Below are 72089 nucleotides of genomic sequence, written 5' to 3'. Positions count from 1 at the left end.
CAGAATTTAGGTAAAAATGATCTGTGCCTTTTCACTTTAAATCAACGATCATTACCCAGCCATCTATATGGTTATCACTTTATTCCTTAGGGTAAACGCAATGCACAGACTTGAACACTTCAATCACCAAATGGTGTTATCATTCATTGTATGTTACCCGAAGCTTTTAAATGGAGGCAGTCAGGGACCGTGATATGCTAGAAAACAACCCCAACTGACTAAGAGTATATTGAGTTTCAGTCATATTACCCAGAATTTCAGGAAAAAAAATTTAGTTAATGTTCAGGAAGCACTTTGTGATTACTGAAGGGAACCAGCTCTGGAACTAAGCCCCATATAATGTACTTCCAAGAAACTTGGGAATAGTACACAGAGCAGATATTCCAAAAGATGAGAATTTCTGCAAAGAAAAGAAAATATATGTGTTAATTTATCAAAAAATGTGGCACATGCCTGTTGGCCAATCACCTCGGTCTGTGCCCTGTAAAATTAAAGATTAGACTGAACAACTTCTAGACCTCCCTTGTGTTTTCAGGCAGGTTTTACTGTGGCAACCGCACCAGCAACAATAAAACCAAGATGTCAGTGGGTTTCAGCAGCAAACATTTACTCTGTGCTCGTGGGCCCGTGGCTCACCCGTGGCTCTTTTGGGCTTCCCTGGACTTGGGTTCAGGTGTGTTCCACGAGGCTCTCATTTGGCCCAAAGCACTGGTGGGAGCCGAGGGGCCGAGCCCCGTCACATGGGCACAGCTAGGGCCTCTGCTGGGACATCGTGCCCGTCACACCTGGCTGCACTCAATTGGTCATACGAGTCAGTGTGAAACTGGCTGACAGACCTCCTCCAACTCCCAGGCCATCCATCAAGGCAGGTACAGCCCAGGTTTCACCAGGTGACCTCCCCAGCGCAAACAGATCATTTCCTTCTCTGAAATGTCACTGAGCATCTTGGCTGCAGCTCTCATTTTGGTATTGACTGCTTTTTACTGCTCCCATTCCAGTTTCAGTATTTGGGTTTGAGTTGCTTTGGTTTTGTGTTTTCCCTTTCAACTTTATGCTCCTCGTTTCTCCAAAAATGCAATGAAAAATTGTCCTGTGTAGGAGCTCTTATTTTAAAGTGAGGAGGCCGTCCAGAGAATCAAATCTACCTCAAGCCAGAAGTAGATGTCTCCGTGATATTTTTCACTCTGGGTTTATGGCAATGCTCCTGATAGCTGAGCTTGCCAAGAGTTGAATTCCAAGATAAATAGAACATGACTTAAATTATTTTAAACTTAGAACCTTGGAGTTAGAACACTTAACTTAAATTTTCTTGCTAAAAATTTTCTTGCTACCAGGGCTGGTTTGCTCAACTAATGGACACACTATGCTGTAGAAATTGTGTGAATCAGTTGGGTTTGCTCTGCCTACTGGGTGCATATGAATCCCGCCATTGCTGAAAAGGTTCCTAAAAATATCAGTCTTATTGAATGCTGAGTTAATGATACGCTCTCTTGTGGAAAGGCTCACATGTAAATATAATCACCAATCCCTACTTAGTATGGCTGAATGAACTACTGAGTTCTTACCATTACCTGGTCTATGGTAAGGAGACTATTCGAGAGAACACTGTGGTTTTGGGACTGCTCTACATGCTTGGGTTTCTGATATTTATTATTCTATAATTTATACTTTTTGAGAAAAAATCTTATGTTTTAATGCAATTCCTTAATTTGATATAACAATGTCCTTCCCCCCAACCAGAACGTGATACTAAAATGCTATTGGATCAGGTTTAGCGAATGTTAAGTCTATACAGTTAGCAGAAGTGAGGGGAGTTTACAAGGCTCTTCTGTAAGAGTCTTATTAAGTAGGCAGTGGGTATTAAGTAATGTTTTGTTTGAAAAGATTAATTTGGCAAGATAGAGAATGATAGCTCACATGAAAGGTAATCACACAATTCTGAAAATGTGTTTTAAATCAGGGCTTCCTGATATTTAAATCAATGATGTTCTGGACTTCATCACTTTACGTCTAACAACAGTTTCTGAGAAGTGCATAAAAGTAAAAGTTAAGGAAATGTCCCACCATGGAACTAGGTAATTAGTACTTTCAGTAAACGAATTCCCTTGAATTAGCCAGAATTGTATTGAATTGTGCCATATAGCAAATAGAATATTTACATGGACTTTTATACTATAATTGCAAAAAGCACAGGTGCTACCTCCAGAAACTGATTCAGGCAAGGATCAATAAAATACACTTGCACGAATTAGAAGTTAATATCCAGGGATGAATCCATTTGTATCACTCTCATCTCAGCTCTGTGTGAGACTCTGTGGAGCCTGTAAAGAGGGAAGATATTCATTCACATCATTGCAACAAATGCAGTTAATTCCCATGTACATTTCAATCATGTCAGTTTCAGTTCAAAAGGCTGCATCTTCCCGCCAGATAAGTCAAAGTTTAAATTTATGAAATGAATCACATTTTAATGCTTGCACTTTCTGCATTCAGAAACCAAGTCAAAGAGGTTCTTAACTATTATTTATAATAATTGGGTTCTTAGTTTTTGTGTTAATATTTCAAAGATTAACTTCAAAAGCCTAAAAGAAATGGAAAGTGATACAATGTTTTAGCCATTTGAATCTATTTCTAAGGTTTAGCACTCACAAAGGAGTCTAAACGAAGTTCTTTGAAATCTTGACATCTCTTCTTTCTCCAAAAAGTTACATTTTCATGGAAAAGACATTTAAACTTCAAATAGTCTTGTGATGGGCAATTTAATTGCACTTAAAAATTCATGCTCAAAGTTTAAGTACTAAAAACTAGCATTCATCATCTTGGCAACGAACACAAAATGTAAGATAAACTAATAACCCCCGGGTTTTTTTTTTTTTTTAAGTGGAGTAATGAATTTTTTATCTATGGTGAACCCAAAGTTAGACGGGAAAAAAAAGGTGTTGGAAATGTAAGAAAGGATTTTTAAATGTTTCTTTTTATGTTTTACTTTATTCTTGTCTGCTGCTTTTTCTTTTCTTTTGAAAAATCAGATGAGAACACATCTAAATGTATCTGGAAGGTATCTTGGAGAATTTAGCTCACTTCTTAAAAGAGAAAAGGACTACATTATGTGATGAATAAAATATTTTCCACTTTGAATTCTGTGTGAATCCTTAGTTTATCAAAGGTTAAAATGGAAGAAAGAACAAAGAAAACCACAGTCTCTTGCGGTCTGTGATGACAATAGACATTCATCACAAGATGGTTTTTTTAACGGTGCTCAATAACAACATATGAGAGAAACCACAGCATTCACTCACAAAATTCTCAGTCCAAATCAGGACTACAAACTGTTTTATAGACTGTATCTGCATAAATATTTCCCAGTTAATAAAATACATACTCAGACATGGAGAGTCTATAAGGTCCTTTTGGAGAAGTCTTTATGATTATGCTAGGATCGGTGAAATTCTACAACCAAAAGTTCTTTTCTGCACTCCAACTTGTACTAACGATGCTGTTTAAGAAGCTGCTTTCAAAATGTAAGAACTAAATTAAAATTTATGATGTCTAATAAGGTGTGGAACACAGAATTGAAAGCAAAATTAAATTATCCATTTTTAAAGGAAAATTATTATGGAGGAAGTAAATGCAGTTTTAAATAGCATGTAAATGTTTTTCAATAAGCAACCACTAAGCACAAGACCATGTATTTCCATTATTATGGTCTTTCTATATATCACTTGAAAATATTTAGGTACTTTGAATAGAAGTAGTTATTCTTCGTGACTTTACCAGTAAGCAGTGTTTTGTCGCTTGCTTATTGCATGAAAAATATGCTTGTAAAGAGTTTCATTGCTTATTCGGTGTAAATCTAGATCCCTTCATATTTAAGAATCTCTATATATGTTTGGGTTTCAGTAAGAGTAAATTGCAGTATAAACTTTGAGGAAAATTTTAGATCTTTTAAAGTTATTTTGAAAAATACATGTCTTTATTCAATAATATCAAAGTCTTCTTTATATCTCTCTGTACACACCCTAATGAATTGATGCTCAAGAACATGACTGCGGATATAAAATAAAATGAAGCAACCAAAAAAAGAAAGAACCAAAAAGATAAACTGCATAGTGACAGCAGACATCTCCCCTTGTACTAGTGAAGTTGTAGCTGTGAGCATGCTCAGAAACTTGGGAGGCACCAAAGGTTTGATCAGAACTCTTTCTGCGATATAAGAAGGATACATCTTATCACTCAATTGCTCTAAGCCTATTGCCATCATTCTGTCATTAAACGTCTCTTCAGTCTCAGATCGATTGCAATGTTCTTTCTACTTCATTTCGTTGTTCTGATGGATATCAAAGGTAAGGATGCTGCCTTCTTGCTTTAAATGAGTGTAATTCCAAAAGAACATACTATTTCTATTTAGTTCTATATATTTATAACACACTCACTGCAGTGTTTGACAAAGTGACAGCAAGTTCGCATTGTCATTATCAATAATTGCATATAGTTCCACATATCCTAGCAATTTCTAGATGCAACAATTTTTTCTTGGAAACTTCTTAAAAACTGAAGATAAAATATCTTGTTAAGTGGTAGCCATGTAATTTATTATGGAGAATGTTTTAATGTTTGTAAAAATATGTGACAAATTAAAATGTAAACATTTGTTTTATGAAATTTCAACCTGTTGAAATATGTCCATAAAATGTGTGTAATTGTTAGTTACTATGTTTCATTGTTAACATAAACTGGCAACTACAAAACCACAGACAAACCCAAAAAATGTATCTCTTCCTAAGAGTAAACCTGTCTAAAGTAAAAATCATCAGAGACTTGGAAAAGTGAATCTAATTCGATCGTTTTCTTTTAATTTTTAGAAATTTTTATTTCAGTCAAACTACAACTACTATTTTACAAAATAGTAACATATTAATCAGAAAGCTAGGGGGAAGATAGAAAACTTAAGTCTTCACCTGGTTTTAAAGAAAGAAATAGACTTGTTTTGCTGCAAGCTTGTACACTTGTATAAATAATCTGTACATCATATACAAGTCATGCTTGGTTTTATTATTATCCAAAAATGTATTTATTTAAGTTCATAGTTTTCTTAAAGACTTTCAATAAACCTCTGAGAATAAAAGAATGTGAAATTATTTCTATTTTCTGAGAAATTCGTTTTAGGTTTTAAAAATATTCAATGTTATTAAATGAATTCCAATGGATATTTTAATCTTGAAATAAAATGCAATGTTTGTGATCAATTATTTAAGAACTTCTAACAATTAAGGATTTAAAAATATTTTTATTTTATTTTGAATTTCAATTATTAAAACTTTCTGTTTCAATCTATTTAAAAATATTCCAATACACCTGGCAGGATATCTATTTTGTATTTTAATCTCTCTTACATGAAAACCAATTAGCTAAGAAGAAACAATATCTGAACTCATTTAGCATGAAATATTGTTGCAGAAAGCAGTCTATTTCTTTGATCCCATGTCTTACCTCAGAAGTTCATGTGCTATCCATATTTTTAATATTCCAAGTTTAAATGATATTTAGGAATAGATTAAAAAGTAGATTCTTGGATTCAAGAAACTTCACAGGAAATCTGTGCCCTTAAACATTTTTTAATGCACATAAATGTAACTATAGTTAACCAATTTTACTACAGTATTGCTTGTCCTTAAAATAATGCATTTAACTGATTTAGCTTAAAGATTTTATGAGATAAATATGTGTATATTACTAAAATAACATTTTGTAATTTAGCATACCATAACGGCATTCTTTACAATGGAAAAAAAAAGAAATTTTAAACAGATATTCTTTGGATTTTTACATTTCATTTCATAGTAAATGCCATATCTGAGATTCATAGAATCAACCTGGTAAATACTTATAGATTAACTGTAATTCTCTGGAAATTTTTATTTTCTAATTTATAATACTTCTGATTGCTAATTTAAAACTTTACACTTAAGTAAGAGATACTAATAAATGCTTTGATATCTTAACTCATAAAAATAAGCATTGCTATGTGATTAAACTTTTTTCTTTTATGCAATAAAATTAAAGTAGTAAGGCTCTTGGTATTAGCCAAAGAAAAATCATTTAGAATTATGTCAGAGTAAAAGTTGCTTTTTAAATTTAAAGAAATATTTGTGGGAGATTCTTAGGCCAGATATAAACGAAATGAAAAGTTGGAAATTACATGATTGTCATTTTTCTTTTGGTCATGGTCACACTTGAGCTTCTAAGGAATGAATATAGATTAACCATGTTAAACTACCGACATTAACTGATAACTAAAGATAACATTTTTTCTTTATTATTATGTTCTAGAAGTATTATATCATGAATACATTCACTGGCTATCCATGTTTACCAGCCTCATTCACCTCTTTATAAAAACACACAAAAATGGGGAACAGTATTACAAACCAAAAGCAGACGCTTATATGGAAATTTTTTAAAAGCATGTAGCATTGAGAATGCTGCTTGGTAGCTACTGATTGCTACTGACTCACAGAGTTTGTGAAGCTAACAAAACCTGCCTGCCGCGTCAAAAGCAGGAGCGGGAGCTGACTGCCCCCTAGTGGACATACGAAAGGCTCACCCCCGATGGCCTTTTCTAAGTGTGAGCACAACTTGGTGGTTCTGACTTGAAAAAGGTTTTCCAGCTAAATTTTAATTTCACACAATTACATCCAAGCAGCTGATAGCTGTGAAAATAAATTATGTTGCAAGCCACTCCTACTGAGGGGATGAAGCGACACCACTAATGAAAAAGAAACTTTCCCACTGGAAGTCTGACTTGAAGCCGCTGAGCAGCAGTAGGAAAAAGATCGGAAATCCAGAAGTTAAAACCGTTCGAGATGTATTTATTATCTTTAGTGGTGCTAGTTAAGTACATCTCACAACAAATGCCTGCTCATTTGTTCATCTTACTGTGAATAAAAATGACCAGATGTATTAAAAGAGTTTTAAGGACTCTCATTTGAAGTGACAAAAGAGACAAAATTGGGATGTCGCTTTGAAATGAAGCACATTTGTATCCTGGAAAAAGAGCAGCCCAAATAAAAATTTGGTTAACTAAGAGCAATCTTAGGTACATAGTAATATAATGATGAAAGCACAGAATTTTTGGGAGTGTATACCAATTTGAGGACCCCAGATGGAGTGGCTTACTTGTTCTGTAAATACATAACTTGAAATTATCAGGCAAAATGAATGTGCTTGATTTACATGAGGCACAATGACCTGAGGATGAAAAATAAACCTCTCTTCTATGCTTTATCCACATTGTATCAATTTCCCACCCCTGTCCTTCCAGTTGTTGAGTATGTCCTTTTAAAGGAAAAATAAAGTTTGCAGTGAAGGTCAACATTGTCCAATAGCTCAGAAAAGTGCCCCAAGAGCAAAATAAAATGACTGCTTTAGTCTCAGGTGATAAGCAGGCTTTTAAAATGTTTTAAGATTAGAAAGAAATTGCAACAGAAGAAATTAACTTAATTACTAAAGAGCTTTAAAAATATTTTTGACGCAACTGATAAAATTCAAGACCTCTTTTCTCACCCCATTCCTCCTTTCCACAGTTCTCTGACTTCTACCCCTCCCCTTTGCTCCTATTTTTGCCCCCCCCCCCACACACACACACATGGTCTCTCTTGTCTTATGGCCCCTACCCCCACACTCATCACCCTCTGCCCCTCACCTTTGCCAGGTCTGTCTTCCATGCCCTTTTGGTCTCGTTTCCCACCGTTTCTACATCTCTCCCTCTCCCTGTCTTGCCACCTTCTTGGCATCCTCACCTCCAAAACCTTCCTCTCTTGTCTTCCTCTCTCTGCTTTTCAACTCTCTTGCTTTATAAGTGTTTATCTTCTCCAGCTCCTGCTCCATCTTTTCTCCATCCCATTCTCTCTGCATCCCATATTTGCTCCATCCTGCTTCTCAGCATCTGAATTTTCATTTCCACATTGGAATATATCTATTTCTGTTTCTCCCTTTCTCACGTACTCCTCACCTCTAACCACCTCCCATCTTCCCCTCCCGGCAGCTTCTTCCTGTGTCATTCCTGCCTCCCATTTCCTGGCCCTCACTTCTTTTCTGATCTGTGGCTCCAGTCCCAGCATCTCCTGACCTGGTCAGCAGTCTCCATGTCTCCACTTGGGCAGGGAGAACACACGCCCAAACAGAGTCAAATGAGCACCACACCTAGCTGTCACTCGAACACTGGTTTGCTCTCCTTAGTTCTATGCTGATTTACCTCTAACTCTGAAATCCAGAAAGCCCTGAAAACTAAAGGCTTGTATTCCTTTTCCTACAACACCTGACCGGAGTTGACAATATGCTAGAGTATTTTTTTTTTTTTATCTTCATTTTATTGAGATATATTCACATACCACGCAGTCATACAAAACAAATCGTACTTTCGATTGTTCACAGTACCATTACATAGTGGTACATTCATCACCCAAATCAATCCCTGACACCTTCATTAGCACACACACAAAAATAACAAGAATAATAATTAGAGTGAAAAAGAGCAATTGAAGTAAAAAAGAACACTGGGTACCTTTGTCTGTTTGTTTCCTTCCCCTATTTTTCTACTCATCCATCCATAAACTAGACAAAGTGGAGTGTGGTCCTTACGGCTTTCCCAATCCCATTGTCACCCCTCATAAGCTACATTTTTATACAACTGTCTTCGAGATTCATGGGTTCTGGGTTGCAGTTTGATAGTTTCAGGTATCCACCACCAGCTACCCCAATTCTTTAGAACCTAAAAACGGTTGTCTAAAGTGTGCATAAGAGTGCCCACCAGAGTGACCTCTCGGCTCCTTTTGGATTCTCTCTGCCACTGAAGCTTATTTCATTTCCTTTCACATCCCCCTTTTGGTCAAGAAGATGTTCTCCGTCCCACGATGCCGGGTCTACATTCCTCCCCGGGAGTCATATTCCATGTTGCCAGGGAGATTCACTCCCCTGGGTGTCTGATCCCATGTAGGGGGGAGGGCAGTGATTTCACCTTTCAAGTTGGCTTAGCTAGAGAGACAGGGCCACATCTGAGCAACAAAGAGGCATTCGGGAGGAGGCTCTTAGGCACAACCATAGGGAGGCCTAGCCTCTCCTTTGCAGCAACCGTCTTCCCAAGGGTAAAACTATGCTAGAGTATTTTTACACTTTATTGGAAATATTTGCCCACTGTGTTCTAGAAAAATATTAACATTAGCATTGCCCCGGACCTAGCAGGGAAAGTTATATAATTGATAGCATATGCATCATATTGACTTTCTTAAGTCCAAGAATTTATAAATTCTGAAACATATTTCTCCAGAGGGTTTCTGATAAGCTGCTGTAGATCTTTAGTAGGCTGACATCTGTTCAGATTACCAACCTCCCTGTGCCACATTATTCCAACTGGTGGTTTACGGACTATGTTCTTTGCCCAAAGAAGTTCAGTGTTGATAGAACAAGTGTTTGACGACAAAAAAAGAGATAATTTTAACTAATTCTCCCATTCTCCAATTCATTTATTTTTATTCAATCTATTTTTATAATTCCAGTGATTATAGTTTTCATTATAACAATTCCAGCTGCTTTTAAAGCAGTCTGTTCTTGTTTTATAAACTTCTGTTCTTGTTTCATGATGTTCTTCCTTCCATTATTTCTTTGAGAATCTTAACCACACAGATTTTAAAGGACTTTGTAATGTCCTATCATATCCTAACTCCCTGAGTGTAAATTCTCAATTTTGAGGGGAGGCCTGGGTGCTCTCAGGAAATTGGAGGGAGTTTTCTCCTGTGCAAGTGGTCAAAAAATTGCCTCAACATAGTACTTTGGAGTGTTCAGATCTGAAGAGTAGTTTGTGTTAGGGTCTCTGGGATTTTGTCTTGTGGGTGATCCCGCTCTAACTCTCACCCCCAATCCTTAGAGGCCCCACTGCTTTCCTCACTGTTGAGGGCAGGGGCACCATTCAAAGTATAATGTTGGGTGGTCAGACAGAGCTTTTCCACCCACACTCCCCACCCCATCCTGTTCATGGTCAAGAGCATATTCAGGATTTGCTCAACTGGACTATCATTATGCAGAAGTTCAGAGAAAAATGTGTTTTTTACTCCCCAGATTCTGCTTCATCTGGGACTGGACATGGGATAGCATACACACCGGGTATCTGGAGCCTGCAGTAAAGAGCTCTACACATATAAGGGGTTGTGACAGAGGAGACAGCAGAAGTGGCAAGAATGCTAGATTCGGGCTCAGTGGACTGGGTTCAAGTTGCGACCTGACCCTCACTACCATCTGGCCTTCACACCCCAAATAATCTTTTCGCCTCATCTGTATAACTGGGCTAATTGTATAGTTGTGAGGAACCATTTGTAATGGTGTTAAATAGATAGCTCCTAGGACTCCAGCCCCACAGATTCAATGGATCTAGGGTGCAGCCTGTACATTTAAGAAGCACTCCAAGTGATTCTGATGAGGATGTCACATTTATCAAGCCTCTACAAACAGTGGTTCTGCTGTTGTCACATCAAAAGATAAGGACTTCTTTCGATAAGGGGCTGTATTCCTTGTTATACAATTTCTATGTACTGGGATTGTTTGTTGGATCCACCTGAATTATTTAATGTTCATTAATTTTGCTTGAAAAGAGTTTTTAAAATATCAGAATTATAAGGAGAAATTGAGTATTTGGGGAAGGAGTAGTTGAACCTCCGTTGTTTACCAATCAACATATAACTTCTTAATGGATAATGTAATTCAATAAATTATAATTAATATGCAGGTTTAGCTCTAAAGTAGCCTTGGCAATATTACCATTCCCTTCTTTAGAGGAAATTAATAAACCCAGAGACAGAAGTAGCTGATGGAAAGTCTCCTCTGGTTTGGAGCAAGATCCTCTTTCTCGTTCTTCATCTGGTTTCCATTTTCCACTTTTTGTTCTGTTCTGTCATCTGCCTGCAGGAGGCAGGAGTGTAAACTTCAGGATTCTCTCTTTCCTTTTCTCGAACTTATTCACATGCCACCTTTAAAATGCAGGGACATTCTGTCTCAGCCACATAGGCTGAAATAGTAAACCCATTGCTGCGTATATTTCCACTCCTAATTTCCCTTTATGTAAGTTCATGCAACATAAAAAATTCAGAAGGTTTTGATTCTCTTCCATTCTGTCTTTGAGGGCTTTCCAATGCCTCAAACTCTGCCTGAGTTTGAGATGGGAGAGTCTCAAGGTAAACTGACTTATGGGCAGAAAAAGCTCATAACCCATGCTGAGTGTTGCTGGAAAACTGTTCCCTTATTCAGAAGCCATTTCCTTTATGGTTGTTTCCTGTTTCCCACTTACAAACGCAGTTCTTACTGTAACAGCTAAAGCTAAAATTGGCTCCTTGGAATAACAAGGGTTTTGCACATGCTGTGTTAGTTTTGTCTGTTATACGTGTGAATTGTAAGAGTTTTGTAGAGAGTGTTGAGGAAATTGCCTGTACTCTGACCTGATTCCAGACACAGAGCATAGAGTATGATAAGCCAAAGGGGACCCTTGCCACACCTGCACAGAGCCCACCTGACTTACTCCTCCTCCACGGGGGATGACTTCAAGCTAAAAATTCAGTGCAAAAAAAATTGAAGATAAATTAAGATAAATGAGAAAGGAAAATGAGCTTAAAGCTTCTGCAGACAATGAGCCCACGATGATGTCATATCCAACAGGTGTAACCCAATGTGGCCTGTTCTTCTGACACGAAATACCATGAAAGCACCTGTGTGCTCTCCACCCCTACACAGGGATTTCAGTATGGTGGGCCAATTTGGAAACAACACTGCTCTCCCCAGACATGTTAAATTTAGTCAACAATTTTCAAGGCATATGCTATATGCTGAGAACCGGGAACTTTTCTAGCCATTGAGAGACTCAAAATTAATAAAATAAATTTTGTTCCATTAGAAGGGACAGAGTGAACTATGGGAAAGAGACAGAAAACATTTATAATTATGGTGCATGCCATAAATTCTACAATAGAGCCATGTGCAAGATGCTTGGGAATAAAATAGAGAACGTTTGAACTTGGGAGTGGTCTCAGGAAGGTCAGTCAAGTTTTCACAGAAATGACCTCTGGGATGAAGATCAAAGAATGAGGCCCACAAGGAGAAAAATGGCATTCCAAATTGAGAACAGCACATGATAAAATCTCAATATCCTCCTACCATAAAAGTCAGGGCTGCCAGGAATGTTTTCCAACTGAAGATACAACGATTGCAAAAAAGTAAAGAACTGTCTGCTGGCTATGCTTGATCTGAAAATACTTTGGATGCTTTGACTTTGTTCTTTTCACCTTTTGCCATTCATGAATATACCTCAATTTTTTATCCATTTAATTTTTCAAAGGCATTTGCTTTGTTTCCAGTTTGGGGTGACTGTGAATAACTCTCTTCTATAAATAGTGAATAGCTCTCTTCTGTGAATAGTCTTGTGTTAAGTCTTTTGCTGCAGACAGGCATGCATTTCTATGGGCATTTACCTAGAAGTGAAATTGCTCACTCATGGGTTTGCATAGCTTCCATTTTAGTAGATGAGGGAGCTGTTTTCCAAGCGGCAGTGCCAATTAATACGCCCATCAGCAGAGAGCTCTCACAGCTTCACTGCCTCCCAAAGAGCTCATCAGCTGATATTTGTTGTTTTTAATTGTAGCCATTTGGGTAGTCTGTAGGGATACCTTACTGTGATTTTGATTTTCATTTCCCTGATTACCAATTAGATTTAGTAGCCTTTCGGATGTTTATTAGACATTGGATAGCCTGTTTTGCATAGTATCTCTTCAAGTCTCTTGCTGTTTGTCTTTTCCTTATCTATTTATAGAAGATCTCTCTACATATTCTGGTTACAAGCCCTTTGCAAATATCTTCCACTGCTCTCAGGCTTGTCTTTTCACTCTCTTAATGTTGACTTTTTTATTTTAACAAAAGTTCTTAATTTTAATATAGTCTAATTTAGCACTTTTCCCTTCTTGTTTAGTGTCTTTTATTTTGGAGGGCTGATATCCCCCTTATTAAGACCTCTACCCCAAAGCCATTATCTCTTTCCCTTTCACATTTAGATCTATAATCTGCCTAGAATTGAGCATCTCCTCTGCCTGCTCTCCAGTGCCACTCGGTCATAAATCCAATGTTCATGTGTGTTTGTCTTTTCCTGGACTTTCAATTCTGTTCCATTGGTCTAGTTTTCAGTCTATGCACCAATCATACCGTCTTAATTATTGCACCTTTGTAATGAGTCTTGAAATACAGATAGGAGTCCCCTCCCTTGTTCTCCGGGCTCCTCCTGTGCTGCTGTGTTACCAAATGCCCTTTAGAACCAACTCACCCATTCCTAAACACACACACACACACACACACACACACACCCCCAAGCTCACACACATCACACTGCTGGGATGTTTTTTACTGATATTACTTTGACTCTACACATCAATTTGGGGGAATAATTAATATTAAATCTTTCATTTATTGAGGTCATTAATGTCTCTCAATCATTTATATACTTTGCATAAGTCTTGGCCATTTTTGTCCCATTTATTCATAAATATATGACCCTGTTGATGCTATAGTAAATGTTAACTTTTTTAAATGTTTTATTTTTTAATTGTTTATTGCCAAGATATAGAAATAGAATTGATTTAAAACATCTCATTTTCTGTTTGTTGCTGGTATGTAGAAATACAACTGATTTTTTTGGAAACTTTGCCAAACACTAAATCTCATAATCTACACATTATTTTTGATTTATTACTTTCATAATCACATCATTCCTAAGCAATGACAGCTGCGTTTCTTCCCTTCCAACATCTATGCCATCAATTCACCTTCCTCGCCTTACACACTACCAAGCTCCTCTGGTGGTATGTTGAATAAAAACAGTGATATGGGCATCCCTGTCCTGTCCCCAACCTCAAAGAGAAAGTATACTCTGTGCTATTAATTTCTGTAGATCCTCTTCATTAAATCAAGTAAGCTACCGTCTATTTTTAGTTTGCTTATTTATTGTAAAGTCAGTGTCTGAAAGGTCCGTTTCTGGAGCCCCTGTCACAAGCCAAGTAAAAGACAAGTGACCAACGGGGAGCAAATACTTGTGAGTTAAGCAACAGAGAGCTCACCTCCTGAAGAATGCTGGAAACGTTGCCAGATGCAGTTTTCTCACACATGGTTCCAAACACTGCGTTCCAGCCCACTGCTGTCCGGAATGGACATTTCACCCGTCCATGAGCATAAATAAGCTAGTCAGTTTTTCACAAAGGTAAATGTATGCCTTTTAAAGGGTTGTCTTTTCTTCTTTGGATATGCTGTCATTTTAACAATAAAATACTCTTTTTCTACTAAATCATTTTTATGATAGATGGTAATTTATGCTTTTTTTTTAAGTCCCTATTTGACAAACTAAAAAGTTAGCAACTGTTTGCATGTTCCTCAAAATTCTTTAACTGATTTTATTGGTCTAGAAATTTTTTTAAAACCTGGAAACCACTGGCCTAATGCTTATCAGTGACATTTAGGGGATTAATTAGGAAAAAGAAGCCAATACTTTAAGGAGGTTGAAAAAGCGGGGGTACTTTTAGAGAATACTGGAAAGGAGGAAGTGAACCAGAGCAGGGAAATAGCACAAAGCCAGGTGAAGAAAGTTTACAGTCTGGAGAGAAGGGTCAGCTGGGTCAAATGTGCAGGAATTAAGAGAGACAAGAACAATAAAATGACTATGGGCCTTAGTACCAAAGAGGACACCAGTGGTTGTGGGGAGAAGAATTTCAGTGGAGCAGGCCCAAGGCAGGATACTGTGGTTTGAAGAGAGGAAGGGGGAGAAGTGCAGGCCTCCATGAGCTTGACATTTCTGAGAAATTTAATTGCAAATGGGAGAAGAGCCTGTGTCTGTTCTACCAGCACATGGGTAGGACAGGATTTTGGTTTGTTTGCCTGTTTGCTAGTTTGTTTTGAGGATGGGAACTGATTGAATACACTTAACGTTGATAGAAAAAAAGTGGTAGCAAAAAGGAGACATTGAAAAAACAGGAGAGAAAGGAGACAATTAAAGGAGAAGGATTCTGGGGTGAGTTGAGACGGGATCTGGAACCAGGTGGAAGGCGAGCGGGGCCAGGGATGGGGCCTCGTCTTTGGGCATCATGGAAGACGCACTGGGCTCCACCTAGGACCCTCCACGGTCCACACCAGCAGCCGTGGGCACCGTGGCCCTGCAGGTGCTTCCTGCCCAGCCACGTGCAGAGGTCTCAGATGCAGGTGAATTTGCAAGTAAGTCGATGGGGCTGGAGTTGGGGAGAATTACCACAGAACCAAGGACCAGCCAGCAGCATCCTTGAGCCTGAGCAGCCAACGAATGGAAGAGGCGTTAGAAGAAAAGGCTAAGAAAAGAAGGCGTCCCGCCCTCCACCTTTCTCAGGCCAAGTTCCCAACCAGCTTCTCTCTGTCTCCTCAATTCCCCTCTCCATGTTCCTCGTCACCCACCAGACTGTTCCTTCTTCGAGTGTGCTGATCTTGGGCAGGTTTTAGGAAGAAGGTGGTCTCTAGAACCCATGCAGAACAAGACGGTCATTTAAATGTTAAAGGAGATTTTAACCTAAAGAAAATTTTCAGAAGAGAATATCCTTATATCCCAGCAAGGACTGCAATGCTCAGGGTGTGGCTTATGAGGCAGTTCTCCAAGAAGCACCTGGGGTTGAGAACCACCCCTGCTGAGGTCGATGCTGCAGTTTGAAAGCACCACTGTTTTTCCAATTTAAACCAATGTGTACTGAGCTTACCTCTCTGCATGTCTGTCTGTTCAAGCATTGGGCAATCATCTGAAGAGGGAGATAGGTTGACTATTCCTGAAGGAAATCCCTGAGGAGAACTCTGAGGGACCTTTACCAGCATGAGATGGTTGGTGTGTCCCAGAGGAAGAGGACAGAAAATAGAGGCTTACAGGAACTGAGGTCTGAGGCCAGAATCTTTGAAATGGGAAGGACAGAGGGAAGATGAGTGAATGGAGCTGGAGCTGCTTGCTGCAGGTACTGACAGATGTGCCAAGCAGAACCGTCAGAGCAGGGAAGAGCAGAGAGCAGCAGGAAAGCATAAGAATTCAGAGTGTAATAAAACAACCACCAAGAGGCCAATTCCTCTCTCCCCACCTTAACATAAAAGCCCTTTTAGAAAGACTTTATGCACTTCCTTCAAACAAAAAATTAATCGTCCCCCTGCAAAGATGGGCTTTGAATGACGTTCAGAATCCTCTGGAAGTCAAGGATTCTCAGCAGGTGGACTCGGCTCAGGGAGCTTTGCTCTGCATCGGAGCTGCCCTGTATGGAGTTGCACTCCCAAGACCCTACCCCATGTGCTCCGCGTGGGGATGGACACAGCCGTCCTGTGGACTGACGGAGCATGGCCACAGCAGATGCTCAGTTAACAGCTGCGGAAGGTTGAGTGAATGCTTTTTCTGCTGCTGCAGTCATTGGCTCTTCAGGGTAAACAGCAGAAGTGTCACCTGCTATTTCTCTAGTCACTTCTGCAGCTCCCTTCCCTTCCTTGGTGACAATGACATCTGGACTGGGTTAATTTCCTCTAGGAGTAGTGGTCTCTGGGAAATTCCCTCCCTGCCCAGTATCCCCTATGCTCCCCACGGGACCAGGGAGCCTCCATCTCTGGAAAAGTCTCGTCCAGAACGCCGGACTGAGGAAACAACGGCCTTCTGCAACTTCGGGCAGGACTCACCTTGGCAGAGAACCAGGGAGCCAGAGCGGACGTGCATCTCCCCATCGACTCGTCACCTGAGGACCCAAACAGAACCTCTCATCTGTTGGCTTTGAAGGCTACAAGGAGTTATTTAAAAATGCCTTTGCACAAACTTGGCCAGGATATTGACCAGAAGGGAGAGGAAGGGCTACTCCTGAGTCGTGGGCTCGGCAGGGGGCCCGTGGCAATCCCCGCAGAAGCCAGCAGCATCACTTTCATGGGGGGACCCAGCATTGTTATAACCCCCCAAGTTTCAATAAAAACTGCCTTTTCTGCTTCCACAGATGGCAGAAAGAATAGACAGCAGAACAATGCTTTCTAAGGTGGTTATTGATTCTTTTTCAGGATGTGCCAAATACAGCAGGGATTTTTAATTATGCTTTTTTAATTTTATAACAACAGACCAGAATGATAAATGAAGTGCCTGGAAGACAAAACAGTATTTTGTCATCAGGATGAAAACAGAAGCCTGCAACTTTGGGAAGCTTAAATTTTGAAAAGGGCTCTTCCCTCAATTCCTTTTTTATTCCTAAAGATCCATTCATTCATTATTCAGTCATTTATTTTAAAAGTTTTTGAGCACCAAGTAAGTGGCAGGCACTAAGTTAGAAAATGGGGATTTGGGATGCAAAGGGCAGGGAATAGGGGAGTTTCCATTTATTTATTTTTCTAACACGTAAAATTGACACCTTGAAAAGTCTTCATGAAAATGCCATTCTGGAGAGGAAGTGAGGAATTATGGGGCAATACAGTCACTAAATTCTTTTCATACATTCTTGGTCTCACCCCACCTCTTCCTTTATCTGTACTTTCTAGATAATATCCAGTTTTTCCCAGGAAAAAGAAATAATCTGATGTTTCTTGTCTATAACCATTGATTCCTTGTCTGCCTCGGAGCACATCTACTTCTGTGAGATGGGACATTTTGTTGGGTTCAGCCCACAAAGAACTCACAGTTATCTTCATGATAAACCCCAGGAGAGAACAAAATATACTGCCTATCTCAAAATTGTCATTCATCAAATGTTTAATCGCCTCTTCTAGATCATTAAGAAAATATTATTATAAGAAGGTTATAAGGACATTTTCTTTGTTTATTTAACATTTACAATCCCCATACAACTTTCCAAAGAGATTTGAAGCTGCTTAAAATAAAATCCGTAGATGTCATATGGCTTTTAACGTAGAAATTGGATAACATGGAGGAGCAGGGGGTGCTAGTGTAAAGTCTCTATTATTTCTTTCATGGAAGCCATGTGGAAAACACAGAAAAATGAAAGAGGCCTGGAAACTTCCATTCCACTAGCGCTTTCTTCTCAAAGTACCGTTTTCTTACCTGGTGTTGAAATTGCTTCCTGCTGTCATTAAATGAGGGCTGGAGGAAGGCCATTGCCACAAAGGGGACACCACTATTAACCCTATTTTAAATATGAGAAAGCTAAAACCAAAAGAGGTTCAGTGGCTTGCCAAGGTCAAAAAGTGAGTGAGCAGCAAAGAAAAGTCTACCCAGGTCTGGGGGCCTCCAGAGCGTTTCCTCACTAATGAGGATTTTCAAACCGTGGGTGACATCCCACTAGCGGGTCATGAAATCCACTTAGTGGCTTGCATTCCCTTTCAATCGAATAAGATAGAACAGCAATTACCACTCATTTTTTATCATCTTATTGTTATTCATTACACATAGTAACGGGTAAATATTATTTCAAGAAATGTTTTCATCTGTGTGTGTGTGTGTGAAAGAGAAAGAGATGGGTTATTATACAAAATCTAGCGGTGAGTTACTGTTCAAAAATCTTTCAAAGCCACTACCCTAAGACATTTTAACTCACACTCACCCATGTTCCAAATGCAGGAGAACTGCTTATCCCTTAAATCTTCCCTCCATAGAATTCTTTACATGCAAGAAGAGATTTTCAAGTCTGCAACTCAGCAGGCCTCTCCCTCATGAGAAGGCTTAACCAGCCAAACTCCAGAGACAGGCAGAGGGGAAAAGCTCTCCTAAAATAGTCACAGATTTGACTAGCCTTATGCCTCCTTGCTGACAGTAAATCATCCAGCCACCACTGCAGCAAAAGCAGAGAAAACACTTCTCGTTTTCATAAGAACAAAATACCAGTGGGTAGAAAGGCATCCGAGGGCCACCGTCTGGGTCCTTCTCCTGGGTCAGGACAGCTCACAGGTGCAGCCACAGCTGCCCGGAGACGGGGTGTGCACGGTGACATTCAGCTGCCCCGAGGCAGGGAGGGCTGGCTGGGTAGCCAGGGTATCGAGACTGAACAACTAGAGCACAAATAACCCACTCACCCTGTCTCATGGCATCGCTAGAAGACTAATGTGCATTTGTAACTCCAACATGGCAGCAGAGCTTAAACCCAGATGCCTGCACTTTAGCAAAAGGCATCATGACTGCAGTCAACAGACTTCACCCTCTTTAGGGCAGCCTGTGACCGGTCAGTGGGAGAGCACCTCACTCTAAGGTGGGATTTGCTTGGAGGGCCATGACCTCACAAGGGTGTTTCCCAAGAACCAGAGGTAACGTGCCCAAATAGTGGTCTTCAATGCCCTCATTTTAAATGAGGGTGGCAGTATCAACCACACACGGTTGCTGGTATGGTAGAATTAGGTAAATAGCACAACTGGAACAAAGTGCATGGTCCACAAAGATTGGCTGCCTATCCTTCTGCTGTAATAAAAAGCATCACATGGCCAATCAAGGAATTCCCGATTCTCAGTGACATGCCTAGGAACTTTGCCGACATCCCTCACCCCTCCAATTAGCCATAAAGGAGATAATAACCAGGCTCCATTTACACTGTTTAAATCGATATATGTCAAGTTTAACTTGCACTCCTTTAAAAAAAAAAAAAATGCATGACTTCCACAATTTTCCTAGCCAGTTTCCAAGAGCATGCTTTCTATTATCTGGAAAGTACTCTCACAAAATTGAAAGCATTTCTCTTACATCTAATACTGGAATTTTTTGAACCAAAGTGTGGTCATCCCCTCCAGAGATATGGTAATTTGTAAATGTTGATCATATTTCCTTTCAGCAGCCACTCGTTCAGCTCTCACTGATCTGTATTTCCTGTATATGACAAGGCTCTTTTCAAGTACTCTCTGGAGAGCTGGTGTCTCGGTTTGCCATGCTGCTCTGACAGCTACCACACACTAGGTTGGCTTAAACGCAGACATTTGTTGGCTCACGGTTTTAGCGGCCAGAAGCCCAAATCAAGGTGTCGACAGGACGGTGCTCTCTCCCCGGGTCAGTTGCGTTCTGGAGGTGGCTGTCCTCCATCACGTGGCAAGGCCCTGGGGCTTCCTGTGTGGTTTTCTCTGACTTCTGGCTTCTGACTTTTCTTTCTAAGCTCCAGTAATTCGGATTAAGACCCACCCTGAGTCAGTCTGACCACACCTACCCAGGATCTTAGAAGACCCCATTCACAAACCAGTCCACACACCTTCAGAGAATCCTCTTCAGTGGGTTCACCCCCATGGGAAAGTGGATTGAGAGTAAGAACTTGTCTTAAATTGCCATTCCATGAGTCAATGTGCCACTGAAGTCTTATAAATCTTTATGCTCCTTGAAATGTAGATTCCTGGTTCCTCTGATATCCTCATAGCATTATGGTTAAAAGTAGGGCTCTGGGATCAGAAGTGATTTAAATCTGTCCCCCAAACAAATGACTGCAGGCAAGAGAGTTGACTTCCCTAACCCTGAAACATAAGAATCACGTCATCCACACCACAGGGGTGTTGAAGGATTGTGAGACGTGCCAGGCGCACAGCGAGCTCAATGGGTTTTAGAAATTGTTACTTTGTGTTGCATTGCCCACTTTAATGTGTTTCTGGATTTCTTTCTAACTCAGAATTCATGATAAACTCTCCTTTTGCCTATATGTTTTTATTGCAAGTCACCTCAAATCCTTCTTGTAAATAAAGATTAAGTAGATACTTTATCTATTTGATCTCATAAGCTCATGGTTTCATCTTTTTGTTTCCAGGAATGGACAACTCTGATTTCATTCACAAGTAGGACAATCCCTTTCGTTTTGTTTACTATCACCTTCTTGAAGTGAATCCCTCGATTCCATTTAGGCTATAGATGGTATTCAGTGTGATAGTGATTTTTGAAAAAGTTCTATTTAAGCAAATTATTCAAAGAAAATGCACTTCAGGAATAACCGCAAACTCAACTTGAAAAGAGCTTGGTGATATTAATGCTTTCTGATTTCCATTACAAGACTTTTGTCTCCTCTTTTACATAGATTTTGCACTGACTGAAGGCAGTACAATTACTCCCTCATGCCAAAAAGGGTATTTTCCCTGTGGGAATCTTACCAAGTGCTTGCCCCGGGCTTTCCACTGCGATGGCGTGGACGACTGTGGGAACAGCGCTGATGAAGAAAACTGTGGTGAGTCTTCCTCGTGCAGCTCAGGAGACAAATCTCACCCTGTGACATCCCCAAACCTGTGGCCGAATCGAATGATCGTTGCAGTGCATGGGAAGAGATGATGCAGTGTTCAATAAGGAATCCCGTCTCAGCACAAATAGTTGCCCCATGCTGTACTTGTGATAATTAGCTGCATTTCCAAATATACATGGCTTAATGCAGACACACAGTATTGTAAAATGCTGTATTTTAGAAATTTTGAAATTACATTTTAAAATATACTTGGATAACCATAGTTAATTTTAAATTGCTTCCTATGACAACCTTCTGGTGGCTGGTAATTTGGTTTGACTACAAGAAAGGCCGAGAGAATTAATCCACTGAACAGACCCATGCTGAGGGACCCACAAGGTGCCAGGCACTCCCGGGTCCCTGGGGCTTAGGGAGACCCAAGGTCTTGCCCTCGTGGGGTTCACATGGGCAATGGGATCAAGAAGGAGAGTAAGTGCCATGAAGACAATAAAACACGATTGTAAGATAGAACATGACTCGGGGAGAGGGCTTTCTTTAAAAACATGACCAAAGGAAAGGTCTCTGAGATGAGGACTTCTGAATCGAGAACTAGATGGAAGGAAGAAAACTGTCCTGGAGGAAGAGCGTTCCAGGCACAGGACTCAGCGAGTGCAAAGGTCCTGGGGTTGATGGAAGCAGGGTGGTGTGTTCGAGGGACTGGAAAGCCTGTGTGGCTTCTGCAGAATGAACCAGGGTCTAGACAGAGGGTGAAGAGGGGGCAGAGGCCAGATCAACAGGCCAACTTAGGTCTGTGTGTCAGGACAGCACACACTGTCTAATCTGATCTCTATTTCTCTCGAGGAAATAGATGCCAAAAGAGTTTGACATGAGCAGGGACTAGTTAGTTGCAGAGTAGAGACTAGAACCCAGGTCTCTGTGTCTGAAAGAAACCTTGTGTTTCCTGCACGCAGAGCTGCCTCATCTCAGCACTGCCCAACTACCAACACAGGAAGGCCAGGCGGCGGCTCTAGAGTCTGCTCTCCTGCCCCGGTGCTCACTCCTGCTCCCCTCAGGTGGGGGCTGGCTCTGCCCTCACTCCCTGTGGGCCCCCCCCAGTCACCCTATCTCTGTGCTGCCCGAGCACCCCAGCCATGTGTCTGGTTGACTCCACATGTGGCCTTGTCATTGCCTTTCTGCTGTTCCTCTCCTTTGACATGGACTCCTTGGAAGAGGCTTGTGTCTTTTTTGTTTTGATGCCACCAGAGCCTGGAACAGCTGAGTATGTAGTAGGTGCTCAATCGGTGCTCAGTGATGGGGGCAGCTCTCGGGATGCCAATGGGCAAGCCACTCAAATTTTTGGCCTCTCCTCCTTGCAGCGTAGGAATCCGATATCATGGGTGTCTATCTACCACACCGGGTGTTCTGGCTCCAAATTAAATAATGCAAGGGAAGTTGCTGACAACACTGTTAAAGGCATTGCAATAACTCATTAAAGAAATCAGTGAGGCTATCAAAATTAGAATAGAAATAAATTAAAGACTGCAGGGATCAAAGTCACCTGTGGGTAATTTTCTAAATTACTCTTCTATTTGTATGAACTTCAATATCATACATTGTAATTCATAGCTTATTTTAATAACGTGCTAAAGTAGCAATACCTTGAAATCCCTTTTTCTTTGAAAAATATGCTTTTATCTCCTAAAAAAAAATTTTGGCAAACAAGATCATATCCTCTGACAAATCAACTAAATATTATTTCTCTTAGCAGGCTTAGAAAGCCTTTATTTAAAAACAAAATACACTTTGGTTTTTGCTTATTTAAAAAGATCAGGCGGCAAATTTTATCAGAACTCATTACATCTATCAATAAAATTCAGGCTATGTTTTTTCGGACAGCCTCAAAATTCAGAGCAAACATCTAAAATGCCAGTATTAGACATAGGTGACATTTTCAGGACAAATATTTTTATGTATAATAATTACACTTTCACATTATACATTTTATGTTACACCTATTTGAAACATTTGTAATCCTCCAAAAGGGTGAAGCCCCAGATATTTGCCTGGCTGTTTCTGCCTTACTATCTCTATATTTCAAAATTGATCTATTATTTAAACAAATTTTAAAATTAATTTCATGATCAGCTATTTATACTTTTGTTTTGTAACACGGTATTTGCTTTCTGGAATAACTGACCCATATTCATCACCATTTCACAGGAGACACTAGTGGATGGACAACCATATTTGGCACAGTCCATGGAAATGCTAAAAATGTGGCATTAACCCAGGAGTGCTGTAAGTGGTTCAAAGACTCAGCGTCAGCTCTGCAGACGACGTGCTGTGTGGTGCAGGGGGTAGAATGTCCGTTTCAGCTCTGTGTGTGTCAGCGGCCGGCGGGTCTGTGGTCTGCCCGTGGGACTGAAAAGACAGGGAGAGGGACATAGCCCTCTCCATTCGGGCTAAGGTTATGTATCAGCCTGTGACTGCAACAATATATACGTATCAAATAACTGCAACAAATGGTAAGACGGGAAAGACAGATTCTTGGACAAGCAGTGATGATAGACCATCAGCGTTAAAACGGAGGAACAGTGAGTGCACAAGGGCTGTGGGAGCCCATTGGAAGAAATGATGGGGAAAGAGTCACCAAGAAGGTGGCGTTTGAGATGGACTTCATAGTCCTTGGAAGGGTAAGAGGGGGCTCCCCAGGCTGAGCAGGGGAGCCAAATCAGCAAAGCCCTGGGCTGGAAGGCACGGAGCCTGCTCCGCAAAACCTTTTCCCATCAATTCTGAGAAGGAAGAGAAGGGGAGCAGAACCTAGGAGTGCAGGGCCAGCCCTTAAAGGGTTGTGGGTGCACATTTTGGAGTTAGGACTCTATCCTGGAGACGGAATTATGCATACGTATAGGCATATATTATATAGATAAGACCTTTGCACATAGAATTATGTATATGCCCATATGATATGCATGAATATGCATATATTATATACACACATACATATATACCAATAATATGTATATATTAAAGTATTTGTGTAATGTAGTATATTGCATATTTATGAGTGACAGATGTCACACTTTATAATACCAGTCACTGATATATTATGCACTTTACTATACCCAAGTGTATCATATATGAAAATTAGAAATTAAAAAGGATAAGATTAAAAATAAATGTAATTGAAAGGTCCAGTATTTTCTTCCTGAACCACAGTGGGTGCTCTTCAACCACACACTCCATTTTGGAGCTCACTGCTAAACACAAAAGGGCAACCACCGACGTTGTGGGATTGGGGTGTTTTCTGACATTGGCTTTGGTTTTGGTTCTGGTTTTGTTTGCTAATGAAGAGGAAGAAGCACATGATGAGAAATGTACATTAGAAAGATTTTCCATCAGAAGGGTGGAGGAGGCACTGGAACAGGGGTTCTCAACCGGAGGCAACCAAGGGACATTTGACAATGTCTGGAGACATTTTTGGTGGACAGAGGCCAGGGATACTGCTACACATCCCACAGTGCACTGGTCAGCTTCCTGCAACAAAGAGCCATCCAGGCCCAAATGTCACAGTGCTGAGGCTGAGAAACCCTGGGTTAGAGGAGAAAGAATGAGAAAGAGATAGTGCTGATTATGTTTCCTGCAATGCTCCAGACAAATACTAAGGATCTAAGCCAAAGGAATAACCTTGGGAAGAGTGAGGTAGTGAGAGATGCAAGAGGCATTTCAGGAGAAGTCTCCACAGAGCTCGGGCGATTGGCTTGCAGGTGAGGAGGATGAAGAGTCAAGCCCACATTTCTGGTTTAGGCAACAAGCCCTGTTAACGGAACTCTGCAGAACTCTTCTATTGGCAAATAATGGTTTCCAACCACAGGTTTTCAGACCAATGACATAACCACTATTTTCAATGTCATACACATTGAAGTAAACATACTAAAGTTATTTTAGTGAATTGAACAAATGAGCATAAAACTACAGACAACATAGCACATTTTCCAAAACTTTACACGCTAGAGAGCACCTTTTGCTTTAAGTAGATACTCAAGAAAAGCTTGTGGAATTTACTAAAATTCAGTGAAACGCATTTCAAAAATAAAGTTTGGATAAAAGTGATATAAAAGAAGCAGGGCGATTGGAAACAACTTATAATCAGATGTAAATAAATAATCAGAAAAATACAAATTTGAAAATAACTCTTGCTCTAACAAAACAAATATCCATAGGGTCACAGGCAACATCAAAGTCACCAGAAATAATATTCTCTTTCTTTACTTTTATCTCTTTCTCTCCCCCCCTCCTTCTTCTTCTCTCTCTCTCCCTCTCTCTCCCCCCTTTCTGTTTCTCTCTCTCTCTCTTTCTCCCACTCACAGACACACACATACACACAGAGTGATTGTCCCTTGCATCAACTTGACCTGGTGTCTCCCTACATTTCTCAGCCCTTTGTATACCATGATCTTAATTATGCTGAATCCTTTGTAGTACATTCTTCTCAGGCCTTCAGACAGATGGGCCCTTGGTTTTCTCAGCTTTATACCTTCTCTACAACTTTTACCTTTCCCTTTCAACTCCTTTGCAATGGAAAGCAAAGAAGCAACTGAAAGGAACACAACTGACCTCCAAATATCTGATTTGACTTGTTTTCATTAAGTTTTGGTGGTGGCTATGGCAGGACCTGTCTCTACCACTGCTTGCAGCTATAAGACAAGTTTGCAAGGGGGAAATCACTGAATTTAATTTTAATCAACAAGCATTTCTTGAGCAGCTCCTTTTTGCAGTCAAAGTGAATCAAATCGACTCAACCATAGTCATGAAGAGTTACTCAATCATGTTAATGTTTCCAGGGAGGAGAACTTAATCTTGCTTCATTATATGCTTTTACGCTTTTTACATTTTCTGTGACTTTTTTTTTCTCAAATCACCTAATAAATGTGTCTGAAATAACCACTGGAAGCTAGAACTGAGATGAATACCACATGAGTTCATCACTGATTGAGAGAGAATTCTTGGTTGCTTTTAAAATGGGCTGAATATTTCCATTTAGCAGATGTAAATTTTCTACATTTATTGAAAAGAGAATAAAGTTACTGTAAATCAAGTCATACTTAGAGAAATGTATTATTTTCCTAGTGAAATCTTCCCCTTTCTTGCCCCCTAGTTCTAAACCAGTATCCACAACGCTGTGACTGCAAAGAGACAGAACTGGAGTGTGTAGATGCTGACTTACTGTCTGTGCCGACGGTGTCCAGCAACGTGACCTTGCTGTGAGTCCAACTCAGCTCTTTATGGTACTTGTCGCCAATGTCGCGTGACCGTCAGCAACAATTCTAATCTCTCTTTGTTTTATTTTATGTTACTTGTATATTAGCAAAATAACAGAAACTCCCCTTAAAACCGTCAGCGATCAGAGAATTAAGCATGCTTCCTCTACAAGGGAAAAGCTTTTTAAATACTGTGTATTCATTTACTCGGAGTATCACTTTGTTCACAAATGTCTATGGTCTAGAGTTCTCTTTTTCAATTTCCTGCTGATGCATGCATTATTACTGATAAGCCAGTACTGAAATGAAAAAATAAGGAAACATAGCAGTCTCTGATCCTCATATATTATTTTTAACGGTGGTAATTTGTCCAAGATTGAAAAGTGAGAAAATGTCTATGAAGCTAGCGGTGCTGTGTTGTGCAAGTTTTCCTGTACTTTGTTTACATTTTTTGGAGAGCCTCTGGAATTTTGCACTCATGTCATAATTCAGGGATGCATGGATGGGCTAGGAGTTTTTGTTGTTTCTTAAATTAGTTTGTTGTGGTCTGTTAAATTACCCAGAGAATAAGAGAAAATTGTAAGTGGTCACTATAGATTTTCCAGTCAATTATACTAGCTGGCTAAAATTGTCAAAAATATTGGCAATCATCTTCTTTAATTTGGGCTTTATGAACTTTTCATTCTGTCTTGGAAAGGTTTTCACCCATAGCTGTTATTTTCAAAGGTGTTCCTTTAATGTCTGTTAAGAAGCTTGGAGCATCACCAAATGTTCTCTTTTCAGCTTCTAAGAAGGGTTTGGTTGGTCATAAAACCCATAATGAGTTCTGCTTTACATATTATTTTAGGTCTCTTAAGAAAAACAAAATCCACAGTCTTCCAGATAAAGTTTTCGTCAAATATACAGAACTTAAAAAGATGTAAGTAGCTATGATTTATGAATAACCTATGGGGAAAGTCTTGTAATGTTTCTTCAAGATGTTTTTAATCTAAAGGTAAAATAAACTATAAAGTTTATTTTTATTTTATTTTATTGATATATTATTTATTTCATCATTAAATTTATTTTTCTAAATGTGCTTAATATTAAGACTAGGTGTTTTAGAAAATATCAGCTCTCCATTTCATAATTTAAAGTAGCTGAACTGATTTTGTTTAAACTTTTTTTAGAGTTAAGGTGGAGTTGAGATCTAATGTTTTAATAAAAAAAAAATACGTAGTTCTGTGCTTTTACTCGAGATTATCTGAAAATTGCAACTGTGGATTCAGTGGTGATGGATCCACTTTTTAACTTGGAGAAAGAGTGTTGGCTCAGGCAGGATTCCGTCAGATGATCTAGAACATATAACCTTAGGTCATGGACAGTCTCCTGGGGCAAGAGTGGCAAAAGCACAATTATAGCTCAATCTGTGATATCAGCATGTCTGAGGAGGCCAGCAAATGTCAATAAACACAGCATGGTCAGCAGATAAGAAATGGTATTTGGTGAGAAGGAAGGTGCCCATGGGCTTCCAGCATCACAGAGAAGGAAAACAGGGACCTGAGAGAAAGACACAATCACAAACAGAGGGATGGCCTCTGTTTGCAGGAAGGGGCAGATCGTGGATCTCCACAACTTGAGTGAAATATCTCTTGATTCTGTCCATATACTTTTGCTTTGATTCCCTGCTCACCAGGAACCTTAGGAAGGACTAAGTTAACTTCCCAAATACTTCATACTTGGGAAGTTGCCTTGGATAGGGAATGAGAATTTCCTATCAGTGGAATGGGATATTTTCTATTCAAATAAATAAATTGAAAATATCCAGGGTCCTGTCAGCCTCCTGTGACTTTGGTTGGTGTGTGTCAGGTCCCTGGGTCCAGCATTCAGAGACACTGGGGAGATGAGGGCCTCAGGCCCGCCAAGATGCTGTTAGACTAGATTAAAGCAAATTAGCCAAGTTAATGTCATACATGTCGTGAGACCACTTGATGGTACCAACTTACTGTTTTAACTTTCAGCATTCAGCATAGAGAACACTCTAGAAATGTTAAATCTGTTAAAGTCTGGATATTAAAATAATCTGGACCTTCCTTCACTGGGGCAGGACTTGCATGTTTGTTTCATAATGCCATCAACAATTCTGTGCTGTTCATGGATTGAGTTAGATTCCCTCATACAATAAGCGAGGTCGCTGGTGAGGTGGAATTTCATGTGAACCTAGACACTTAATCACACATGAGCTTGATTATGACACTGTAAACCCAGCTGCAGTCAGGACCTCCCGCTCCACTCTAGAGCATGTTGCCATGTCAGTTTTCACACTGAGTCCTGTCCTGCCCTGTCCCAGGCAGAACTCACTTCTGTACCTTTTGTAACCCTAATTTGGGGAAAGGAGACTTCTGGTGTGGGCAGAGGGATTGTTGGAGGATCAATCAAGAGGAGGTAAAACAAGACTTCTCAGACCAAGTCCCTTCCCGGACCACTGATCCGTAGCTCCCTTCTCTCCCGTGGTACATGCCGTCCACTGAAGGGAAGCATGTGGAAGCACTAACTTCAAAAATTCAGGCCCCAAGTCTTCCTAGTGAAGAAAAAAAAAAAAAGAAAAAAAAAGGATTAGCCAGAATTGTCCAGATTAGCTGGCAATTTCTCCAAGTAAATGTCAAGTTTTATTTTAAGAAAACTTAGACTTAACCTCTTAACCTGAATATCACCTGGCCTGGGGTCTTTGATGCTTTCCTGGTAATTTGATTCTACCAGACACCACATGGAAGAGCTTCTAGGACCCTCATCAATAAACATGCACTGAGTGTCTACTATACACAGCACAGGGGATAAAATGCAGCCCCTTGTATTATTGATCACTCTTAAAGGTATACAAAGAGTTTCCACATTTGGAATTCTCATCTGGGTTTTGATAAAAGTCTGTGAGGTGGGGATGACCTGACAAGACCCTCTCTAGGGATAAGAAAGCCCCTGTGCAGAGAGAGTTTGTTGGCCTAAAGTCAACCAGCTGACAAGCATTGGAGCTTGACCTAGAGCCCCAGACTTCCGAAAATGATTCGTTCGACACTGCACTCATGAGACCCAGTCCTGGAATATTATGAATGTCAATGAAAATGACCAGTAACTAAACCTTGACTTGAAAATAACTCAAGTTCTTGGCAAGTGTTAATGCAACTCTCCTAGAGCGGCTCAGAAGGTCAGCAATCCTTCCTCAAATCTCCTTCCCACCCCCACCCGCTTTCCTCACACTCCTCAGCTCCTTCTGCCATTTTCCCAAACTCCTAGAAAAAGCTCTCCTGGCTCAGCATCCGCCAAGCCCATGTCCCTCCAATTTTTCTACTTTCACCCTTTTCTTCCCAAATCTGTGTTACAACAGCCCAAATAACCAACGTGGCAAAGACCAAAGCATCCCCAGGAAAGGGTGTCAGGAGATGGAAGAAACTGGATGGGCAGTGGCAGGATGCTCGCTCGGTCACAGACAGCAGAAGGGCAGGTGCTTGCAGAGCCTACGTGCTCATTCATTCTTTCCACAAATCTGTCTTGAGGCCTCCTGCACGCCAGGCAACGGGGACACAGCAATAAGCAGCATATATAAAAATACCTCTCCTCCTGGAACTTAATTTCCAACAGAGGAAGACAAACAATAAACAAAATAGAAAATACATAGATATATTGTTGATTCATTAATGTTGAACTCACAGCCAACAGCGCTATAACTCATGCCTGAGCAAAGCTTATCCAACTCACGTATTTCTCCATAAGGCATATCACAGCTTTCTTGTGCTTAGGAACACTAGACAGCATTTAATGCTATTTTTGCGGGGCCATTTTGAACAGCAAAATCACACAAAAAAGCACAAAAATGCCAAAAGCATGATACTAAGTACACCAGGAAGGACGTTTGTTTGCAGCATGAGAGCAGATAAAAGAAGGCAGAACATTGCCTTGTTTGACCTCAGATAAGAATGTGCGTATCAGGTGACTCAAATTATTCACCACTCAGTGCATGTCTGCAAATGACTGTAAAAGCACCATGATTATTGATGTGGTGTTACAAACAAATGTTAGCAAGAAGACATTCTCAAATATGGAATCCACAAATAATGAGGATGACTGTAGTTTAATAGACGGTAATAAGATTTACGGAGAAAAATAAACCAGGGGTGGTGGATGGATGGAATTTCAAACAATATAGTAATACATTTTTTCCTGTTATAGAGCTCTACTACTGCCTAAAGTATCTCTAAGCTCCCCATCATTCCCAAAACAGAACACATCCCTTCAGTTTTCTACGTAACTCCTCGGAGATTTAAAGCTAGCAGCCATCGCTTTCCACTCCAAATATTCTTTGTTCTTTCAATTCTTCCTCAGAGAGCATCCTTTCAAATATGTCACCCTTCTGGGCACGCTTCTCAGCATATGTTTGCCCATTTGCCTTAGTGCGGTACGTAAAATAAACATATTATCACCGTGACATGACCAAGGCAGAACAGGGTGAAAATAGCACCCCTTTCCTTCTAAACTCTTTGTGTCCTAAGGTTATGGTAGTTCAGATGGTAGTGACTTCATACTATTAGAGCTTAGGAATCTTGTCACTAAAACTCCTAATTGCACACCATCGATGTCACTGCTCAGTGGTGTCTTCTCCGTGCTAGGCTGTGCACTTGACATTTGGAAGCCTTGGGGCCTTAAATTGATCCCTATTTGGTTTCCTCCTGTTAGATTTGGCTTTTCTTAGCAGACTGTCAAGATCTTTTTGGATCATTCAACATATTCACTATTATTCCCAGCCATCCATCTTCTGAAAATGAGATGAACTATCTTTATCCCAGTCATGGAGCAAAATATTGAAGAGGACAGGGCACAATCAACTTCCCAGACCTCTCTACCATCATTCTTCATATAAGGATGCATGGCGTTCTTGATTTTGTCCATAATCCATCCTGAAACCACTTGAGCAATGCCCAATAGACATATCAGTAGTGACCATCACCCAGGTTTGTCTGGCAAATCTTCCAAAGAAGAAAATGAAGTTGATCTGACATGTCCTGTTCCTCATGGACTGCTGTGTTCACTCTGTCTTAGAGATTTTGTGTTCTTGCTCAGAACTAAGAGTAAGCTGGTTTGATTTGAAAAATCAGAACCACATTTGCCGTCTTTAATTTTCCAGCTGCTCTTCCTTCTTCCAGATTCCTCAGTAACTGATGATGATTTGAGGTTCTCATTTTCAATGTTTCTCAATTTCTAGGATAAATTGTCCAAACCAGAGGACTCTAATTCACTGTGATGAGGACATTCTACCGTCTGGGGCATTACCCTCTCTTGCCTGATGTCCTTTCTATTCACTGCAGTCCTGAGATAATCTTCCTTGACTGGGAAGACAGAAGCAAAGTGCAAGTTGAGAAATGAGTGGTTGCTACTTTTATATTATCTCCCAACACAGTAAAATAGATCCCAAGCAGCAGGCTTGTACCTTGACTTAGAATTTTATGGTTTCTAGCATATAACTATGAATACATTTCTCTTGTCTTCACAGCCTGAGATCTGAACATGCTTTTTGTCATCCTTTCCATTTTAGTGAAACTACCTCATTCATCCTAGAAATTATTTTTTAAAAGCAGTTTTACGGATATATATTCAAACATCATACAATCCATCCAAAGTGTACAATGCATGGCTTGCTGTATGTTTACAGAATTGTGTATTCACCACAGTCAATTTTAGAACATTTTATTGCTCCAGAAAGAAAAACTCCATGCCCCTCATACCTCCTTATTACTAACACTTAGCATTAGTGTGCTACCTTCGTTACAACCGATGAAAGAATATTAAAATATTGCTGTCAACTATAGTTCATAGCTTGCATTAGGTGTGTTTCTCCCCATATACTGCCCTATTGTTAAAACAATATGATAGTGATGTGCATTTGTTCTAGTTCATAAAGGAACATTCTTATATTTGTACTATTAACGACAGTCATCAGCCACGACAAGGTTCACTGTGTTATACAGTCCCATGTTTTAACCTCTGGATTTCCTTCTAGCGACATACACCACCCTGAACTTCCCCTTTCAGTCACATTCACATGTGTAATTCAGCACAGTTGATTACATTCTCATCACCTCTATCCATCTCCACACATTTACAATCAACCTAATTAAAAATTCTGCACAAATTAAGCAGCAGCTCCCCATTCTCTACCCTCATCCTATCTCCTGGTAACTTATATCCTAGATTCTAACTCTGTGAGTTTGATTATTATAATTGGATCATATTAGTGAAATCATACAATATTTATCCTTTTGCACCTGGCTTATTTCACCCAACATAGTATCCTAAAGGATCACCCATGTTGTGGCGTGCATCAGGACTTCATTTCTTCTCACAGCTGAATAATATTCCATCATATGCGTGTACCACATGTTGTTTATCCATTCATTGGTTGACGGACACTTGGGTTGCTTCCGTCTTTTGACAATTGTGAAAAATACCACTATGAACATCAGTGTGCAAATGTCCATTTGTGTCCCTGCTTTCAGTTCTTCTGGGCATATACCTAGTAGCAGGATTGCCAGATCATATGGCAGTTCTATATTAGCTTCCCGAGGAACCCCCAAAAAATATGGAATGCTTCATAAATTTGCATGTCATCCTCACTCAGGGGCCATGCTAATCTTCTCTGTGTAATTCCAACTTTAGCATATGTGCTGCGGAAGCGAGCACCAGCCTTGGATTTTGAAGGAAGCCCTCACTGACCACCATCCCCTCCTTCTGGGTGGGATGCTCCTCCTGTTTCTCTCCTAGAACCATGTGCCCCTCCCATTGCGGCACAGGTGGTAACGGATGCCTAGTGAGGGTCCAGTGAGGATCAGTGGGTATTTGTGGTAGGATTGATGGGTTAGACTGACCAGAACTCGAGAACAGGTGGAACATTAATAGCCATTAGGGAAATGCAAATCCAAATCACGATGAAATACCACCTCACGCCCACTAGAATGAATAAAATTAAACAATGAAACAAAACAGAAGAGAAGTGCTGGCAAGGATGCAGAGAAATAGGAACCCCCATACATTGTTAATGAGAATGTAAAATGGTAAAGCCACTGTGGAAAACAGTTCGGCAATTCCTCGAAAAGTTAAACATAGAATTAACATATGACCTGGCAATCCCAGTTCCAGGCATATACCCAAAAGAATGGAAAGCAGGGACTCAAGCAAATATTTGCACACCAATGTTCACAGCAGCATTACTCACAATTGCCTAAAGATGGAAGCAACCCAAGTGCCCGTCAACCGATGAATGGATAAATCAAATGTGGTATATACATACAATGGAATATCATTCAGGTTTAAGAAGGAATGAAGTTCTGATGCATATGACAACTTGGATGAACCTGGAGGACATTATGTTGAGTGAAATAAGTCAGACATGAAGGGACAGATATTGTAGGATTCTACTTTCATGAAATAGCCAGAACATGCAAACCTACAAAGTCAGTTTACAAGGGGTGGCAGGGAAGGGGAATAGGGAGTCAATGTCTAATGGGTGTAGGGTTTCTGTTTAGGGTGATGGGAAAGTTCTGGTAATAGAAGGTGGTGAGGGTAGTGCAACATTGTAAGTATGAGTAATCCCACTGAATGGTGTGCTTGGGAGTGGTTGAGATGGGAAAGTTTATGTTGTTTGTATGTTTCCACAATTAAAAATAAAAGAGCAACTAAAGAGAAAATGACAATTAAATGCAATATATGATCCTGGATTGGATCTAACAATGTAGGATAAAAGGCTCAAAGTTTAATTATTGGGATGTGAGAAAATCGGAATATAGGCTGTAAGCTTTCTTTTTTTAGGGGTGTTGACATTATGAGAAAAGGGGACACATCTGGTTGATGTTCTTGAAGACGTTATTGCCTCTGGATTTTGTGACTTGGCTGGCATAGGAGCTCTCTGGAGGATTTAAGTTTCTGAAGAATAAATTTAGTGAGTGAAACTTTCATAGAGTCTCAGGGATCAGGATATTCTTTAGGGTTTTCGGGGCTATTGTTGACTTGGGCTTATCATACTGTGGCCATTTGTCATATCTAGCTGAAGCTTGCAGAGGAGTAACCTCCAGATCACCCTCTTGACTCTGTTTGAATTCTCTTAACCATTGAAACCTTAGTCTGTTGCTCCCCACCCCTGCCCCTTTTGGTCCAAAAAGCATTCTCAATCCCTTGATGCCAGGGTCAGGCTCATTCCTGGAATCTGTGTCCAACATCACCAGGAAGGCTCATTCATTTGGGGGGTCCTGTCCCACATTGGGGAGAGGTTGTTGAATTTATTTACTGAGTTAGGTGTAGAGAGAGAAAGTCCACATTTGAGCAACAAAAGAGATTCTCTGAAGATGACTCCTAGGCATAATTATAGGTGGGCTTAGCCTCCACTTTACAACCATAAGTTTCACCCAAGCAAGCTTCAAGATCAAGGGCTTGACTTATAAAGCAGGGGGTTCCTAAGTTCATATAGCATACGTTATGTCCACAATAATCCAATATCTCACATTATCATCGCTTAGTTGTACAACAATCATTGCTCTCAATTTTAAACAATTCTCATGACCCAAAACATCTCTTAGGTCTTTTCAGTCCTTAATTATTTGTCCCTAGCATTTGTGTGGTACTAGTATGATACTTCTATTAATTATAGTCCCTAATATGCAATAGGTAGATTTTTCCCATATATCATCTGTTGTCAACTCTCTATGCCAGTACCATACCTTAGAAGTATATCATGCAAACACCTATCTATATTTGTGGAGCTGATCTGTGGGATACATGCCTTTAAACAACCCCTTTCAATCCTATTTGCCTTCCATGCAGCTCTGATACATATAATCCCATTAACAAACAATCATCACCCCATCCATCCCCCTACCATTGAATTCATCATCAACATATCTGAACATATTAGACTATCAATTCCCCTCACTATCTTCTGTCTATCACTAGGTCCCCAATATTCTACATTATAAGACATTGATTTTACATTGTTCAGAGAGTTCATAGGCTGTAAGATTTACAGCAATGTTAACTTTCTTGAACTTGATAACTCACATAAGGTGGTTACATAAGTGAATATCCTTGTTCTTAGGAAATGTACGTGGAAGTGGTGTTCAAGGAGCATGATGTATATAATCTACTCTCAAATGTTTAGGAAATAAAGACGGATAGATAGATCGATAGATCGATAGATGGATAGATAGATATGGCAAATAGGACAAAATATTAAAATTGGTGGATCTGGGTATGTGGAGGGGTTGTGTTGGAGCTCTCTGTATGGGTTTTGTATTATCTTTGCAACTGTTCTGTAAATTTCAAATGTTTCAAAATGAAAAGTTTAAGAAAAAAACTACCTCCCCTCCAGAAAAAAAAAAAAAAAAAAAAAAAAGCCAGGAAGGGTGGGCAGCCTCTTCAGCAGGGAGGATACAGCAGGGCACTTGCTGGTGAGGTCAGTGAATCAGGGTTGTAGGGACTTTCGCCCCAAGCCAAGGAATCTGGATTTTATTTTGTCGGAGCAGGAAAAAGACATGCACGCATAGCGTGTTTTAGACTGTACTGAGCTAATGAATTTAATATGCATTTTAAAGCTACAGTAGGATAAATCTTTAAAAGATCACAGTTCTAACCTCAAGGGAGTCTCGGGTCTGAAATGCTTTAAACATTTACAGTGGTGCTGAGGTCATCTAGGCAGCTGGCAAAATAAATCCCTGAACCAAAATGAGATTTTAATTGCCAGACGAATAAATGTTGCTCAACTGATCTGAATGTTTTTACTATTGATCAATTTATTCATTTTAATTATCTTTAAAAATGTCAGGTCTTCCTAAAGTTGGGGAGGAGAGATGCGCTTTCAGATGACCTTTCAGAGAAATAAGATACAGTTTATGGGACTGACTACAATACTTTATTGCTGTTACCATGGCAACCAGCAGCCGTGCTCCTCCTCATTGTAACATAGACCTTCTATAAATTGGGAATGCCTTCTTAACACTGGGTTCTGGTTAAATGGAATCACTGGCAACAAAATATAACTCAGGCAGTCTGCGTGGCTCTTGAATACAACGTGTTGCATAAAAATAGCCTATAAACATGCATATCATTAAAGCATTTATTTGCTTTAGTTTCAGGTACATAAATTCCTGGTGTTTCTGCTTGAAAAACCCTGACAGCTGAAACAGCAGGAATTCATGAACCAGTAAGGTATTTTTAGAAAAGCCATTCAATGTAAAGTATATTAAATGGGCTCATATCTCAGTTCTGAATAAAAAGAGGACTGCACTTGCCAAATTGTCATATTTCCAAATTTTCCCTCACATTCACCAAGCCACTGTTTGGCAAAAAAAGAAGCAGATAGTAGAGGATCGAGTTAACATTGAGCAGCCTCAGTCTGAGACATGGAACTTGGGACTCTGTAGTTCTCTCTGAGGTGACAGCAAGGCCACCAGGTAGGAGACTAGAAACTATTGCCTAATCCCTGTCCATGAAGGCAGATTGGCGGGATGCATCAGACGTGTCCTGCAGCTCATTGGTTTTGCTCTTTCCTTTGACTTATAAACACAAGGTCAAATTCACAACCCATGACTGCATCCAACTCTTCAAGATGGGACAACATGTACATAAAACATGCATTCTCCTTTTAATTAATTACCTCGAGTAAAGTACAAATACCACTAGTTAGGTAGTGAATTTTTATATTTAGGAGGCACTTCAGTATACCTGTATTATATTATTGTATACTTTTACTATTGCCATAGGCAATTGTAACATAATTCATCCATAGGCATTTTCATTATGTCCCTCCAAGGGCTGTGAAAATGCTAAAACAGACATCGATCTGTGTGGGTTCACTCTGGTCATAGCAGCGTTTTGACCCAGGAGCTGTGACGGGAGGGATTTCCCACGATCGCAGTGCAGCAGGGCAGTGGGCGGGTTTTCCCAGAGCTTCAAGCTCACTTTGTGGGATTGGAATTGGTGCTTTGTAGATCACTACAGGGTGTAACACACATCCTCTATAGTAGCAACCTTTTCCACATGGTGGCACAGGTAGAAATGACAGCATTTATGCAGCTGGAAGGGTAGAGGAATGGATTGCTGATAACCGGAAGCCCACCTAGGCTTTCCCTGAACAACTTGAGGGCTGAGGATATCAAATCCTGGTCCACACACTTGGAATCCTTTCATGACCCTAAGCCTGGAAGCTCTGCTGGGGAACAATCAGGGTGCAGCGAAACCCAGGGTACAGCCAGATGTCTAGTGAGCACATGTTCTACCAATAGTTTTGCAGTGAAGTATCATCATTTAGAAAGCGTTATATAATATTCTAACCAAAACAAGAGCTATGGAAGCCATTCCAAAGACTCTGCAGTGAGGAGTGACTATTATTAGTCTGAGTATTTCCTGCCCTTAACAGCTTTTAGCAAATATGCATGCAGGGCTAACTTTCAGTGTTTAATGAAGACAGGACATGGAAATTATGTACTTAGATACTCCTGAAAGTGCTCTTTCTGGATCGGTAAGGTATTTTTTAGTTGACCCTGTCAATTGAGGTTGGGGTTCTGGTCCCAGTTCAAACACTGATGTTCTTTGTGACCTTGAGCAATTCACCAATTTAGTCTCCTTGCTTTGCATATGTAAATAGGAAGCAACATGGCTGGCCCTGTCCCTTATTCCCTTGGGAATAGAATGAAGAGAAGTGAGTTGTTAAAGGTGCAAATCTGTGCTAAAAGAGCTAGAGAGCCGGACAGTAAAAGATCGGCTAGTCTCCCCTGCATGGCCACATGAGAAGGCCACTGGTGTCCCCGTTTGCAGACACAAGACTGTCCCCTCCTCAGACACAGCACATGGGGGTTCAGTGGAACAGACCAGAGATGCTGGAGCCTCGCTGTCAGGACCGGGGGGCACAGGCAGTGGCAGCTTCCCAGCCATCTCTCCCTGACAAGGCCTCTATTCCCCAGTGTGAGAACACAGTTTTGTACTTTATAAACCAATTTCACAGACTTCATCTCCAAGCAAAGAAAGTGGAGAGAACATTAAGCAACCTGATAAAGTACATAAACCATAATCACACGACTCTTCTATCTTATTCCTACCAGATTTCTTCAACATAATTGCATTAAACACATATCCAGGAAAGCATTTTTTGGATTATATAAACTGCAAATATTGTGAGTAACTTCTTTATAATTATATTATGGGCATTAAGTATGGGTTGAAAGAGTAGATGCGTACTTATTAAAGGCTTGGTTTGGTTGTAGAGAAATGGAAGGAATGAATTATCACAAAGTACTTAGATTGGTTATTAAAGCAAAAGAATTATTAAAAGATTCCTACTTTTACCAGAAGACAGATAGAAAGGCTCTCCTTAACCTTATCTTCTCCTGCTTGGGTCACTTCCACACTATTTTAGCATTTTAGTTTTTTCTAATGCTTGCCAAGTTACCTATATATTTTCTTAAAATGTTAATCTAATAAGATTGGAGCCAAAAGGGATAAAAGCAAAAATCACTCTAGGTATTGAGTTATTATTTTCTTATACTTTAATATAATGTAACTTAATATCCCAATACATTGTTCTGGTCACTTTTCTGGCCGTCCATTGGTATTGCCCCCACTGCACTGTGGTTATCTGTATCTCCCAGCTCTTTGTGTTTTTTTTTCTCCCTTTGATCATCTGGCAGAGAACATCAGAAACAGATGTCCATGTACAGAGAATCATCATCAGTGGCTCATATTCTAATTACATGTGACTAAAATGGAGTGTTGAGTTTGCCTAATAACTCCCCCGTGCTATTTGCAGATATCTCAATCACAACTGCCTTTCCACCCTGAGACCTGGAGTGTTCAAAGACTTACATCAGCTAACTTGGCTGTAAGTATTCCAGCTTCAGTTCCCCATAACCATCCCAGTCATAATGATAAACCACAGCACTCATATGGTTTCCACCTATTTATGCATCTTGTTGATTGCACTGATTTTTCTGATCATCACATCATCGAGAGCACTTTTCCAAAGCAGTCCAGACACTAGCTTGCCAGGTGGTGACTGCATAGAAGGAAATCACACTGCACTTTTTCAGGTGACCCTTTGAGACCAGCAGTAGGCTTGCTAACCCACCCACCCAGCCAGTGCCCACCCAGAGAAGGGTCTCTCAGCCACAGCACGGCAGACATCTGGGGCTGGATGATCCTTGGCTGGGGGTCTGCTCTGTGCATTGCAGGATGGTTAGCAAGGTCCCTGGACTCTACAGATCTGCAACCGGTAGCACTTCCCTCCCCTGCTGTGATGAACAAAAATGTCTCCTGGGGGCAAAATCGCCCCCTTACAGGAAGCACTGATTTAGAAAGGGAGCAAGTTGAGGGCATCTCCTGATTTCCAGAGCACTCCTAGAGAGCTCTGGGAGCATCACAGTGGGTGGTGCTTCACCGCTTTGCAGTCTGAGCCACCAGCTGCACCCCAAGGAGCCTCCCACCAGGTGTCTGTGCTTCCTTCGGGCACAGGAACAGAAGGGCGGCTCAAAGGGCCCCCCAGGCGTGCACTCACTCTCCAGAGGTCGGCCTGAGCCGGGGCTGTGTCTTTATCGAGGCCCTTGTCTGTGCCCCGGTCTCTGCAACTTAGTCTCAGGCAACTTTCCTAATCTTCCAGGCCTCGTTCTCCTCATCTGCAAACTATACTCATAAATGCTTCCTAAGAGAGATTTTATGAGGGTTAAAGCACAAAACATATACAAAGTTCCATGTGCAAAGTGCCTGGCCCAGAGTAGGGGCTCAGTGTTCAAGCCCTTCCCCCAATCCCTCCTGTCACGAGTCCCCGGGAGGAGGAAGAAGGAATGCTACCTGGCTTCAAAGGTGTCAGAGACAAGGAGGCATTTTTCTCCCTAGTCTAATTGCCTCTAAGAAAAGTAAAATACCACATACCATTAAAAACATACATTCAAACATATAAATATTTCCACTTTTTCATCCTCAAAGCTCCTTACCAATGGTTCTATATCCATTTGTTTGTTTGAAGAGACTTTATGGAATATACCATTTAAACCCCACGAGACCCAAGAACCAACCACGATTTCCTAAGTATTATGGTTTTCATTCATTCTTCATTCAGTCAATCAATGGGTCAGAATTTTCGGGGCCCCCTCTAAGTCGACAGGGGCAGCTTGCACAGGACACCAGGTATCCAGGATGAAGGACATGACCTGGTGCTTCAAGTCCAGTGGGAGGTGGATGCGGGGAGAGAAAACAGACAGGGCATGACTTGAGAAGTGCCTGGATGGGGTGTCGTAGGAATGTGGAGGAAAGAGCTGCTCCAACCAAAGAGTGAAGAGAAAGTTCTCCCAGGGCAGAGACACCTGAGCCAAGTCTTGGAGGCCAGGATGGGGCAAGCCAGGTGTGTGTGGGAGGCGGGAGCACCATGGACCTTCTGGTTTTATTTCACAAATGTCTCTAACATTGCAATATTTGTTGATATGTTTTGTCAGAATTCTGGATGACAATCCCTATAACCAGAATTTCAGCCACGGTTGTTTACTGGATTAAATTCTTTGTTCTTCCTGTAAGTAGTCATCTACCTTTCAGTACGTGTGTCTATAAATTGCTGTGGCATCTAACAGTGGCTTACCAAAGGAGCTTTAAAGACATTTAAGCCCACTAGAATTTTTATCAGTCATGTTTCCTAAATTTCAGCCACAGTTAACTGTTGCCAACCAGATAATAAAGTATATTTTGAACCTACTAGTTGATTTTTTAAACCCCTTTAATTTCCTTTATCCCTAAGGCATATTTTTATTTGTGGTGGTTGACAAAGCATCATATTCATATGTGTCTTAGCCTCTCCCAAGAGTTGAGCTCCAACTACATTTTTCAGGGAAATGTGCCTTTGCCTGGCAAGAGTCACGAAAGAGTCCAAAATCTTTGTTCTACCAATAGACCTCTTCTCATAATTATATTTTCACTGTTTATTAATACACTGGAATGATTTACCAGCAGGGGATTATGGTGTTCCTTTATAGTTGATCATATAACATAATTATTTTTCCATTTGTAAAAAGGGAGCACAATATCATAAATTAAATGTGCCCCTTAACATACTTATTAGTTGTTTTCTTTCTCCAAATTCTCCCCACTGTCACTTCTTAGATTTAATGTGCTTTCCAATGTGGCCCTTTAATATTGCAAAGTGCTGGATGTGATTGCAGAGTCAACGTTTGCGAGGGAAATGACCATGAACTTCAAAATTATTACCCAACGTATACTTTTGTTTCATACCATAATATTAGACTACATAATATTTATGCCTAGGTCATGTATCATATGTTTGCATTCATGGTTTTTTTTGACATCTGCTTCCTTGTCCTTGCCATCCACATATTGAAAGACCATTTTGAGGAATAGTTATGGGCTTTAGCACGCAAGTTTCAAAACTGTGGAATCAGTAAAGATGCTCCTCTTAAAGCAGCATAACGCTTTGTCTCCAATTGCTGTCTTCTCTGTGTAAAGGTCTATGGTTAACAACCACTTAGAAGCTCTTCCCGAGAAGATGTGTGCCCACACACCTCAACTCAACTGGATGTGAGTATGCATTTTGGATCTAATGCATTCCTTGCCCAGATTAGAGAAGCTAAGCCTGAGGTGAACTCAAGGTTGTCTAAAATGGCCACAACTTTCTTTCCAAAACCAAAATCTGACCAAGCTCCTTCCTGCAGGGTTTGAAATCCTGCAGGGTTTCCATGGGGATGAGGGCAAAGTCTTCCTCCCCTGGCCCTCCTCCATCTGCCCCTTCCAGAGCTCAGCTCCTACGATCAGCTCCCTGAGAGCACACGACTTCTTCAGCTTGAAAAGCCCTTCTGCCTTGTTCTTTGGGGGAGCACTAGCATCTCCTTCAAAAGTCAGCTTGCCCATCACCTCCTCCAGGAAGCCATTCCTGGCACACTGTCCATTTCGGTCACTGCCTCTGTACCCCACCTCCCCACGAACAAGCTTCCTTCCTGCTTCTGGTTTGAGGTTGTTCCTATTTAAAACGTTCATTTATGTGGCTTCCTGGCCTCCGCCCCCCCCACACACACACACACACACTCCACCACCTCCCTCCACTCCCCCTTCCTTGTGCACCTGCTGCACTCCTGGGACAGCCAGGGTCCTCACAGCAACTTCCTGCCTGTGAAAATGCTGCTGGACCATCCCCAGAGCCCCTCTCAGCTTCCACTCCTGTCTGAACTGTGCTCAGAACTTCCTGTTACAACACTGTTGGGTGGCCTTATGTTTATTTACTGGTTCTGTGTTGGTGTTTGTTATCAAAAGGCTTTGAAGCAGCACGGAGGTCTCATATAATTGTGCCACTGTTAAAGATGGAAATAAGAATCTGAAAGCCCTAAGGATAAAACTCATTAAGAATAGGTGAAAAGATTATATAGAAATGAAGCAAATGCATAGACAAAATGAATAAAAATAAAAATAAATAAACTGGGAAGAGTAAAGGTACAGAAAAATACCAGGGCCCCAGCCCTCCCTCCCACCCACAACAGGCATTAGCAACAAGAAGATCAGGAGCCCAATGTCAAAGCCCTGGGATACCCATTCTCACTCTAGGGTCCTGGAACCACTAGAAAACAAAACAATTAAACAAACAATTAAAATACATAGTTAGCAAGATGACCTGATCACAAATGAGAAATGAGAAATATAAAAGAATATGGTTTTATTATTTTTAACTACACTATTTTACAGGTGAAAAAATATCAAGAGTTCCTTCTAGAACCTCAAAATGACTTAAAATAGGATTTAAAAGAAAGTGACAACAGCAAGGATGAAGTGTGAAAATATTATACAGAGTGAAATAAGCCAGGCAGAGAAGACAAATAGTGTGTGATGCCACTTATGTGAAATACCTAGACAAGGCAAATTCATAGACAGAAAGTTGATTAGAGTTATTGAGGGTGCTAACATTAAATGAAAGGGTGAAAGAAGCATAGTATTTCTTATGCTAACCCTGCAGTAATTAGGAGGAAAGCATGGTTATAACCTGGAATGAAGTAAAAGTAAAGTTCAGGACTGTTTAATCGAAACAGTACTTCATACTAGTTCCTCTAGCTATGGTTTCTGCAAAAGAGACTTGCAATGTTTTTCCTCCTTGCCTTTTAGGGATTTGGAAGGCAATCGAATAACGTATCTTACAAATTCCTCCTTTCTGTCGTGCAATTCACTCACAGTGCTGTAAGTATATAATCGATTTCAGTAAATCAGGGAAAAGCCAATAGATTCCAAAATCAAAAGAAAACATTAACAAAAATAATTTTTAGATAGCATTTTGCTTACAGCGTAGAACTGAAACTTCAGTGCAAGAGAATGCACACTCTGATGTTCTGATGGTGGGGCTGAGCCTTAAGCCACCCACCATTTGTCGGTGGGTATTAACTTCTGCACACTCTCTCAGCTGAACTAGTCCCTGAAAGGTTCAGCTTCCTAACCCTGTGGTCAACAATGAAATGAGGTAACGTATGTGAAAGTGGTTAGCAGGCTAATGCGAGTTGTTACTGCCAAGAACACTCTTCACTTGATGTCTCTCTCCTGAAAGAAAGAAATAATAATTTTATTCTAAAGGGCAAAAATATTTCATTTATTCGGATTGGTAAAGGATTCTGGTTGGTGATTCTGATGGGTGATCATGCTGTTTTTTGTGAGGGAGATTGGTTGGTACATTGGTACCAGTAAGTTTAAAAACACAAGCATTTTTGTTTTTGTTTTAGTCATAGTTAACCATAGTTTTTGATGAACAGTAAGCATAGTAAGATGGATGGATGGTTGGAAGAAAAGAATGGAAAAGATAAAGCAGAGAATATCCATTTGTAGTATTCTAACCCCTTTTCTCCAAAAACCAACAGATAAGGCTTATTGTCAGATTGCATATTATTAGCATACTTAATGACAAAAGGGGCTGTCCCACTTATGAGACACAAAGAGTTTATTCTTTTTCTCATGGATGGTATGGGAGGAGACTGGAAAACAAAGCACATTTTATAAATGCCTTCTATTTGTAGAGCTTCAGACAGCTTGGAATCATTGTCACACTCATTACCTCATTTGTTAACATCTCTGTGAACAGCTAACTGTTGACCCCCTCGTTTTGCCACTCCTCTTAGAAGATTCCAGTCTCTATAAAGGAGATGTAAATCCACTGTCCCCACCAAGACTAAAATTAGTTTGTGACCCCAAAAGCCGCTCATGAGGTCGGGTCAGCTTTGCTCTTTCCTGCCTTCTTCTAGTGAGGGAAAGTGTCATACGTGGGGTCCCCTAAAATCCTTTTCTGAGAATTATGAACATGGTCAAATTTTACATTATATGAGTGTATATTGGGAAAGAGATCATTTCTAAAATAATCCCAACCCAAACAAAGTGCCGTTTTATAGAGCACACACAGCACATCAGATTGCTTGTGGTGGAGGACGGGGCACCCACAGCCTCAGAGAGGAGCACCCACCTGAGATGCCAGAAAAAGCCTCCCTGGGACTTCACAGAGGCTTATCCAACTATACCTGGATCAGTAGCATCTTCCCACAAGAACTGGTTACTAACACAGGGGAAAACCAACAGTCCTGACTCTCAACATGTCTTACAGGTTTCTGCCTAGAAATCAAATTGATTTTGTTCCAGAGAAGACATTTTCTTCATTAAAAAATTTAGGAGAACTGTAAGTAGTATTGTCTACTAGGAAAACATGATTGCTTCTTCCAAGTTTATAAATTTAAATGACTAGTGAGACTGCTTTTCCACTAGTAGCAATCAAAATCCTGTCAATGACTAGGTATTAAAATTCAATTTATTCAATTAAGAAAATTAACGTTATTCAAAAGCACTTTGAAATCAGACAGTGGCTTAATATGGGTTTAGCCTACCCTAGTTTTCTTACTTACGTTTTTAGGGGGGTTTCATCTAAATGTGTGCTTGGGGGTGACAGTGAGATTTCCATAGTCCTTAACTCGGGGATTGTGTATCTCCAATGGTTCGAATATACTTGATGTCCAATAAAGGCTTGTTGAGTGAATAACTGACTAACTGGAATAATAACAGCTCATTATAACCGAACTAAGGAACAAAGATGCTTATTATTCCTGGAGAAATGACACCATCTAGAACAGGCAAAGCAAACATAAATGGCTAGAGAGATGATTAGGCTCATTGAAAAATATTCACAGAGCTCAAGTAAACTCTACTGTTCAAATACCCTTTTTGTAGGTCTGAGCCCTTTAAAACCTATTTGTGCTGCTATTAGTGTCCTGATACCCATAATAGTTTGTATTGTTGGAATTTGTATTATATTACAAAGAGCGGCAAGTAGGGTAGAGAACTCCTCCCTGATCTGAGGTCTTCAAATGGAAATGAATTTCTTACTTCACCTCTTCCCCATCTTTTACACCTTGTTTTGAAATCCAAAATGCATTGGGGAAAATAACACAATAAGGGTAATTTGAAAAATAATTCACCAGTAATTGAGATCATTTGATCCAATTTAAGATAGTCATAAGTCAAATCCATAAATATTCATTAATAATATTGTGTAAGGCACTATGTTAGAACTAAAAATATTATTGGTTTATGACAAAAATCAAAGGCAACTCACTCAGAGGAGATTCCTCCCAGGAGCCTCCTGGCCAAGGCCGCTGCTGGGTCAGCATCTGAGTGCCCAGGCACCCTGGAGGGCAGCCCAGGACACAAGGGGGCATAGATGTAAGGCCACAGTGGTATGGAGAACACATTTTGAGAAAACTTTCCTAATCCTCCTGTAATTCCACACTTAAGCAGAGCCACACCAATATATGCCGAGTTAAGAGATGCTAGTTGCTTTTGTAAGACTGCCAGTGGTCCATTCCAGTTGGCTTAGCATCAGAAAGCTCTAAGAAATTCAGAAGTTAATAGAATCAATTTGAACAAGGCATTTGTGCTAATTGAGTTTTCAAAAGTGTTGGATAATTAACAACCCCCTCTTGGTGAGGCCACTGAAGTCCTTCCCTTCTCCCCCTTTCCCCTCACAAAAAAGTGTGCTTTCTTTTCCTCCATAACCCTTTGAGGGACATCTACGGATGTACGAGATCGCCATGGTCTCTGCTCTGCTGTCAGCCTGTGTGTCTGGGATCCTGGGCTCACTGTGACTTTACTTCGGAGCTGTGATCCCAGGCGCACTCCTCCCATCCGGAGCACCAAATCAGAACTCCACACCTGCACGTCATGACTGCACCTCAAAAGCAACTCGTTAAAAACGAAATTCACTGTTGACCCATACCCTGCTGCTAGCGTCTTCAGCTGGACCTGATGTCTTCCTGGTACCAGTATCCTCCCTGGCAGCCAGGCTTCCCCCTCCCTCTCTCTCATCACTTCATGTTCTTTAGTCCGGCCAGAGCCTGGCTGAGACCCCCATCAGCTCCCGCCTGGTCCATGGTGGAAGCCTGACTCTGGCTTTGCAGCCTGCTCTTCATTCTTCAGACAGAATCATCATCCCATAACCCAAGGCTCCCCATGCCACTGCTTTGCTTAATTAATGTTCTCACTCCTCATTGCCTGCAGATTGTGAAAGCCCCTGATACCATTTTCAATGTGCAGGAGAAGCACAGGGCATGCTGATTTAAGATACACGATACTAGGGTATTTAAGATACCCTCCCAAAGTTGCTGATGTGGTAGTTCTGTGGTGGGAACCAGAATGTGCCCTTTTAATAAGCATCCTCTGTAATTCTGATTCCTGGGATATGCTCTGGGAGATACTGCCTTGGAATATACTCGAGGCCCTTCCAACTGTCTCCATGTGCTTTTCCAGGCACACCCTTCTCTATGTCCTGCCATACTGTCTGTCTGTCCTCCACCCATGTTGGACCACTTGGGTTCTCCTGAATGTGTTGTTGGATTCAAGGCATCAGTTCTTCTGATTGCTTTGCCCTCACCTGAAAAGCTGGACTTCTTTTACTCTATCTGTGAAAACCGTCAAGCTCAGTACAAACGTTTCCTAATTTCCCAAGCCAAGATCAACAACTTCTTCTTCTGTGTTTTGTCTGTACTTCCGTCATAGTACATGCTTCATTCTTTGCTTGTTTTATAATCCAATTGTTTAAACTTAAGCTTCTTTGAAGAAACAGCTAAGTCAAAGTTATTTGTAACTTCCTCGTATCCATCAACAGCTCTGAAGCATCAAAAATAGATGAAATCTTTCATTTGACTCTTAATTAGGCAATTTCAAATCTGTTTCATCCTTATCATCTTCTCTGGCTCAAAAGTATATTTTGGACTCAAAGATTCCTGATTTCTAGCAGATCTCTTTTCCACATCTGCAGAGTAACTTCCCTACTATTATTTGTGGATTGGACAGTCCTATTATATTTAATTCTGAATTCTTAATTTCTTCTAGAGAAACAGTCCCCTATAAGGATGTTTTAAGAACATGTAAACTTACCCACTCAAGATTAACTGGGCAGACACTGCATGGCCAATACAATCTCTTAGTTGGAAAGTGAAATAAATAGAAGACACAGATCCTGACCTCAGAAACCTTATAATATAGTTGGATAAACAAGATATTACATACACGAATTAAGAAGGAATCAAAGAAACAATGCATGGTAGAAGTGTACAAGGAGGAAATTAATCAAAGTAGAGTTTAAAGCCAACTTGGGAATATGTTGGATAGGCAATGAGAGGAAATTCCAGACAGGAACTAGATGAGCAAACTGCCACATCCAAAAGTGATTGGAAACATATCCATTTGGGTAACTGACATGGCCTTCTGGTTGTATAACAAGTTACCAGGTTGGTTAAATTGGATTCATACTTTCGGTTACATCACATGGGATGATGATAACTGAAAGGAGTAATAACCATGTCATTTATTTCCAATTTAATTGCTTTGGTTTTTCACTGTCGTCAACAGAGATCTGTCTAACAACCTCATAATGGAGCTACCACCCCACGTATTTAAAGATTTGAAGCTTCTACAAAAACTGTAAGTTCTTCTTCTCACCAGAAACAGATTTAAATGGCAACACTTGAGCTTCCAAAATGATAACACCTTGATGTTTCTTTCCCCTTTCCTTCTATTGGTACTAAAGGAATCTATCATCCAATCCTCTTTTGTATCTCCACAAGAACCAGTTTGAAAGTCTTAAACAACTACAATCTCTGTAAGTCAAATATTACAGCATGATGATTATAATTTAGATGGGTGTTATTTTTAAATGGGTATTTTCATGCACAGGAGGGCCTTTGATTTGACCTTGCCTCTGCCCAAGGTCAGGAATTTTAACATGGAGTACATGCTGAAAAACAAAGCCTCATTTTTTACTGTTCTACATGTGTAAAAACCATTTCTGTGTTTGCAGCTACCTATTGCTCCTTCCTGAAAACTGGGTTCATATGGGAAAATCTCATCCTACAGTTTTCACTAAGAATGACATTTGCAATTGTTTTTTTTACTAAAATTTTGGTCAGACACATTCTCTAAAACCCACCTGCCTTGTCTCTTTCCCTGTTACTAAAAAAAAAAATCTATATAAGTACTTGCTATCAGTTGATGATACGTGCTTTATACGTCTCAAGCAGTATAGGAAAAACTTTTCCCACCCACATGAACATTCAGACAATGAATGTTGCTTAGTGTTTTAAAAATTCAGCCACATTAGGTTTCAAGAATTCTCTGGATTTCATCATTCCTTTCCTATCAAATGGCCTTCGTTGGTTAAAGCTTACTTGTTTTTACAGAGTGCTTATGATGTTACCTGATCTCAACTTAAAGCATTTCTTCATTTAATTCCAAAGACCAATCCTTAATATCCTTTTTATTCTTGCTAAAAGTTCTATTGGAAGTTAATGAAAGATTGAGGTTCTCTTTCAACAAATATTAATAAGCATCCATTGATGAAAAGAATTTAGTCCCTGCTCTCAAGAAAGACAGCCTAGGACCAAAAAAAATGTTATGTTTGTCAAGGCTGCTATAACAAGTACCAAAGACTGGTTGGATTAAATGATAGGAATTATTGTCTTGTCGTTTTGGAGGTTGGAAGTCCAAAATCATGTCTGTAAGCAGAACCATGCTTTCTCTGAAGTCTGGAGCCTTCTGGTGGTGGTTGGCAGCCAACCATGACTCAGTCTCTGCCTCCACCACAGGGCTTCTGACCCCTTCTGTCTCCTACCTGTAAGCACCAGTCGCACTGGGCCAGGGTCTTCCCAATCCAGTCTGGCTTCATCTAAACTAATAACATTTTCAAAGATCCTACTGACAAGTGAGTTCACATTCACAGAACTGGAGTTAAGATTTGAACATGACTTTGTGGGGCACATGGTTCAATCCACAAAAATAAGTAGCCCGTTGTTTTTAAATTTCTATTAAGAACAGGCTTCAGGAGGTGGGAAACCAACTCTTCTCTCTCTGTACCACCCACTGCTTCCCGAAAGCCAAAACATCAAGTCACCACATGACACCGCTCTGAAAGTCAAAGCAGTAACTATTCCTCCAGACATTCCTTGCCATCCTCTATCATTGCATTTCATTCTTTCCAAGATTCATTTACACATTCATTTTACAAACATTTATTGCCCACCAACTTACACATGGCCTCGTATTAGACACGCGGTACATAATGATTCTGCCCCGTTAGCGACTATAGGCCATTATCCAAATAATCACACAATATGTGCTAGACTAAAACTGTGTTAAGTCCAGGAGAAAACTGGAAAGCAAAAGAAGGAAGGGAAACAAACTTTAATAATAATAGTCTGACAGCTCCCCCAGGTTTTATTTCTGATGGCCGAGGAGCTAAGGTGGGTCTTCTACGCAGCACATCTTGAGCAAAAGAAAACTCAGAACCCGGTTGAGAAATTCTTATTCCTGTTAGTCAAAAAGAAACCACATTAAGAATCAGACGTCTTTCAAAGTAAATGTTAAAAGCAAAAGGATCCTGTCTTTCTAAATGGTCCCTTCTCCATCTATGTTTCCTGAGAATCTGGCAGACTTCCTAAATTCACACCATCTTAGAGAGGTGTTCAAAGAACACAGATTTGAAGAAGCTTCTGGATAAGTGAGGACTACAGGGGTTGTCATGAGAGGCTTTTGAGGACATCTCATGGGGCCTGGAGGAAGTTTAGAGGAATTACCTCCCCACTGTTGCCTTAGGACTTGGAGTCCCTCTCACTGCCCCCAGCTCTTTTGACTGTTGCTTCCATGGTTTTCCACCCTAAAGACACATAAGCCAGGCAGACAGGGCTGTATACACATCTAGATTCTCCCAAATCTAACCTCGGTCATGTTCTCAAGTTGGAAGTAGCAGGGATCAACTGAGAACCTCTAACTAACTAATCAATTTTATGTCATGGCTCATAAAATCAAACTACAGAGCCAATTTCATAATCATGCAAATCACTACTGTTATTTTCAAATCAAAGAAATGAATGAAAGTGCCCTATTAGAATGCAATTCTGCAGTCAAAGTGACAAAATCAGCTCCAAGGTACAGGAGGCATAAATAGAAATGACAATTTTCTAAGGTAGTTTTCTGTAAAATGTTCATCCTAATTGAATTTGGCAGCATAAGATTTTGAAGCATTTTCTTTAGGAGATGACGAAGAAGGTGGTTATTAAAAAGTTGAACACTGAAAACATTAAGCCTATTATGTGTATTTTCCAGAGACCTGGAAAGGATAGAGATTCCAAATATAAGCACACAGATGTTTCAGCCCATGAAGAATCTTTCTCACATGTATGTATGTATGAAAGAACAGAGAAGCAAGTATGGTGAAATGTTTCGAATGTTCTCATGTACACTGTCTAACGTATTGCTGCAATGTGTTTTTATGCAAGAAAAGTCTTTATATTGAGAACTTTTTAATTTTGTCACCTTTGGTCCCTGTTCAAATAGAGTTCAATATTATGATGTGCCGACATGAGTGACCCTTCTCTCTGGAAACACGCTGTTTATCCAATTGAGGCTCTATAAGAGATCAGGGTACCAGAATGCCACATTTTACACCAGACGAAGTCACTGACTTAAATGGGACTCGGGAGACCTGGAAACATTAATTCACATGAGTGAGCAGTCGGCTGCTCTCAGATTTGAGCCCTTAGGAAGAAAGGTGCTTTATATATTCCAGGTGTTGTTACTGTTACTAAGTGCACTGCAAAATGGAGGTAATTAATCTTTATAGTAGTTTTTGATAAGTCACTTTAATATATTTGGCTAAAGTGCACTATGCAAGTTGTGTTAATGTGTGTGTTTATGACATGATCATTTCTTACCAACTGTGCAATCTATGTGTTCATGATTTCAAAAATTAACCATTGTTATCCACAAACATAGGGAGGATTCGATATACGATTACAAGTTGGGTACAGCAGTGGATGAAATGGTTGGTGCGAAGGTGCTCCTTGGGGAGAACGTTTTGTTTCTGTCATTACCAACAGACGAGTAGCCGTATGGTTTTCGTACTTCCTCTTACTGAGACACCATTAGATAAATAGCCAATGGGGCGATCACTTCCTTGTTGCAGGTAGAATGTGAAGTCTTCTTAAAATAGAGACATCCAACCGTTTCAGAGCTTCATGGAGAAGCTGCCGCTTTAAATCTGTACCTCAACTCAAGGTCAAGAAGGACCCATCAATTAGAAAATGTGTTAGCTTAGTTACTTCTCTGCTAAGTGACCCAAGAATTCTTTCCTCTTCCTTGTCCACCACCTACTGAAGCATCCCACAGTCACTCCCGCCTCCCCACCCCACTCCTTCCACCTGCCGAGCAGTGGGAGAGGTTGAAACTCCAAGACACCCTAGATGATGACACCTGAAGACGGGGACCTGATGGAATCCTGAGAACCAGGAGGTCACGTCAGCTGTGGGCCAGGGTCTCCAGGGAAGGGGCAGAAAGCCAGAGAATCCTTTAATTGGGAAGCTACACTGTGAGCTACCTGAGGGCAGGATCACCTCCCATTTCTCTTCCTGACTGACACACCCAGCACTAAATCCTCCATCATTCAATTGCCAACCTAAGAAAACACCTGTTGGGTATTTACTGGGTACCAGGTCCTGTTCTAGATGCTGAGAACAAGATGGGCCAGAGAAAGACATGTCTGCCCTCGTGGAGCATCCATTCAGCCTTGGGAGGCTGAGAATAAACAAATCAATAGGTAATAGATGCCGTGAAGAAAAGTAAAGCAAGAGAAAGGGGTGGAGGGAGTGTTTGGAGGTTTAGGCAGAGGTCAGGGGGTTGCGCCATTTGAGCAGCCCTGAGTGACCGGAGGAGGCAAAACTGTCAACATCTGGTCAAGGGTCTTCCAGGCAGAGGAGGTGGTTCCGAGAAGGAAGGGAGCCGTGGCCGTGTGAGGACTAGCAGGGAAGTCAACGGGACTGGGACCCGGGAGCCAGTCCGAGTAGGAGGGACATGGGGCAACCAGGGCCCCACCACTAGAGGCCTTGAGCCATGGCAAAGCCAAGCTGTGCTGTGTAACCTGCTGCTCTAGAAACCAGACAGGGCTGAGAGGTAAGAGCAGAGAAAGGAACAAAACAAGGTATTGAACCAATAAAGCAGAATGAGTTTAATGTGAGAAAATCCCAGACACACAGGTTTGAGCCAAAGGACTCACCAATTCAGTCCACTTCAAGATTCCACACACTCAGGTAAAAAAGGCATGGACCAAAACCAAACCGACAGCTTCACCTAGAAATTGTTCAAGTCCTTCTGGGTCCTGGTAAGAAGTCCTCATTTAAGGTGGCTGCTTCTCCTCCCAGCTCCAGTAAGCCTGATATTTTAGTCTCAGAGACCCTCCATTCCTGCCAGGATCAGTGAAGAGAGGCTAATTTTTAAAGTGAGCAGACGTTAGCATTTAAAGCTAAGCACAAGACAGGGTTGTTTTGAGTGAGCTATAGTATGTTCTCTACATCCCCAAATCTGAGTTCTCAATTTTTGCTAAAAATCCATTTAACAATGGTAGTGTATGATTTAAAACGCCCTAGCAAATAAAGCAATGAGGTGGGGGAAAAAGAGTCCTTGAGACTCCAAATTCTCCTGTCCTCCAGACTCACCTCAGGCAAGCCAAGGAATTGCTCTGTCCTTCAGGTTCCTTTTCTTTAAAAGGAGACTGCTTAGAATACGCAATGGTTAATGAGGAACTCTAGAATTATGTAACAACTATTGAACAAAAATAAGTAAACAAAAATGGTTGCAGCCTTCATAGACTTGCAACCGGAGTCTCTGTGTCATTACTGTATAGTGACTCTTTCTTTCCCTTTGACTTTAGTTATTTCAAAAACTTTCGATACTGCTCCTATGCTCCCCATGTCCGAATCTGTATACCTTCGACTGATGGCATTTCTTCATTTGAGGACCTCTTGGCTAACAATATCCTCAGAATATTTGTCTGGGTCGTAGCTTTCATTACCTGCTTTGGAAATCTTTTTGTCATTGGCATGAGATCTTTCATTAAAGCGGAAAATACGACTCACGCTATGTCCATCAAAATCCTTTGTTGTAAGTATGTTTCCTATCTAAATAGATTGAAGATCTCTTCTGTCGGCTCTGTGCTAGATGCAAGGTGACCTTCAGCAAACAGCATTTAATAGGAATTATATATGTCAGGCCATTTTAGTTCTACATATGAATCTGCTGCTTTTATTGGCTGCTTTGTTTTAGATTGCACGAGCTTTTGATTGCATGAGCTGGCAGTAATCTAGTACCTGGCCTTGGGGTAACTTGTCTTGGACATGTAGAGCTGATGAGTCAAAAGATGGATCATGGAGGGAGTTTTGTGGTTATAGAACAAAGCCTTGTTGAACCTCCAAATAGCATAACATCTATTCTTCCAAGATGCAGAAAATGAATGCCTTTGTAAACATGCAATTAATACATATTGCATGTTTAAAATCTAGCCCCCCAAAATCAACCCCACCCCCACATTTTTAAACTATAATCAAAGAGGTATTTTAGAAATAGTACAGATCTTGAGTTCCAGTGGCTTCCAGGTGCACCGTAGTAGGTGTTTTACGTACATTAGTGCATTTAACAGAGGATGAAGGAGCTAGACCTCACTAGAAAACTAAACTGTTGGATGCTCAGTGGGCAAACTGGGAAACACCAACACTCTATGTATGGATTCCGTAACAGGTGCGGACTGCCTGATGGGTGTTTATTTGTTCTTCGTGGGCTTTTCTGACCTCAAATACCGAGGCCAATATCACAAGTACGCCTTGCTGTGGATGGAGAGCCTGCAGTGCCGCCTCCTGGGCTTCCTGGCCATGCTGTCCACCGAGGTCTCTGTCCTGCTGCTCACCTACTTGACTCTGGAGAAGTTCCTGGTTGTCGTCTTCCCCTTCAGCAACATCCGCCCGGGGAAACGGCAGGCCTCCATCATCCTCACTTGCATCTGGATCGTGGGATTTTTAATAGCTGCAATTCCATTTTGGAACGAGGATTATTTTGGAAACTTTTATGGGAAAAATGGAGTGTGCTTCCCACTTTATTATGACCAAACAGAAGATATTGGAAGCAAAGGGTATTCTCTTGGGATTTTCCTAGGTAAATTCTATTTTTCATTTCCTGGACAAACGTGCTTTTATTAGAAATCCCTTAAATTTCAGCAAGGGTGAATTTGCCCATTAGAGGAAGTAAACTAACATGGGTAAGATTGTGTCCTTTTTAAAGGAGAGTTCTTGCTGCACATTTATAGAAATTTTTATTAAACTTTTTATTATAGAGATTTAGTGTGCAAAACAGCCATACTCTCAGGATCTCGGGAGGATCTTGTTATTATCTTTAAGCCCCTTCGATTTCACATCCAGCCAGAGGCTGGGCTGGAGGAAGTCTAGTTTCATCCCTTGTCCTGTGAACTATCAAGTTATTTGAACTCATATTTTTTACAATCTAGTTATGAGTTAAATACATAATAAGAAAATTCTAGAAACTCACGGGAGATTTTCAGAATGGAAATATCAGCTGCTTTGTTAAATGCAGCTATAAAGTCAGCAAAGTAAGAATACTTAATAAAATTCTTTCCTTTTCAATTTTCTTCATCCTTCCTAAGTTTTTGGAAAGGATGACTCTACATTCTATATTACAAATGTTAACTTCTTTACAGTTAACTTCTTTACAGCTTAAAAAAACACCTTTTTTGTACTGTCTAATATGTACCTCTCCTGCTTAAAATTAAAACTGTCCCTGTGTCCTCCATTTAACCAGGGTAATGTCATCGTTGACTCCCTTTCCCCAGCCAACAGGCTTGATTGTCCTTGTTTTTAAATCAGCATATGCCTTCTGTCTTCTCTTTCTTGCACTCTCTACCTACTGCCATCACCTTAGTGTAAAACCTTCTACCTCAACCCTGAATTATTCCATTAGCCCCTCTCAACTTTTGGCCTCTGGGACCTCCCTGCTCCAATTTATCTGTTTGCTTCCACCATTAGCATCTCCTGAGAACCTTGATACCCAGGTACCTCCTACGCCTACCAGCCCCTTAAGGCCCATCACAAAGGGCCCTGAGCCCCATTTAATAGCACCCCCTCCCCTATTTATAACTCTTTGGTGGAGGCTGTGTCACTCCCAGGGGTTGTGCGCTGTTCTTTGTCTTTCCTCATTGCACCTACGAGAGATGCTCGACACAGATGGCCTCCATGACACACACACACACAGTCATGCACATACACATGCACACACTTGCACACATACACACAGACAATATACACATGCAAACACATTCACATACACATGCATGCATGTGCACATACACACACACACTCATACACATGCATACACATGCACATACACACATACACTTGCACACATACAGACTTGGGCACACACATACAGGCATGTGCACACACACATGCACATACACACGCATGCACATACACATGCACACACTTGTACACACACACCTGCACATACATACACTCACACACATACACATGCAGACTTAGGCACACACATACACAGGCATGCACATACACATGTGTGCACAAACACACACATGCATGCATGTGCACATACACATGCACATATACATGTACACTCGCACACATACAGACGGGCACACACATATATAGGCATGCACACACACACGTGCACACACACACACATACACATGCAGACTTAGGCACACACATACACATGCATGCACACACACACTCACACATGCAATCACACATGCATACACATGCACATACACACACTTGTACACACACACCTGCACATACATACACTCGCACACACACATGCAGACTTAGGCACACACATATACAGGCATGCACATACACATGTGTGCACAAACACACACATGCATGCATGTGCACATACACATGCACATATACACGTACACTCGCACACATACAGACTTGGGCACACACATATACAGGCATGCACACACACACATGCACATACACACATACACACTTGCACACATACACATGCAGACTTAGGCACACACATACACATGCATGCACACACACACACACTTGCAGTCACACATGCATACACATGCACATACACACACTTGTACACACACCCCTGCACATACATACACTCACACACATACACATGCAGACTTACGCACACACATATACAGGCATGCACATACGCATGTGTGCACAAACACACGCATGCATGTGCACATACACATGCACATATACACGTACACTTGCACACATACAGACTGGGGATCACACATATACAGGCATGCGCACACACGCATGTGCACATACACACACATGCACATACACATGCACACTTGCACACATACACATGCAGACTTAGGCACACACATACACGTGTATGCACACACACACTCACACATGCACACACTCTGGGCCAAGCATGTTCTTTTGTATTCCAGATATACAACAGACCCCAGCCCTCCCAGACCTGGCAGGGGGGCAGGAGGTGGCAGAGGGGAACAGGTCCTGGCGTCCCAGGCTGAGAAATGCCACAAGGGAGGAGGGCAGGATGTTCTGGGTGACCGGAACCTGAGGACCAGGGAAGGCATCCAGCAGAAATGACCTCCAAAGCGAAGCCCAAAGGACAAGGAGGCCTTAGCCAAGAGAAGGCGGGGGGGGGGGAGAAGGAGGCCCAGGGCCAGGGCACGGGTGCCCTTGGTGGACTGGAGAAGTCGGGTGAGCTCCATCATACAGTTATGAATGGGGCTCGGCCGACAGGGCCTGGGTGTATTTCCAACAGAGAGACACACTCGGTGTTCACGGTGGAGGGGCCTTAGAGCTCTAGATAAAGCACACTTTCCCTTTCTACTAGAAGAATGTAAGCATGCACGCTCTTCCGAATACTTTTCATAGTTTAGATTTCCAGCAATGTCGCAAGGCAGGTGTGGACTCTGCGGACACCCCTAGCCCGGTCTCCCCTGCTGTGAGCACTTCATGTGACCGCAGGAAGCTCCCAACAGACCCTTTCGGTCCTTTCCTAAGTCTGTTTTCAGAATTGGGGCCAGAGAAGCATCTTCTCACCGGTTCCCTTTATTTCCTCCTTAACTACAGTTTCTCACAAGAAGCCTAAGACAAACCAATGTTATAAAATTCTATGGAATTGCTTTCTAGTGAGAGACCTTGGAATACAAAAAGGCTTTGATAAAAATAACTGAACACTTCGGATTTAAAGCTCTTCGCCCTGGATTTCGCCAGGCTTACATACAGTCTGTGTTCAGAGGAACAGTTTTTAAGCAACTTTGAAAATATATGCAAATATTATGCTCATTATGAGAAATAAGATCATCAATCTGAGGATTTTTTATTACAGTGAGAATAAAGCAAACTGAGCACCTAAAAAGTCAGCATTACTGCGGACAGTGTTGTTAAGTGAGAATCTTTTGGACATGTTTGGCCCTAAAGGAATGATACATATAGTTGAATTTTAATTTTTTTTCTTATTTCTTCTTTTTCTAAAACGAGTCTAAGAAGTTATGCACCGTACTAGCTTAAACTACTCTACAAAAACTGAAGAAAAATAAACCAAAATGTATTTTTATTCTATGTATTATTTTCATTTAAGACCCAAGACAGAAGGAATAATGTTTCTGAGGTAGTTCCCTTCTTGCTCAATCCCAAGGTTTTCCTTTTCATATTTATAAGATAAGTGAATGAAGCTACCTTTATTTTTCAGGAAGTGCATTTGATTACAGTAACCCCTTAAGATTTGAAATCGCACAGAGCTAAAAGCAAAAGTAGCTCATTTTCATACTTCTAAAGAAGCAAGAGCTTACCTCATGATAACCGCGGCTCTGGATTTCAGAAGGCCATAATTCTTCACAAAGGACTTATATATTCGAAATCGCTTTTTTTTTTTTTTATGTGGCAAACCCAAGTCCTTTAGCTTGTTGCAGCTTATAGCCTTGAACTCAGGGTTTTAGCCGAACACCACTGGGCTTATAAAAAAGAAACGCCTTTATAATGGGCACCAGGTATAACATGTAAGTACCACAGCATCTTTACATCCGAGATGCTAAGAAGTGTGCTTTCCCCAACAGGTGTCAACTTGCTGGCTTTCCTCATCATTGTGTCTTGCTATATCACTATGTTCTGTTCCATTCAAAAAACGGCCTTGCAGACATCGGAAGTACGGAATCACATTGGAGGAGAGGTGGCTGTGGCAAATCGCTTCTTTTTTATAGTGTTCTCTGATGCCATCTGCTGGATTCCTGTGTTTGTGGTTAAAATTCTTTCCCTCTTCCAGGTGGAAATACCAGGTCAGTCCCTCATTTTACTCAAAAGTATGTCATGCCTTCTTGTGCCATCTGTTTGTCGAGGCCAGGGCAAGGATGAGCAGCTACTGCACAGGACAGGGCCTTGCCCATTAGCAAATCCTCCATACACGCCTACAGCTTCCATACGAAGGGATGTTATTCCACCTTGTCTTTTATAACTGGCATTCTGAGATAGAAACTGTTAAGTGTTGCAATCCAGCCAGGGGAAAATAAAAAGCAGGAGCTAGAGAGAAACTACATCTGTGTGTCTGCATCTACCTGAGCTAGATCGTGGTCTTTTATCAGGAGGGCACATTAAGGATCAAAATAGGCATGCCCAGGTTCTACCCTGGACCTCTGGATGTAGCTCTCCAAGGGTTAAGCCGGTGGATGGCCTGTGACCCTGAGATATACACCCCTGTATAGTTTGCATCAGTTTCCTTGGCTTAGCTCAGCGGTTTTATACTGGACTCTTGGAGGACAAGACGTTCTGTGGAAGTGCCTCATCCAAGAGGCTGGGTTCCCTGGCCCACACCACAACCACAACCACAACCACAGCAGGTCACTGTTCATTACTTAGCATTTTACTAATGCCCTTTCTGGAATCTAGAGATCATGCCCCCTAGGGCCACCCAAGGCTTAGCCCAACTCGAAGTGAGAGAGCTTAGATCATGGCCAACTTATGCTTCCCCCACTGCAAATCTCCATGAAGAATACCTCTAGGGCAGGGCTCTGTCTTAGTCACCTTAGCACCCCTGTGTCAAGCAAAATGACTGACACATCAACAGCCCATATAAAAGTGATGAGGGCACAGCTAAACAGCCGGCCATCATCCCTCCAACCTGTGACCCTCCAGCGTGTTCACAAAACCATGGGGGCCCTTGTTGAAAGCCTGCTGCAAAGCAACACAGAACATCCACAGTAACCCCCTAATATGTTAACTTAGCTTGCACAACAAGGTGCAGATAGATGTACCTTAAGCCACTGCAGACGTGGAAGTGAAAATCAGAAAAGAGATCAGGGCTCCACTTGGAAGTCTTTGCTGGATGGTGAGAGCAGAAACTATTTCAGCTTCTTGGACATCTCAGTTTTTACATTCTCAGTACATCAAATTCAACAGGACTAAAATACCCATTGGCTTCCATTGCTCATGGAACAAAGTCCAAATGTTGGGATTAGTGTAAAAATACTTCTTACCTCCCTCCCTCATGTTACCCAGGATCTAGGAACATGGGCATTATTGAGCTTTTTCTCCACACTTTTCTGATGTCCTGCCTTTGCCAAAGCCATCCCCGCCACTTGGATTATACTTTTTACTTGTATCTCTAGCCTTCTAGATGCCTCTTCTCATCTTTCAAGGCTCAACCCAAAACTGCCTCCCCCACGGAACCACTGTGGATCTCTCCCCCACTCATCCAACCCAGTGGCTCAACTGTTCATCGTATTTTGTTTGAACCTCACTTATCGGCCTCTTTGGAACTGCCTCATATCAGTGTTATTTTTGACGACGTCCATTGCTCCCTCCAGGAGGCTGAGGGCTGTGTCTTTTTCATCTTTGCATTTTCCACAGGGCTTTTTCTACATTGGTTATTTAATAAATGCCTTTTCAATTAAAGAAGCTGAGCTGGTCCGAGAGCAATGATGTGGCTGGGGTTTGTCCCCCCACTCCACCCACACCTCTGTGTCCTTTCCACCCCAGGCCTTTGGGGGGACACAGCCTGGCGTGGTAGGAGGCGGGCCAGGCCATGAGTGGGCGGGGGTCCTGGCCTCCTTTCTGTCCCTGCCACTGACGGGGCACTTAGAGAAGTCACATTGCTTCCTGGAGATAATTTCCCAGACAGTCCCTCCATTCCTCCCAGTTTTAGTGTCCTGCAATTCTGTTAGGGCCATGAGGCTTTTCCTCTCTGGGTTAGAATCAAGAGACGTTTTGTGACCCCCAGTTTCTGACGGCAGCAGGAGCAATCAGCATCCTTAGAGAGTCTGAGAACTTCAGATCACCATATGTCTAATAAACACCCTCCATTACGGGAACAGGAACGGCGACAGTGTCTTGTTAAAACATCACTGGGCCAGAGGGCAGTACTTTGGGGTTTGTCTGGCACACTGTGGTGGACTAGGAAAGAAGTCTTTGTAAGATTTGACCAAGCCCTTTGCTACTTGCCCCACGTCCCCCGGCAATATACAAAATGCTCCTTCCTGGACCCCGTTCCTGCCCTCCAAGATCGGGGCGCTACTCACTGATGCCAGCTGGGGTCCGCCCGAGGGGTCAGGGAGCTTGAGCCCTCCCGGCTCAGCACCAGCTGCTGGTCTGAAGTTAGGGAGTCAGCCCGAGGCAAACGTGACATCCCGCGGGGCAGTGTGGACGAACATGGCCTGACCGGCTTTGCCTGACGTGAGGCCGAGGTCAGGCGATGTGCGTGCGCCAGGCTGGGGTGGGCCTACTGGCCACAATTTCCTTTGGGGCCACAGCAGACAAAAAGCAACTTACTTCATTTGTTTTTCTTCAATCATTAACCATGCAGATCATTTTTTTTTTTAAATGAAGGTCAAGTAACATAAAATTTTATTTAATAAATATAAGATATACTAAAATATAAAACTTTTCCCTCCCATATTCTTCCTAATAAAAAAGAAATAAGGAGAAGAAAGTGAAGATGGGATGGGAAAAGAGAAAGGCTAATATAGAATAAGAAAAGAGAGCAATAAAAGGAAAGGAGGGCAAAGAGAAGGGGAAGATTAGATCAGAGGTCGGAGAAGACATTAAAAAGAAAGACAGAAAGGAAGAAGAGGGGAGAGACCCAGAGAGGAAGAGAGGATGTAAGGGACAAAGTAGGGGTAAGAGAAGAACAAGCAATGGCATTTAAAAGAAGAAAATTGCAGGAGGTGACAACAAAGGATAGTGAGAAAGTATCGCTGGTTGTCACTCCAGCTGAAGTTCTAACTGTTGAACTAATCTGAGAACAGCAGATATTAAGGTGGAAAAGGGAGGTCCGTGGAATACCCTGACTTCCGTCAGACAAGTTTTCAGACGAGGCAGGTGAGCACGCGGGAGGTGAAGGGCTTTGCCCATAGTCCCGTAGCTGAGAAGCGTTGACCACAGGGGTAGCTGTGATTCAGGCAGAAAATACATTTCATTCTAGCCCAGAAAATGATAGAAAGGACACTGTCTTTCCAAATGTCTCCTCCCAAAGAAGAATTGTGTGTGGCATCTTCCCCGAATATTCTATCAGTATCTGTAAGGTTTGCCACAAAAGGAATCCATTAGGCTGTGGGGCCGTGTCCTTCTTTGCTCTTCAGATCTTTAGCCCGGTTCCGAATAGGACAGTGGGTCAACCTCAGGGCTCAGGCCTGGATAAAGGGGGGACCGAGGGCAGATCTGACTCCTGGATCAGAAGTTAACTGAACCCGAGTCCATTGATTGAGAATTATTGCCTTATTTCCTTATTTTTATATAAAGAAAGGCAATAAAGACTGGAAAAGTTCATTATATAGCAATCAATAATTTGCAAAAATGCTTTCTCATATTTCCTCTCTATTGCTCTCACAACCTGTGAGGCCGTTATGGAAATTCAGAGAGGTTAAATGGTAGAAACTGGAATTCATACATTCAGAGAAATTAAATGGTAGACCTGGGATTCATAGCTCCTCAGCTCTACTCATATAGAAAGTTTCAATAAGGCGAGAGAAAATTTACATGAATTAGGTTGCTCTCTCAAAAACAGCAATGACTGTAAAATGTTATGTATATTTTGTGTCTATCTCAAACCTCAACTTCTATCTTTTTCACACTCCATTTCCTTCTCCAGGCACAATCACTTCCTGGATAGTCATTTTTTTCCTTCCGGTAAACAGTGCTTTGAACCCCATCCTCTACACCCTCACAACCAGCTTTTTTAAGGACAAGTTGAAACAGCTGCTACCCAAACATCGGAGGAAATCAGTTTTCAAAACTAAAAAGAAAAGTTTGTCTGTGTCCATTGTGTGGACAGATGACTCCTCTTCACTTAAACTTGGGGTTTTGAACAAAATCACTCTGGGGACAGTATAATGAAACCAACTTAGCACTCATGGTTTTAGCTCACTGGACTGTCAAAGGACTACCTAAAACAAGATACAGCTTTTGGCAGATGATGTGTGTAACACTTTTCCTCTCTCCAGATGGCAAACCTTTCTGCACCGAGAGCACAATGGAGCAACTTGTGGCTTTGCATTCCGGGGGCAGCTGAGATCCTGCTCGCCTGTGCAGAAAACTGTCCCCAAATGGGCTTTTCCTCACCCTTCCATGCCTGGAACACAGAGTCTGTATACAGTAGGCTGATACACAGTTGATCTCAGTCAATGCCACCAGCTTGCTAGAATGCCCGCATTCTGGCACCACTCACACGGCGTGCTTTTAAATCAAGTTGCACTGTCCACAGAATAAACACATTCACTACATCTAGTTCCAGTGTGACCATAACCACAGAAGCGTAACATCTCTTTCCTTGCTTTTTCAACATCGGATAAAGCCATCAGCATCCTGCTGAACTGACAGCAAGGGATTTCCGAGATACTCACCATCCCCAAGTCCTACCCTGTGGCGACTAATGGAGCAGCGACTTGGAAAGCAGAATGTCATACAAGGTTTCCCACTCCTGAAATATGATCAGAGATGTACACTGGTGGAAACATTCCCCTTCTTGGCTTTTATTTAATGTCAGAGGAGCTGAGATCTTAAGATATTTTCCTTAAGGTTGCCCAAGGCACAAATGAAAATCGGGCCTCCCAACTGCCAAAAACCACGCTTTCATATTTTTTAAGTACATATTTCTTTATGGCAGTATCCATCTTGCTGGCAAGTCCTGCCATAATTAAACATGCAGATAAGAAGCATTAAAGGATATTTAACAATAGTGGCTCCATTTGGGACCATTTTCTTCCTCAGATAAATTCCCATTACTTTTAACAAAAAGGCAAGTACATTTGGATTTGTTTTTTCTTGCAAATGAAAAATACTCAAGAAGGCCTGGATGTATTTTTATACTGAAAGTTTGTATGTGAGAAAAAAAAAGAATTGGGTAAATAAAATTTTATTTTGTACCTATCTGTATTTTATTTTAAGCTTAAAAAAGGCCTTGGGTAGAGTTTATTGACTGTTACACACATCCTTCTGATGAAGAATGTAGCTAGGAAACATAGCGCTTGGCAAGACATAGCTTACATTCTTCTTTTCCACTTTTGTCAAAATAAGAGGTAGTAACTTACTGTCTTTACTCACTGCATCTCGGTTCCTTTAATGAGATAAAATGCAAGCATCTGACTGAGGACACCAGATCCTTTTGACTGCATATGAAAGGAAATGCCCCTTTACCTAGTAGCATCCAGGAAAGAAAGAAACTCAGGCTTTATGTGTCAGAGCTGTTCTGGTAATTCACTTGTTATTACTTAATATTGACTAAAACCACAATGTGAGTTCCTTCATTTCGATCAAGTGACATTTCTTACATCAGTGAAAATCCTTCCACTAAGATTCTAGATAGAATGTTCCCACCCATTGACCAGTTGACCTTTTTCCTTAAGGTTTCAAACTTTGCTCAATCTGTCTCTTCAACATGACTAGTTGCTTTCCAATTATTTTCCATATCCACTGACAATTTAACAATGTTCTTTCTCAATCTTTGCTCATCATGTGAATTATTTATTTCCTAATGCATTTCCCAACCTCAGTAGGATAAACAAGGGATGTACCTTGAGCCTAGGGTATTTCAATCTGAGCATAAATGGGTGTTTCCAGTTCTTGGAAAGCATCATCCAGGGCCTGTGGACCAAACATCTTGGAAATGTGGTTTGGTACTAGCCACACTCTTATCCTTGAGCAACAGACATGAGAAGCACAAGGTCAGATGCTTGAAAGAAGCAGGCAGCACATCTCACAGTCAAATAGAAGTCCCAAATTGGTCAGCAACATGCCAACAAATAGCATAAAGCTTACTGGTTTACAATCTTATTCTAAACTACTACATAAACAGAAAACTATCAGAAATAATTTTTGATTTTAGCAAATAATAGGTTCATGTCTAAATTCATTTAAGTCATTTGTGTTATGTCAGAATTGTTTTCTAAACCCAACATTTCTATGTGGTTATGAAAACACTCCATGTGCTTGTGAACCATTTTCCATGACAATATAAACATTAATTCAACATCACCCCGGAATTTGAGAGCCCACAGACTGTGCCATTTCTGAGAAGGTGATGGCAAATCATCTGCTCCACTATTCCAAAATGTGTTTGTGTTTAAATGACATCTTCTCTGGGAAGGACAAAGAAAAGATGTCGTAACAAGTCAATATGGAGCTTCAGATGACTGTACAGAAAGAGGGTCTGAGGTTTATTTGTGTTGGACGTGAATTGTTGACATCACTTTGTTTCATTCTTAAGGGGACAAAAAGCCTTAAGAGCATTTATATAAAACACAGATGGAAAGGGAGGTACCCCAAAGAACTGCAAGAGCCCACAGTTTATAATCGTCTCCAAGAGACTCTGTTTTCCTTCGGGACCCACTATGGAAAATGTCAGGAAAAGAGGAGCTAGAAATGGCTCCCTCTTTGGCGCTTGCTGCTGAGCCATCTTCCACCCCAAAGGTGGAATCTTACGATCGCTGAGGGCTCCTGGGATGACACCTCAGGCTGGGGGCACTTTATAAACCATAAAGGGCGGGGCAAATGTCAGTTACCACCACCAATTCAGGAACTTCTTTTGCAAAATGCCTGTGGCATGGGCCTTCCAGTTTGGGAAGGTGGGTTTGGCGCCTGAGTTGCTACTGAGCTACTTGTCTTCTTCTTTATTCAAGACCAGACTTCAGGCACCTGCCCTCTGTGGAAAATGAGGTGTTTCGTAAATGTCAATGATTCAAGAGAATTTCTAAGGGAGCTTCTCCCCCACATACGAATCAGAGGCTCAGCCAGAGTAGTCTGACCCTACAGGCCAACCGCACAGCTAGCGCCTAATATTAAGGACCTCCAACACGACCTTACATTTTAAAGAGTGCCTCCAAATGGTGAGCCAACGCCTTTTACAAAGCCCACATCTGCCCCTCAGAATGACGGAGTCCTTGATTAGGGGCTCCAATTGGTCAATTTTTTAGTAGCTACATTCACATGTTTTCCTACCCTTGTTCCTAGAATGGATTCAAACACGGTCGTGTTTGCAGATAGTTCATAAGTAGCCGTTTCTGAGTTTATACTTACTCTCTTTGGGAAGGAGCTCTGTTTAGGGTTCACAATATGATCTCCTGGGTTGAGAAAGGAAAAAAATAAATAAATTTTCTGAGACTCACAGAGAAGCACTTTCTGTTTTGTGGGCTTTCTTACGAATTCCGGGAGCGTGGCTGCGCTGCCTGCCTCCCAGTGTGATGGCGTGTAAGAGAAGGTGGAGCGGGTAGAACTTGAAAACTCCTGTAAAGTAAAAACCAGAAGAAAGAGAAGGGGAAAAAAGAGATTCACAGCTCCTATAACCGTCAGAGTCTGGGGAGGTAAAGAGAGCAGATAAGAGTGTTTCAGAAACAAACACACAACTGAACGCACATTCAGTCATTCAGACGGCCGCTCGGCTCGAGTCCTTTGAGAAATGACGAATTCAGAATATTATAGCCACAGAAACTCACACCCTGCCCTCTCCTCCTTTCCTGCCCTAACTCCCTGATTCACACAGACTCACACAGATTATTGCTATTGTAAGTGTAAATAGCAATTAATATAGGAAAAAAAAAGAAAACTAATTTTCCCTGGTGCAAAAAGGGAAAGCAACTCTCCCCCACCCCCTTTTCTTAGAGCATCTACTTTAAAAATGTGTATTCCTCTTTTTAAAACCTAAATAAGTCTTTTGCCAGCTTTAGAGCCAGCTTTAGAGCCAGGAATGTCTTTCTCAAGGACCTGGAAGCCATTTCTCAGATGTGTAAATATCAACGAAGATAGTACCCTTATCTCCCATTTCCATGGGAGTTTAATTCAGGCATCTGGCTCCAAATTGAAACCATCTACCCGTCACAGAGATATGAGAAGTTTTATTATTCCTTTGGAAAAAGGCAATTAGCAAGCACAAAGGCCACCCCCATTACCAGGCGAATTTCAGACTGTGAGCAATGGGGCCCTGGAGTCCTCTGGATTGACGACTAGTTTCCTTTACCTTGAGAACTACTGGCTGTGTCTGCCCAGCAATATGGAAGGGTGAAGTTTCTTTTGTCTTTGCAATTATTCAGCAATGATAATAAAACTGTTTTCTTTCTCTCTTACTTTTTGTGGGGAGGTTTTCTGGGTTGGCAGGAGATTGTTTTGTTAGTTCTATTCCCCCACATTATCCACTGAGAATCTCCTACAACCAATGGGATCAGGGACTGAGGGACCCTATCGTGATGGATGGATGGAGGTCACCTTTGATGGCAGCTCCAAATTGTGTCCATTCCAAAGCTTGTTATGGACTTACTGCCACAGCCGTTATCACTTTGACTAAAAGTGCTAGTGGAATAGTTGTTAATACAACAGAGTGGGCTCTATCTCAACTTAATCCTTTTGTGGTCTATTTTGAGTGGTTTTAAATGACTAGTAATGAAATTACAGTAAATAGGGTGACATAACTTCTTATCTTCTAAACCATCCTCATGTTTCTAACAGAAATAGAGTGAATGGCTTTTGTTCTAGATTTGTGCTTTGACTCTTAATTGCTTCATTTTACCCCACTCTGAACTGGGCAGGGGAATGTGGAAATGAATATCAGGCATGTTCCCCTCACCTTAAAGCCTAGATCCAGCTCTGGGAAATTCCAACAGTTTTATTTCCTTCTTGTGGTCCTGAGCTGGTACTTTTTTATTTTTCAACAAAAGTCACCTCTAGCATCACACGTTGCCAGCTGAAACGTTATTTTAAAGTTTAAGAGTGTTGAGGTGTCCTTGTGTCTCATCTGCCTTTTTGCCATCCCCCACCCTGCCAAGTCCGCTAAAGTACCCACCCTAGGAGTCTTGTGAATGTAGGCTCGCTTCACTCCTAATTAAGTGACCCATAAAAAGATGAAAAATGAGACTTCATCTTTCTCTATTTCTTTCTTCTCTCCTTTTCACTTATAGAAGCTTCTCTCTGTCTTAACTCTTTGGCTGGACCTTGTGATACCATCTTCATATGTATCTTCCAAGGAAACTAGGAGTAAAGGTAGAAGACTGAACATGTAGTCAATTCTTGGGTTCAATAAATGCTTATGAATGGAAAGAAGGAAGGAAGGAAGGAAGGAAGGAAGGAAGAAGAGGAAGGAAGGAAGGAAGGACCAATCCAACTCAAAGTTCCATTTCTGCTGCATCTGTGGTCTAGAGCAGGTGTGTGATAGTTTGGATTATTATGTCCCCCAAAACACCATGTTCTTTAATGTAATCTTGAGGGGGCAGATGTATTAGTGTTGATTAGGTTGGAATCTTTGGACTGGGTTGTTTCCATGGAGATGTGACCCACCCAACTGTGGCTAATACCTTTGATTAGATTATTTCCATGGAGGCATGGCCCTGCCCATTCAGTGTGGGTCTTGATTAGTGTACTGGAGCCCTATAAAAGCTCAGATAGAAGGAGCTCACTGCCGCAGCCAAGAGAGGCATTTTGAAGATGGCCGTTCAAAGCTGACACTGACATTTTGGAGAACGCCATTTTGAAACGTAACCTGGGAGCAAGCAGACACCAGCCACGTGCCTTCCCAGCTAACAGAGGTTTTCCCGATGCCAATGACCTTTCTCCAGTGAAGGTGCCCTATTGTTGATGCCTTAGCTTGAATACTTTATGGCCTTAAGACTGTAGCTTTGTAACCAAATAAACCCCCTTTATAAAAGCCAATCCATTTGCGGTGTTTTGCAAAATGGCAGCATTAGCAAACTAGAACAAGGTGTAAGAACATCGTTTACCCATATAATAGACTTGTTTAATAAGAAGTAATTTCAACACTCTGAGAAAAATGTAAAGGAATGAGTATAAGAAGTAAGCACCTCAGTTATTTACAACTTTAAAATCCAGTTATATTTTTTTAAGTAGCCACAGTAAAAAAATCCTTTCTTGCTGAAAGATTTACTTCCAGTTGATCATGTTATTTTGGACTTTCTTAAAAACTCTAATTCCATACAAGGATGATTTTTTTGCAGGCATACCTCAAACATAACATTTATCACAATGTATTGCAACTAAGTCTGGTGGAGACATTAGCTTTAATCTCTTTGTTCAGAAACAAGCAGAGTTCAAGCAAACACAGTAGTAATTCAGTGAGTAGTAATGAATAAATTAATGAATATAATACCTCATAAGGAAATGAGTGAAAGGGAGTCATATCCTTTTATTCAATTCTGTAAACTTTTGTTTTCTTTTTTACAATTTTATTCAGCATCACCATTCAAATTTACAGTTATAAAAATGGTAAACAAAGTTATAGTGTTGGTGAAAATGTAATTAATTAATCCAAGGACATATTTCATTTCATCACTGACAAATTTCAGAAGAATAGCGAATCAATGAAAAGATGTACAAAGATGAGCAAAGAAAAATAGTTGGAAAAAATATGTTTTATTGTTCTCTAACAAATGTGACCTCCAGTCACATGTGAAAAAGGAGACAAAAAGTCACTTTTTAGAACATTAATGTTTGCTGTAAGTTAATTTCTAGGGGTTGAAGAAGTAAAGACAAGTGAGAACATTTGTGATTGGTTGGGCTTTCTGACAAAGTGAAGCTCTGGTTGGCTGCTTAACTAGAAGATCCACCAACACAATTTGCAAAGAATAAAAACATAAGTTTGTGGTTATTGCTAGATACACCTTAATTAAATGTCAAATACCAGGTGATTGGTATCAGGTGGAGAGTAGAAAAAGGAACCCACCCTCATCACATTTTTCTTGTGATTTTTAAAGTGTTCAGTGTAATAAGTTATAAACTATATAGATTGTCTTCCAAGTATTTTTTCACTGAAGACAGCAAAATACCCCACTTCTATTTCTCAGAAAGTAGTTGACATTGGATTTAGTTTACCTTCACATGAGGAAGTTGCTTCAGTTTCTTTAAAAGGGAATTTTTTATTGGGAGTATGAAAAATTGGGGCCCCAAAAACAATGGACTCATAAGGAAATTGTTTCCTCCAGAGATAAAGGATATATTGGTGATTGTTTCACCCATTTTTTGCCCAACATATAGGTCTTCCATTGTCAATAATGCAACTGACAGTCCAATTTTAGTGATAGAATTATGTGCTTCCTTTGCAAGGACCTAAGTCTATTGAGTATAAGGTTAAATGGAAAATTAGTTCCTCAGAATTTTCTTACCCTTTAAACCCCAAAATGTGCCCATGCCTTTTGACGAAAAGTATTAGTGGCATAAACAATTAAGGAAAGAAGTACCTAATAAAAGTTCAATACAATTTCAAATCCACTAGTTCAGAATTTTGACACCAGCCAGGTTAATGCCTTCCTTTGTATGGCTTATGGAAAAAGGCTTGGAAGCTATTAAATAATCCAAATAGGTGTTCAGAGGAAATATTTCACTCTTAAGAGACTTCAGACGTACTTTGACAGCATCTGTTTGCTTGTGAACGATATCGTTTGAACTTACCCATTCAATAAATCAGGTTGGATGTGGACCTCTGCTCTGATTTATTCATCTAACTTAAATTCCGAGCAGCCTGGCACAGTGGAAAGGCTTGCGTCTGTGCTATGATGCGTGTAGTAACTGCTCTACCTGCTACCCAGGGCTGCCACGAAGAGCAAGGGAGAGGCTGCGGGGGAAGCCAGAGCCCAGCCTCTCTCTGCCAGGGAGGGGCTGAGCTTTATCCACCTCGTCATTTCCAGCATCTGTCACTGGGAGACTTTATTATTTAATTGCATGTTTTAGACCTGCATTTTCTTTTGGAATATCCCTTTGTTTTCCTACAGATCACCCCTGTCTCCTCCCCACCTCCACCCACAGTCTTTCCACCTGTATCTGGCTGACACCACAGTTCTATTTGTCAGAGCTTTTCTTTGGTAGAACACGGATCACTTGCTTATTGTGAACAGAAAAAGGATGTGTGCCTGTGCATAACCTTCCGAAATATTTCTTGCTTTGTGTCCTCTCTTCAAAGACATTTAAAGAATTAAGGGTTTTCCAGCCCCCAAGTGCAGGTTTGGGGATCATTCGACTGCAGGATCCACTACGCATGTGCCCATGAGATCCACGCAGACGATGACAGCCTGACAGCCGGGCCGCGCTGGTCTCCTTGGAAACCACCATCTCTAAGCAGTGACTCACCGGACGCAGGGGGAGCTGGGTGGGCCGTGAGTCACGTCAGGAAATGGCACACACACCCCCACCCCCAGGCAGGGGCTGGTTCGCTTTGCTGATTCACCCCCACCTACCCCTGCCTCAGTCTGCACTCCACAAGCCTTTCCGTTCATTCATCTTGTCCCGTGGTGCTGAAGGCTCACCCAACTTCTCTCATCACTCACGGAGCCCCCACAGTCAAGTCCAGATCAAGAAAACCCTGCTCTCTACAAACGCTCCAAGCAGGCACTGTCTTCCAGGCTGTTTCCCCAGCTGTCAAGTTAACAACCAAGATGGGCTTCGGCAGACGATAGTTTTTGCACAATAATTTTTGCACAAGTCCTCACACCTCTCTGGTCTCTGAGTATTTTGCCTCTAGTGGACAAACTTGCACATTTCTTAAAAAATGTGATCACACGTCGCGTTTCCATGCTTTGTGGGGGAAGTGGATCCAGGGTCAGGTCTTTCCAGTTTTCAACCCTGGAATCAGAGGATTTCCCGATTGACAGGAAGGGGAAAATGGGGAGTGGAATGCAGCTCTGGACACAGATCAGTGTGGATGGGCCGGGGAGCAGAGAGGTTTGCCAGCCTCAACTAATCTCCTCTCGTAACACCAAGCAGCACTTTGTCACCAGCCTGCGACCGAGGCCTTCCATTCCCAGGACAATCCC

The 72089-nt window shown here is 41.2% G+C and overlaps 1 protein-coding gene and 1 non-coding gene across 2 annotated transcripts; one reads left to right on the top strand and one right to left on the bottom strand.

Moving 5' to 3' along the window:
• The first annotated feature begins 19114 nt into the window (after positions 1 to 19114).
• RXFP2 (relaxin family peptide receptor 2) lies at positions 19115 to 63180 on the top strand. Its single transcript, XM_037799887.1, is given in 19 exon segments — positions 19115 to 19211; positions 21027 to 21173; positions 23385 to 23462; positions 26323 to 26428; positions 27273 to 27344; positions 38539 to 38610; positions 39243 to 39314; positions 40921 to 40945; positions 40948 to 40994; positions 41939 to 42010; positions 43580 to 43651; positions 45054 to 45125; positions 48350 to 48421; positions 48528 to 48599; positions 51098 to 51169; positions 53697 to 53926; positions 54560 to 54970; positions 58917 to 59135; positions 62939 to 63180. Coding segments are annotated over 19 exon segments (2250 nt in total).
• Positions 33027 to 33133, bottom strand: LOC119507508. Its single transcript, XR_005211266.1, has one exon. It is a non-coding gene; the product is annotated as a U6 spliceosomal RNA (small nuclear RNA).
• Positions 63181 to 72089: the final 8909 nt, after the last annotated feature.

The sequence above is a fragment of the Choloepus didactylus genome, chromosome 12 (assembly GCF_015220235.1).
Source record: "Choloepus didactylus isolate mChoDid1 chromosome 12, mChoDid1.pri, whole genome shotgun sequence".
Lineage (NCBI taxonomy): Eukaryota > Metazoa > Chordata > Mammalia > Pilosa > Megalonychidae > Choloepus > Choloepus didactylus.
Note: the sequence above shows the minus strand (reverse complement) of the source record. Positions and strands in the feature narration are given on the sequence as shown.